Source organism: Cornus florida, unplaced genomic scaffold, assembly GCF_030987335.1.
Source record: "Cornus florida cultivar Cherokee Brave unplaced genomic scaffold, ASM3098733v1 CherokeeBrave_3.0.0_Hap2_Chr04, whole genome shotgun sequence".
Lineage (NCBI taxonomy): Eukaryota > Viridiplantae > Streptophyta > Magnoliopsida > Cornales > Cornaceae > Cornus > Cornus florida.
Window position 1 is genome coordinate 4,147,018 of NW_026775574.1, and position 61,559 is coordinate 4,208,576.

Sequence of the window (61,559 nt, forward strand, 5' to 3'; positions counted from 1 at the left end):
GCCTTAGAGATAATTTGAAGTCCTCGGACTCTTAAGGTCCGAAGATGAGTATTCTTCCTCGGCAGCTCGTTGTGCCTTAGAGGAATTTTGAAATCTGCGGACTCTTGAGGTCCGAAGATGAATTTTATTCCTTGGCAGCTCTGTGTGGCTTAGAGGAAGTTTGAAATATGCGGACTTGTGAGGTCCGAAGATGAATTTTATTCCTCGGCAGCTCTGTGTGCCTTAGAGGAAGTTTGAAATATGCAGACTCGTGATGTCCGAAGATGAATTTTATTCCTCGGCAGCTCTGTGTGCCTTAGAGGAACTTTGAAGTCCTCGGACTCTTGAGGTCCGAAGATGAATTTTCTTCCTCGGCAGCTCGTTGTGCCTTAGAGGAAATATGCAGACTCGTGATGTCCGAAGATGAATTTTATTCCTCGGCAGCTCTGTGTGCCTTAGAGGAACTTTGAAGTCCTCGGACTCTTGAGGTCCGAAAATGAATTTTCTTCCTCGGCAGCTCGTTGTGCCTTAGAGGAATTGTGAAATTTACGGACTCTTGAGGTCCGACGATAAATTTTATTCCTCGGCAGCTCTGTGTGCCTTAGAGGAAACTTGAAGTCCTCGGACTCTTGAGGTCCGAAGATAAATTTTCTTCTTGGCAGCTCGTTGTGCCTTAGAAGAAATTTTACTTTTTGATACTTTCGAACTCTTGAGGTCCGAGGCTACTTTTTGGTGTTCGGCTTGCCCCCAATTTTTTTCTTTTTTTTTTTTTTTTTTTTCCAACGTTTTGACACCACATATAGCATAGCTGCATAGTTGGGCTATTTGCCACTTCACTTGGGGATCAGTCTTTCTTGCCATGCAAATAAACCAAACCCAAATATTATTAATCAATATACGAATAAGGAGCAAATATGAAGTAATTTGTAAACAAAGTTATCAGAAGCATGTAAAATAATTACATGTAGCATATAGCAACTGATTGAAGGAAATAAAGAATTTGAAGAACTTCTTATATATCACAATTGAATTTTTAATAAGATATTCTAATTAGCAGCAAGTATATTGAAATTACTCAATGTATGTAATATTTTAGGACTTCAAGTAATAAACCAAATAGCACAGCTCGTGCATTCAACAATGCCTTTGGCCTCAGATCTTTTATTCAGAAGTTAATGTAGAGGGTCAAACGCTTTTTAGTTGAGTATTGACGAAGTAGTGCATCCCTCTGAAGAGTCTGAACCAATAATATCAGGTGTTATGGTTCTAAGGTTTTGATCAATTATCAACCTTCAGTGAACAACTAATGGATATAATCTAAAAGTCTGATCAAAGTCAATCGTGAGCGGAACAGCTAGTGGATATGACTGAAATTGCAATGCTAAAAATCCTCGATGAGAGAAAGAGGGATGAATTCGTAGATCTACTATAATATTGACAGTCACACATACACATATGTATATATATATGAGGAGAGATGCAAATTAAGTGTGAATAAAAGTGATTTCTGATCACAACCGAAGAAGGAGAGACTAAAGAATCTGTTGAGTGCTGACGGAGACAGAAGCTTACGGTGGCCTCTCATTTATATTTTTACACAATAGAGTGTGCCGAATAAACAATTTGGTTCTTATAGGTTATACCAAATTGAGTCATAAATCTTTATGCATAATGATCGTCTACATGAATTACAAAATATGATTGCATCATGTGTAAATATATATATAATATAGATATATGTATATATATATATATATATATATATATATATATATATATATATATATTACTATGTATTTAATTTTTAATAACAATTCGTATCATGAAAAGCTTAACCCAAATTGTAAAAATCAAAGTTGGGAAACTTATCTGATTGGATGTTTGAAATACCCGGCCAATAAGTCTGCTGGAGTTTGTGGCGTTATTGATGGAAAGAACCTTATGCGCCGGCTTGCGTTTTTAGACGTCGGCGCTTGTTATATGGAGGCCTTTGACCATGAGAGTGGAGGCCTTTGACCATGAGAGTCGTTGTTGGAGAGGACTTGGGTTCAAATCCTGGACTTAAAGATGTTAATTTCAAGTCACGTTGCTGGACTTGGAGATTTTAATCTGAAGTGTCGTAACTTTGGTGGGGATATATTTCTATACGTTTTCCACAGACGGCGCCAAAGTGTAGGTACAAAATTTCGCTCAACCAATAATGATTGAGAAAAATAAAACAACTCACTCAAAAAACAATAAAAATAAATAAGAATAGTGTATAGAGAAGCGTAAATTGCTTGATCCCTTTATTGGAGGTCTAAGCCTCTATTTATATACAAAAGATTGTAAAATTATGATAGGACTCGTGTTACTTGTCCTCCAATTCTTTCTATATAAACATTCTTTACTAATAGAGTTCTTTCCATTGTCTAATTTTCCATACATAGAACTTGCCTTGTACAGAACTTCCTATCTCAGAATTTTCCTTCTACGGTAAATCCTTCAACTGGTAGGACTTGTGTATTCTTGAGTAACTGGGCTGAACATACTTTGATCCGGCTGGGCTTGAGTAACGGACCGGATGTTAAATATTAACATGTTGGGCTGATAATCTCTTAATTCGGGCTTCAACAGGGCTGAAGGTCATATAACAATAGTATTGGGCTTGTGAACAATGATCTTGGACTAGTATCAAACTCAATTTAGGTTTGAGCAAGGTGGGCTTTATAAACTTATCAAGGATATGTTTATATTTATGATGACGTGGATTATTCTCATTGGAGGGGATTTTTTCCCTCCACACCATGTTAAAGTATAAACAGAAAGATTGTACGTGATCGATGCTGAATTATTGTATTTTACGATTAAATAGAAATAATAAAACTTGATAGCAGTGGTTATGTCATGTATGGTCAGGAGGCGAATTTTGCATGATCTACTAAGAGTTGTTTGTTAATCACAGAGAATTGATTCTGTACTAGTAAATTAAATTTGTTTGTTTGCCAAAGGTGGTGGACTATTGACACATGGTGGAGCATGCTATGTGATCGGTATACACAACAAATGATAATCACCAATATTAGGTGTTGAGGGTGAAATTCGCACGGTCCGATATGACACTGTTTACCTGCAAGGGAAAGAGGAGAAAATCGATGAACCTTGACAGCACCGGTGTGGTGCCTGCCAAGAGCTCTCCGACGATCAAGTTAGTCACCAGAGGTCTAAAAAGGAAGACAGGGATTTAATAATAGTCTTCATCATCCTTGTCCCATGGAACTTATCCCATGGAGATCTTATCTTGATAAGATTTGTCATCATTTTTATCCATAAATATCATTACCATTAATAATAAAATATTATCATGGATCACCAAATAGGTCTGGCGGCTTGTCAAAGTAGGTTAGGTTTATTTTTCCCTATCAGTTGCTTCCCATTCCCAAGCTTGCTCGTCTAGCTTTGGGAATGTAATAATAATAAAATTTTTTTTTTTTTTTTTTAACCCTGGAACAGTACCCGCGGGTTCACATGAACAGTAAAGGAAACTTCTTTTTTTTTTTGGCCCTGGAACAGTACCCGCGGGTCACATGAACAGTACAGGAAACACTCCTTTTTTTTTTTTTTTTTTGCCCTGGAACAGTACCCGCGGGTACTGTTCACATGAACAGTACAAATTTTTTTATTTTTTATTTTTTTTTTCTCTCTTGCCCTGGAACAGTACCCGCGAGTACTATTCACATGAATAATACATTTTTTTTTCTCTCTCTCTGGCCCTGGAACAGTACCCGCGAGTACTATTCACATGAACAGTACAGAAATTTTTTTTTTTTTTTTCCCCCGGCACTATTCCCGAGAACAATGTCACGAGTACCCTTCCCTTAGGTAATGATCCCTTGGGTATTCTGCCCCTGGGTACTATTTTGGTACCCTTGGGTACTCTGCCACTAGGTGCTATTTTTTATACCCCTGGGTACTATTTTTGGTACCTTTGGGTACTCTGTCCTGGGGTACTATTTTTAATACCCCTAAGTAATCTTCTCCTGAATTGTACGAGCTTTACTCAGGTCGTCACTCCTTTAATAAGGAAATTAAACTTTACGAGTTTTACTCGTCCCTTTAATAAGGGATTTTTATTTATTATCCCTTATAGTACGAGGATATAGATTACGGGATTCATTCAGCCCGGGTCCTGGTAATACAGGACACTCATTTACTATCCCTTATAGTACGGGGATATAGATTACAAGATTCATTCAGCTCGGATCCTTTTAATACAGGACTTTATTTACTATCCCTTATAGTACGGGGATATTGATTACGGGATTCATTCAGCCCGGGTCCTGGTAATACAGGATACTCATTTACTATCCCTTATAGTACGGGGATATGGATTACGGGATTCATTCAGCCCGGATTCTTTTAATACAGGACTTTATTTACTATCCATTGTAATACGGGAAGTAGTCGTCTCGTTCCTCTAGTAAATGAAGGAAGTTTTAATTATCTCACCCTTCTGTATATAAGGAGTAGTCGGTTTCTTGTCCTTTTAATAAGGGAAGAATGTGTAGTTGGCCCTTTAAGGAGATAAATAGATTATTATGGGCTTAATATTACCACATAGGTAGTAGGGAACTGAAAATATAATATTTTATTGCGTAGAAATTGAGGGTCATCCACCTCATTGGTGATGGTGACTTTATTGGAAAATAAAATAAAATAACATATGAAATGATGAACTGAGATGCCCCCAGTCTTCATTTTGAATGACTTGATAAGGCTAATTCTAGCTGTGAGGCAATTGTTAATCGATATACTTATCTGAGTCCTCCTCACTATATGTCCTATCACTTTGGCTGAAGAATGATCTTTTATAACTGGTATCCTTCTCATCCCTGGTGAGAGGGGCTGACCTCTTCTTGTCCTCTCCTTCATTTCCTTTCCGTGCATTCATAGCGTCTTCAGCGTTCATGTATTTCTGCGCTCTGATCAACAACTCTGCCATGCTGGTGGGAGGTTCGTTGGATAGGGCAAACAAGAATCTGGAGGTTTGGAGTCCTCCTATGAAAGCGGTCAAGGCCACCTTGTCGTCCACCTCTTCTGCCTGCAACATCTCTGTGTTGAATCGGGTGATGTATTCCCAGATCGACTCGCCCTCCTGCTGTTTCACGGTAAGCAGGTAGGTGGCTGGCCTCCTATGCCTCTGACCTGCAATGAAGTGGCTCACAAATTACTTACTCAGTTCTTCGAAGGTGTTGATGGTTCCTGGCTTCAGCTTGTTGAACCAAACTCTTGCTGATCCCTTAAGTGTAGTGGGAAAACCTCGGTATATAATTTCGTCTGGTACGGCATATAAATGCATAAGAGTTTGAAAGATTTTCGGGTGATCGAAGGGATCTTTGGTCCCATCGAAGCTTTCGAATGAGGGCATCCTGAACTTGCTAGGCAGTAGACATTTCATAACGGCAAGGCTGAACGGCAAGTGGGTCCTTTGTACCAGGTCATTTACGGCTGCAGGACCTTTCCCTTTCGTAGCCTGTATTACACCCTCCATTTTCCCCTTGAGATCCTCGACCTGCAGGTCGAAATAGGTAACTTTCTTTGTCTTTTCCTTAAGACAGAAAGCCGTGCCTTCCTGAGGTCTGGAATTCCGTGGGAGAGATAGGTGTACCACCTCTCTATGTCGGTTTCCCACCTGGCTTTGTTCCACTTCGGTCTCATTTTGGAAGGGATGATTATCCTACTTTGCAAGATTCCCATTCCCTCCGTTTTGATTTGAGAGATCATGTCGTGGCAAGTTTTGTTGAACCGATGGAACAAGATGTTGCAGGAGCGTTGCATTTTGCTGGATCAACTGGTCCATTCTCTAACTCAGAGTTTGGACCTGCAGTTCCAACGCTGCAAGCCGTGTCTGGTTATTTGGGACGTCTAGGTTTTCACCCGACTCTACCCTTTGACCAGATCCCTACGACGGTGTTCCTTCGGTAACCATACCGGACAGCAAACTTATATACCCAACCGAGTAATTAATTGATTCAAGGGAATCGTCGTTCCCACAAACGGCGCCAACTGTTGAGGGTGAAATCCGCACGGTCCGATACGACACCGTTTACCTACAAGGGAAAGAGGAAAAAATCGATGAACCTTGACTGCACCGGTGTGGTGCCTGCCAAGAGCTCTCCGACGATCAAGTTAGTCACCAGAGGTCTAAAAAGGAAGGCAAGGATTTAATAATAGTTTTTCCGTCGTACCTTATTCTCGAGTCGTCGTCCTATTTATCGTTGCTTCTCTTATTCTTGATAAGGGAACTTCATCATCCTTATCCCATGGAACTTATCCCATGGAGATCTTATCCTTGATAAGATTTGTCGTCATTTTTATTTATGGAAATCGTTACCTCTAATAATAATATATTATCATTGATCACCGAAGAGGTCTGGCGGCTGGTCAAAGTAAGTTAGGTTTATTTTTCCCTATCATTAGGTTTATTGAGAATAAATTATTAGACCGTTATGGACCATTTGATACTTATTGGACTAATTCAATAAAAATTAATGTTGAGAATTTCTTGATATATATTAATACACTATTGAGAGGCATAAAATCTGGATTGAAGTGGTCCACCAAGTGTCAATAGTTCATCACCAAGTGTCTTCACACACAGTGACGGACTAAGAATTTTTTTGAGGGGGGCACTGTTGATGAATAAAAAAAATTAAATGAAGATAATTTTTTTATATATAAAATAATAAATATAAGAACTTAATCTTGTGTGGCTTGTTTGACTCAGATTCTTTGATTTTTTAATCGTGTCCATGATTTTTAGATTATATTGAATGTGGGATGTGAAAAAACAAGAAAACCGATTTACTTTACTTTCTTTTGGATCTAAAACACAAGAATACATATAATGGATATTTTTAAAAATTGAGTGGAAATATAAAAATGTGTGAGAGAGAATCATGAATGTGATGGGCGGTAGAGAGTAAAAAAGAAATGATTATCTTTTGGATTCAAAAAATCTGTGAGGGCAAGAATGTGAAGTGTGGTATTTTTACAAATTGAGAGGACATTTTTAAAAATTTTAAAAATTGAGAAGGGGCATTTTCAAAATTTTAATAAAAAGTATAGATAATAATGTGTTGGCATAAAGCCTTTAGCCAAGAACAATTTAGTGATTTTGATAATTACAAACCATTAATGATGTTTATGGACTAATGTTTGCATTAAGTGTTATAGATAAGTCATATTCCAAGAATGACCTCAATGAAGCAATAAAGATCATATCAATGGAAAACAATGGATGCAAAGAGACATGAAGTTGCAAAGAACCAAATGCAAGTCAATCCAAAGATAACTTGGATTACAATGAAAAAATAAGCAACTCAAATAAAGGAAGAAAGCAAGAATACCTCCAAGCCTAAACGATCATGGACAAAGCTTGAAAAAAGGGGTAGATAGCTTGGTGAGTGTTTAGGATTCAATGTCAAATTATTTATGAATCCATTTGAATCTCATCTTTTATAGGACCATGCATATCATATCATCATTCATATGTTCCTATATCCATTAGCAATAGACTATGAACTTCATTATATATATTTGTGATATGAAGTCATTGCTAAATAATGAGTTAGTTCAAGCTTACATAAGCTTTGAAAGAACTCATCACTTGAGCTAGAAATGCTAGGACCATGCACATCAATCACATGATTCATATTGGTCACTAGAATGTAAAGGTTGAGGCATATGAAGCCTTTATTACCATGACTTGGTAACAGACATTAGGACTCGTGAATGCGCCTCATGAAAAACTGTATTTTTTGGCTAAGTGTGAAAAATGAATTTTTAAAATAAAGATATTTTCAAAATAATTTTTCCCAGTAATTACTCCTTATACTTCAAATAACTTAAACTGATTTTATGGGATTTTTTCATCATTAATTTTATATTGGCCTACACGGAGGATCAAGTTTTACAAAAACTATCGGGAACCCAATTTGTACTAAAACTGATTTTCTATATTTTGATTTAGTTAAATTTCAATTTTCTTATATTTTTTATTAAATCCAAATGGGGAGTACTTCCTTATTTACATTATAAACTTAAAGTAGATGGACATATGAATATTGTAAAGACATTTACTTATACTATCATGTAACCGATCAGATCACTTATACTATCGATAGGATGACCAAAACAATAAGCGAACATTTTTTTATGCATTTCATCATGTAACCGATCACTTCACTAATCTAACCGATCAGATAATCCAAGTGATCGATTAGATGATCCAAGTATTTGATCAGATGACATATAAATCTGAAACTATCGATCAGATCATTCATCTAACCGATCAAATGACTCCAAGTGACCGCACATGATGGTTCATGTGACCGGTCAGATGGACTGCATTTTAGATCTGGAAACTGATTTCACTCAACGGTTATATTTTTTAAAGGGGTTATAAATACATAATATTCAGACATTGTGTGTATGCATTATAGAGAAAATAGAGAAACCTTCTTAAGTATCAAAGAGCTTTTGTTCTTCATCTTCTTTATCCTCTCATACATATCATTCATAGAGTATTAAGCTTCATTTGTATTCATTCATACTCTAGTTGTGAGCTTTGATTTGCATATCAATCTTTGAGAGATATATTATTGTACAACAACTTTCTATCTACAATCAATTGTAAGAGTTGGTGTGACCTAGTAGAAGTCTAAGAGAGGATTGTTCTCTTAGCAAGAAGATTTAGAAGCGGTGTGCTTCTTGTACCGGTTTGCTCTCCACCTTTGAGGAGGTGCCATAATAGGATTGGGAAAGTCTCAAGAGGAATCTTGAGCTGAGGAGTAGGAGTTACCGAACCTCGCTAAATCGTTGTGTCAAGTGTTTGCGTTTCTCTTCCCTTTTCTCTTTTACAATTGTGTTATTAATTGCTTAAGCTTATATCCTGATTATTACATAATTGTTATAAGGTGATTATTAGAATTTGCTAAACAATTAAAACTAAAAATTGGCCATTGTTTGCCATAGACTCTATTCATCCCCCCTCTAGAGTCAATACTTGGATAATATAATGCAAATAGAATTTTGCTAAACAATTAAAACTGAAAATATCTAATGGGGATGCCCCCACTGGTCCTTAACTAGGTTTGTGCCTGCTCACACACTCACTTACCATCCTAAAGCGTTGTTCTCATTATCCCAGAGTGTTTAGAATTATAGACATAATCAATCTTCAATTCCGCTTCCAATCTTGAGTCTTGAAATTCTGAACCGAAATTTTAAAACTTGATCAAAGTGTTTTTGACAACGAAATATGCCAATTACAAATTTATAACTCACAAGCTCCCACACAGAAAAAACCAAAAATAAATAAAAACAACGAAATTCTTCTTGAACTATATGAAGCTTCATCACTTGTAGTTTTCTCCCTCTATCATCTGCACATCAGCTCAACAAAACTACCTATGAAGCTTAATCAAGAAATATAATCAATCAACATATATCTCCCCCTCAATTACGCACATTATCTCCTCCTTTTTGTTACAGATTGACAAATAAAGTTCATTAAAGAAAGAAAAGAAATAATAAGAGAGAATTAAGATCAATAGAGACAAAAATATCATCCATGTATAATATATAGCAATAAGCACAAAAACATGATAATATATGGTAGCAATGGAACCAAAGAAATTTCTAAGATAACATATGTTCCGTCCACAAAATAGAACCAATCATGCCCAAAATCACACATGATATCTCCCCTTAAACTATGAAGTATCTCTTCCCCCCTTTTTGTAAGAATTTAACAAACCATGCATAAAAGGAAGAAAAGAACAAATTAAGAGGAAATATCAATATCCGAACATAATTTGAGCTAAAAAGATGGACATGTATAAACAATATGAAAGATAATCATGAAAAAAAAAAAAAAAAAAAAAAAAAAATCATGCATCATCCCCAAAAATATCTAACATATATTCATTATCATCATGAAAAGATGTATCCCAAAAGACATCCAAATATAGACATGGTCATCAAAATATCTCCAAAAATATTTTCAATAATCAATATCATCAATGTCTATAAAATCAAATCATGAACGCCTCAACATCTCTAGATCTCACCTTGAATAAAAAACATAACTATCAAGTCATAAGCCTTAAACATTTAAGATCAAAATCCTAACGATCTAATCATCAATCCTCATCATTTGAATTGAGTTAATGACTTGACCTAACACACTATTGTCCACTATAAACACAATTCTAAAAAACTAAGTCAATGCTAAAATGTCAAAAATGGATTCAAAAGATATGCAAAATTGGTTAAGTCCATATATCAAGCACCTAAAATGCATCAATTCTAACCTCAAGTTTGAAAGTCTTCTCCTTTCTTTTTACTCTATTTACTCCACTTCAAAGACTAGTAGGAACTTTTGAGCTAATCTCAATAGGTAGCATTTTCCTTAGCAAAGATTTTCAGCATTCTTTTGATTTTTCTTTTCTTTTCATGCTGAAATTTTTTATTTTTTTTCAAACACATGCTCTATTTTTTGTTATTAAAAAAATAATAATAACATTTATAACTTTTATGAGTAATACACAATGATTTTCAATTGATTTTCTCAAAGTTGGACTAATACGTGCACATGAAGAAAAAAAAAAAAAAAAAAAAAAAAAAAAAAAAAAAAAACCTTAAGAGATTCATCTCTAAAAATAAATAAATAAAGTAAATTGTCTTTCAACATATATATTAAACATCAAGAACTTTTTCATCAAATAATCATGTATCCCAATTTGCATTTAAAGATAATGAATTCAAGAGAAATAATTATCACTCATTTATTGACAAGAAAAACATGATCATCACTTTCTCATGAAAATAAAAAATAAAATGAAATCCAAATCCTAAACTACAAGATATATATGGTCCAATGGAAACAAGATATACATTAAAGCACAATCCATGACCACAATATATATATATATATATATATATATATATATATATATATATATATATTATGATTTATTCTGGGGGGTTTTGCACCCAATGATCTATTGAAAACAAATTCCATAGCATCAATAAGCACATACAACCTCAAGTCCTCTTTTTTTACCCAAATAGTTTTCACTTTCAACTCTTGTAGAGATTTTTGAGGAACATCAAGAAAAGTATTTTTCTTATGTGAATTCCTTTTAGCATGAGAATTTCTAGGTTTATTCCAATTATTTTGCTTTCTAGAATGAAAGCTATTCTGTGCAAAGGATTTGTGATCATGAAACCCAGAAAAAAAAAAAAAAAAAAAACTTGTGTAGTAGTGACACCCCCTACTGTCAAGGTAATTAAGGGATCAATTTAGAATATTAGAGATGACCCTAGAGTAGGTGTTACCTTACTCAGAGGTGACTGAGTTGTAAAATTCATAATTTTCGATGCACCCAGGAGTTACAAGGTCCATTAGGGCATCAAACATCAATTTTGGTGAATAGGTACAGGTAGGGGCTAATAAGGATAAAAATAATAGGCAACTCAAATTCAAATGAGAAATGAGATAAGGGTAAGGATAAATCCCCAAAATCTCTGTGGAATCATAAAAAATCTCTCCGACGGTTACCATATGTAACGACAGTTACCATCTCTTATAAGAAGGTAAATAATCGACTTGAAAGGTATGAGATAATTAATATATTAAATCTTGCTATTATTTCATAGCTCCGTGGACTAACTTGAACGTCGGAGAGCTCTTGGCAAGCACCACACTAGTGTTGTCAAGGTTCATTACTTCTCTTTGCAGGAAACGATGTCGTTCTAGATCGTGCAGAATCTTGCTTCAATAGTTGGCGCCATCTGTGGGAAACGATGAGTTTCCTGAAAATTATAATTCTGATGCGATCTGACTCTGGGACAAACACGGGAATAGGGATAGCTACATATAACGGAATAAATTGTTTTCTGTCGCTCTTACTTACTACTTCTGACGTTATCGGTGTAAAAAAAAATAATAATAAATAAAATATATAAAAAAAAAAAAAAAAAAAAAAAAAAAAAAATCTTATAAAGCTCAAGTCCAGTGCCGACAGGTCTCTATAATCATTCAACCCTAGAAGGAGTTGTTAGTTGGCTATTTTCTCAATATTCAATTCATGGGGAAAAGAAGAAGAATTCACACCTTTCCCCTATTGACTGATTCCTTTACAAAGAAGGAATACAAACCGAAGCCTGGATATAACTTCATACAAACGGAGTAATAATCCGAAATTGGGGTTGGAAATTCCCTCAACATTGATGAGACAGACACCATGCACAAGGACACTATTTAAATTTAGTTAATTAATGTATGCATGCTATTTAAATTTAATTAATTAATATATGCATGTTATTTAAATTTAATTCATCCATCTCCATTGTCTGTTAAGTATGACAAAGGCTTTTGAATCCCAAAATTCAAAAATATATACTGTTATAGTTTGCTTTCTAATTTTTCAAGAAGCTTCTTTAACCATAAATCTATATCAATACCACCAATTTCTACCCATTCAAGAGTACCCATTTTCTAAAACTGATCTAAAAAATGGTCAATCTTCACAGAAGGGAAACGATGGTTTCACGTTTTGCCCCAATCTGTTTTGAGTTCCAGCAAACTCATTAATTGCAAGTTCAACAACCCATTTTTTGAACCAAATCCAAAGATTCGCTGGTAGTATTTTGTCAACTTGACAATGCTTGTGTCTAAATGGCAATACATAAATTTTGAATGCCATTCCACTTTATTTATTTATTTATTTATTTTAAAGATTTACAAGGATGAATGTGGCTAACAATTGAGTTACATGAGATTTCTTATTGAATCTGTCATTGCGATTTTCATACATGTTTTAAATAAATTACATGCAAGATTTCTTTCCTCGATCTATTTTTTTTCCCCTACTATTGTTGGATATTGTCAATAGTAGTTGGGATGGTTTGGTTATATAACCTTTTAAAATATTCATTAAAGTAGATAAAGTCGATATCCCACAGCTCTGAAGATCAGTTATGTTGCTATCTCAGAGCTCACAGCTTCTTATATATTTCTCTTAATGATTGCTACATTGAGCCATGCAATTAGCTAATTCTGGTCTATAAGTGCTCTTATCATTTGGCCATTTGGGAACTATAATTTATTTATGAGAAAGAGGTATAAATGTTGATTAAGTTATGAAATACTTATCATTCTCTCAATTAACACTACAAGATTAATAATTCAATCAATACATTTAGAGTCACTATCCTATTTATATGTGGCCTTTATTCTAAAATTTCAACCTTGTGTTGAAACACTGGCAAAACATAGATCTCGTGTCATGGTTTTCTTATGAAAAAGCAATTTTTGCAACTAGTTATGCAGTACTTTGTTGACATCAACATTGATGATTAAATGGCCATTGGAAAAAGCCACGTTTCTCGATAGCATTGAATTTAGAGTAACTGTAGGGAACACATTTAAAAGATCAGCAACTTGTAAAAAGAAATGCATTATGTTTCACTACTTTCTTTTATCCTTAAAATGAAAAGAGACAACATTCTTGCTCAAGAGGACAAATAATTCTTTTGCTTTAAGTGTGATTGATTTCCTTCACCAAAAAAGAAAATAAAATCAATGAAATAATAATAGGGTCGATAAAAAAGTTTAAGTGTTGAAATGATTTAACACCTTTTTAATCTGCAAATTTGATTTGGATTATATTGTTGGGTTCATTCCTGAACATCTTTAGATTTCAGAAAACCCAGAATTCTATCATGGTGTTAAAGTTTTTGCTTAGTTTGATACTTTATTGAAATTTTGAGGTTGCACCTCTTAAAAAAGTTGTGGGAAATCTCTATTTGTTTGTTTACTTTGAAGTTTGTTGGCCATGTCCTAACTTAGGACTTCCAAGCAATCTCAATGGGACATCAAGATCTGCAATTGCAAATCATTATACACACCGTTGAAAGTGTTTCCTATCACATTCTAATTAGAATGAAAATATGTGTTTAGAAGAGTAAATATAGTTACAGTAATATGGGTAATGTATATTTTCTTCCTTTTTTTCTTCATAAGTGGACATATCAAATTGTCATGGTTGTTTTCAAAAATAAATAAATAAATAAAATTGATATATCTTGCATACGTGCATAGGCTTTATTTTCCGTCTTCTATAGCATTTACAATAATTAGTTCTATTTCAATTGACATATTAATGTGATTACTCTAGTACAACTGTTTATTAATATGTTCACATTATAGATTCGTTTCTCTGTTATTGCTTTACTAATTTGGCAAATAGGAGAAAATATAGAAAGTTTGGCGTTACTTGCCCATAACAAGCAAGCTTGGGAATGGAGGCATCTAATATAGGATTTTAAATCCTATAGAGAGCTTGGGCAACATGAAGATCAGGAAAATTAACCTCTCTTATTAAAGAGAGGGGATCATAAAGCTCTATAATCAACCTCCCTTATTAAAGATTGAGCTCAAGAAACTCAAGAAAGATTATTCCCTTATTAAAGGGCAAACTGAGTGAAGCTCGTAAAATATATTTCCCTTTTTAAAAGGCAAGCTGAGTGAAGCTCGTAAAATATATTTCCCTTTTTAAATGGCGAGCTGAGTGGAAACTCGTAAAATATACTTCCCTTTTTAAAAGGTAAGCTCATTCAGCTTAAGAAAGCCTACTCCCTTAGGTCATGAAGTTCGGGCAAATCTGCTTCCTTATTAAAGGAGTAAAAGAGGTCGCCCAACAAGGGTTAACCTAAAAATATATTGATTTCTGCCAAAGAGAGGTCAGTAAAACAACACTTTGACATTCTCGTTGCTTGACAAGCATGCACGAGAATGGGGACAAGCATGCACGAGAATGGGGAGCAACTGATAAGGATAAAAATAATAGGCAACTCAAATTCAAATGAGAAATGAGATAAGGGTAAGGATAAATCCCCCAAATCTCTGTGGAATCATAAAAAATCTCTCTGACGGTTATCATATGTAACGATAGTTACCATCTCCTATAAGAAGGTAAACAATCGACTTGAAAGGTATGAGATAATTAATATATTAAATCTTACTATTATTTCAGAACTCCGTGGACCAACTTAAACGTCGGAGAGCTCTTGGCAAGCACCACACCGGTGTTGTCAAGGTTCATTACTTTTCTTTGCAGGAAACGATGTCATTCTGGATCGTGCAGAATCTCGCTTCAACAGGGCCATATTGTGATACCCCCGAATTTTCGAATGCGGGTTGGCCAGGCTCACGCCCGAATACTCGAGGATATCAAAACAAATCGGTAATAATCGAACACAGAGTACAAAATAGATAAAAAAGAATAAATAAATTTATGAAAGAAAACTAAAATGATAATCCATTAATTGAAACCTCAGAATAAAATTTCATTAAATAATAAATTATTCTGATACAATTAATCCTCCAAAGTAATACAATTCGGAAATTCATACTATGTGAACCCTAGAAAATCCCAACTGAACAAATGACAGCAATAACTGTCTACATCATAATACTGAAACATAAAAGAACTCCTATGTAGATAATCCGGAAGAGTGAAGTAGACTAATCCCTGCTTAGCATGAACAACCTCTACTCCTGATGAACACCTGAAAAATAATAGTGGGTCAGGCCCACAAACAAGTTCTACTCTACTACAATCCAAGTAGAGATCCGATACACGTATACATTCTAGTCAATCCAACAATAACTAGTAATCCATATACATATATAAATACACACTATTAGACGCTCACTGGACTATAGGTCTATCTCAATCTGAATAGAAAGTAACATGCAAATCGTACATAAAGTGGGTATGAGTACCTAGACTTACCAGAGCACCCAGATGTCTACTATATCCAGTTATCCATCCTAGACAATATACGCACCCTAACCATGATCTTGAGACTCAAGCTCATATCATGGCACCATAATTATATATATATAATCCAGTAACTATCCTATTCGGTAAAAAGTAATCCTTTATAAGTAATCATCTATAAGTCATTCAATTTGTTCAGCTGACTTCACTCGAATATAAGGAGGACTTAACATTTTAGTTAATCCATTCCCTTATACAAAAATAGGTATGACTTAACTTCTTTGGTTAATCCGTCCTTAGAATGCCACCGTCCCATACCGATGCATTAAACCACATAACCCAATACATGACGCAACAGATAAAGTAGTACATCATGATTAAAATCATATAACATCCATATTAATTGCTAAGTTATTTTTAAGCAATAAAATCCTCCATTCCATCCAATAATTGATAAAATAATAAAGCAATACATCAATTAATCTAGAGACAAGTATAATCAAAATCAGATAATTAACTGAGAATATTATACTACAAACACGTGATTCAAAATCATACAATATCCATTTGAATTGCTAAAACAATATTAAGCAGTTAAATCATCCAATAACAATATGCAAATTTACTTAAAATGTCATATTGTTTAACTTATAGCATATATATGTAAATTATACTTTCTAGGATTTAATTATGTCAAGTTATAACATTTTAAACCCCCATCATCATCCAAACCATCTCTAGAACCCTAAAACCCTAAAATAGTAGGCAAATTACACATCCCGTTGAAGTCCTAGCCATGGAACATGCTCCCTTTTTAAAGGAGCAGGCTCTATCCAAAAGGAGCAAGCTCTGCCCACAGTGGAGCCGCCTCCATTCCTGCTACTCTCCGTCTTCTTCATCACCGGCGTCCTTTGATCATTCTAACCATCTTCTTTAAGATTCCTAACCTTCTGTTCTAAGCCTCAAATGATCCCAATAAATTTATAAAGTCCATACACATCTTATACACGAATTAAAACAAGGTTTCATATAAGAATTTTTACAATCAAGCAAGAACACCTTAAACATATAAATTCAATTTTAATTCTAATTAAGCCTTCATAAAAGACCAATTTATTATTTGATTACTCCTGGAATTAACCTAGGCATGCATAGAACACAAATCTAAGGGAGGGAGTAAGAGAAGAACTTGCCTCCAAGTTTCGGATTGAGACCTTAACCTCTTCTTCCTAGCTTTTTTGGCGATCCTTGGCCGCCGTCGAAGCCCCTACTGCTTAGTCCTAAACCCCCGAACAGCCTCCCTTCCTTCCTCCTTGGTCCAGTCTTAACCTTTGGCCGAGCCTCTCTTTCTCTCTCTCGGTTTTCCTCTCCAAAACCCTCTCTGTGTCTCTCTTTCTCTATGTATATAATATCACATGATATAGCCTCCTCCCAAACTATATAACACATATATAAAGTCATCTAATAAAACCCTAATCCTAATTGTTCCTCAAGCCTGACTATAAAAAAAAATAAAAATAAAAGAAAAGGTAAAAATAAAATTTAACTAAAGTCATATACGTGTGTGTGTGTGTGTGTGTGTGTATATATATATATACATATATCAAAATAACCCATATTATTATTAATACTAATATTAAAAATAATAATATTAATAATAAATTTCTATCCTTATATGTATACATCTATATATATACACATGCAACTATCCATGGGTAATATAATCCATACCCATTAACCTCCTATCCAAGTAGTTCATGTAACCCCTTGGTTAGTCTATTACTACTATCCATATCCATCCTTTTTAAACAATAAAAATAAAATAAAAACAACTAATTCATTTAATCCTAACACATAAAATATAAACAAATACATATCATCAAATCAAGCACGTAAATTACAAAATTAATTACACTCAAATTACAAAATTAATTACACTCCATTTAAGCACACATAATTTAAATTAAATAATTAAGTCGATTAAACATATAACAAATAGCCAAATAATCAATTAAATAATTTTAAAATACAAATAAAATAATTAAATAAATACCGAGATTATCCTTTTAAAATTAGGGGCATTACACATATTCATAATTGTTTATAAGGATAGCACATATTAGAAGAGTGAAAAGATGATCGTTAGAGATTATTGAAATTTTGTAGTCACTCCCTATATCAAGATTAGATATGGGAACAAGCATGCGTGGATGATATAGAAAGATTATCTACATCGAATCGAAATTATAATTACATATAGGTTATGGTTGATAAGTTGACCAAGTTAACTTGTTGTGGGGAGAAATACAATATACTATGGCATTATCCCTTATAATAAATGAGAATTTCTATTTCAGGAAGGTTTCTCAAAAATCTTGGGTGCGAAATATGTTACACACTGCTTTATATCCTTAGCATGGATCGATCAAGAGATTTAATCAGGTTTTGGAAGGATATACTTAAAGTATATATATCGTAGAGTTTGCGGGTAATTAAAAGTATTTACTTTTTTTATTTTTATTTTTTAGAGTTTGTCTATGTTGATGCTGGCACAAGGACATTGGTGTGACAACATTTGCAATTTTGTATAGTAGTTTATCAGACCTCTCATTTGTTGGTTCGAAATTGAAGCGAAAGTTGAATAATCAGATATTAACTTCATTGAAGACACTTTGAAGAGAATTAATCTTCTTTGTGATTGTTTGTGTGTTGTTTAGAGGCGGCAAAGAAATTTTGCAAATAGTTGAACTCGTATATTAGAGTGGCATATCAAGAAGCAGTTTGCTTGTGGTGTCTTCCATGTAAGAAGCGATGCGATTTTTGGAAGAAGGGTGATTTCTACTTGTTACATTGACCCTTTGCAGATTTTGTTTATCAGTTAAGGCAGTAGCCTATAGTTTAGCGCTATCAAATCGTTAGCGTTGTGTGTATAGGAGTTTCGTGTATATATGTTGAGAAAACTTGAAGAAATGTGAATAGTTACCCTTATATAAATATTGGGTAAATCCAGTTACTGTTAGATGCAATCTATGTGTTATGATTATTGAGTTATTGATAATAGGAATCAAGTACAATGTTAAATGATTAATTGATGCATTTGTGTTCAGTGGAGCCCATACACAGAGGCTAATCCACTTGAGAATGGAAAATGAATTTAAAATAATAATAATTCAGAATTTTGTGAATTCCGAGGACGGAATTCCTTTGTTAGGGAGGAAAATGTAATACCCCTAATTTTCAAAGGATTAATTTAATTATTTTATTTGCATTTTAATTGATTATATGGCTATGTGTTTATGTGCTTAAATGGTTTGTTGTTTGTTTGGTTTATTTATGTGTATTTTGTTTATTTGTTATCGGAATTCCTTTGTTAGGGGGGAAAATGTAATACCCCTAATTTTCAAAGGATTAATTTAATTATTTTATTTGCATTTTAATTGATTATATGGCTATGTGTTTATGTGCTTAAATGGTTTGTTGTTTGTTTGGTTTATTTATGTGTATTTTGTTTATTTGTTATTTGAATTAGTTTTGTGTTTGTTTATTTGTAAATTGTTTGAGTATGTGCTTAATTGTTTTATTTTATTATTTTAATTTATTTTAAGAGATGGATTTGGTTTAGTAGTAATGGACCTACTAAATGGGTCATGGACTACTTGGAAGGGAACCTAGATGGGTAAGGATTGTGGCTCATGAGTGCGTGTGTGTGTGTGTGTGTGTGTGTGTGTGTGTGTGTGTGTATATATATATATATATATGTATGTATGTATAATGATATTATTATTATTATTATTATTTTCTTTTCTTTTCCCCTAAGTTAGACGTGGAGTAGGATTAGGATTTAGGGTTATATATGTAGCCTCTATATATGTGTGTGTGTGTGTGTGTGTGTGTGTGTGTATTGTAAAGGGTTAGGGTTTTTCTTACGTGAGATATATGTAGAGAGAGAGAGAGAGAGAGAGAGAGAAAGAAAGAGAGAGATTTGGACGTGAGTCTAAGGAAGAGAAGGCCAAACCAAAGGGAAGAAGATATGAATTGTTCGTAGGTGGTAACCGAACCAGTAGAGAGAGACGATGGCATCCCCGAAGGCTGTCGGAGTTGAGAAATAGGTCGGAGAAGAAAGGAATTGGGTTTTCGATCCGAAACCCTTAAGGCAAGTTCTTCATTCTACTCTTTTCCTTTGATCTTGTGTTCAGTACATGCCTAGGATGGCTTTAGGATGATTAAACGGAATTAATGAACTTGTTTGCATGTTAAATCGGATTAAAAATAAAGAGTTTATATGTGTATATATATGTTTACATAATTTATATGAACTTGAGACTTAATGTATGATTTGTTGTTTAAGTTTGATCTAAACATGCCTAAATGCTTTAAATAATTAATTGGGATCATTTGGGACTTAAGTCACACATTTAGGATCCTTAACGGAAGAGAACGGAACAATTTACAATGGTCGGATTTGGAGAAGAAGAAGATTAGCAGTGGAGAGTCAGCTCCCTTGGAAAGGAGCCGGGTCCCTAGCTTGTGAAACGAGCCGGCTCCCTTTCTGGAAAAGTTGGCAGTAAGGTTTTTTTTGTTTTTTTTTTTATTATTATTTTCGTGGGTTCCAAGGGTACTGTAACTCGTATTAATTGATTTAAATAATTTATATGGACTTGGTAAAATCCCAAAATGCATAATATACATTAATTTACTAAGATTTGAGATGTAATGGATCTTTAAATGACTTATAAGTTGCTTACATGATATTATTATTACTCTAATTGTTATAACAATTGCAATTGATGCCTTTAATGATTATAATCATGTTATGGCAGTATGTTATGATCTTATGTATTAATGATCTGTTATCTGTTTGATTGTATGGGGACTATATATTATCAGGATATAATTCTATTATACACTATTGTCAGGATATGGTTGTATATTAAGGATGAGTTGGCTAATAAATTTAGACTCATTCTATGTCATATCATTGTCTTGATATGGATTACATGTCATTGTCAGGATATGGTTTCGTTATTTTATGTTTGTGTGCCATTGTCAGGATATGGCTAGATATGTATTTTTTATACCATGATACAAGCTTAAGGTCTCAAGATCGATGGTTAGGAGGCGTATATCGCTCTGGGATGCGCAGCTGGATATAGAGAATTGTGTATGCCCTGGTAGATGATGGTATTCATTACCACCTTACGTGGGATTTACATGATGCTTACTATTCGGTTGAGTCTGCCCTATAGTCTAGTCAGAGTATTACTATATATATATATATATATATATATATATATATTGACTATATAGCTAGTGCATGAGTTGACTATGATATATTCGTTTATCGGGTCTCTATTTGGAATGTAGTAGAAAGAACTTGTTTGTGGGTCTGACCCACTATTTTTTTTTCAGGTCCAAGTCACTTCCAAACTTCTACTTTGTTTGTCCAGAGCAGATACCAATTATCATCACTCTCCCGGTCATCTATGTAGGATTATATCTTATGTTTTCAGTATTCAGACTTAGACAGTTAATATTGTTATTTATTTCAGTTGAGATTTTATTAAGGGTCCACATGGCATGGATTCCCGAGTTGTATGTTAGAGTTTATTATTTATCATCCAGAAATTTTATATCAGAGATTATTATATTTATTAATTTAGTTTTCTTTAAACATTATTATTTATTATGTCTTTGTTTCCTCTTGTTCGTTTATTGCCTAATTGTTTTGATATTCTCAAATCTTCGGGTGTGGGCCTAGCCAACCCACATGTGGAAATTCGGAGGTATTACAACCATGGTATGTAAGTGTTGTCCTCATCCAAAGTAGTTGAGAACCAACTTGGGAGGCAGCAATGTACTCAACTTCTAAGGTTGAAAAGGATACCGTATCTTGTTTTTTGCTCAGCCAAGAGACTATATTGGAGCCAATGAGATAACGATAGCCTGAGGTACTCTTTTTACCAGGCAAAGAACCACCCCAATCAGCATTTGAATAGGCTTCAATAGGCAATATGGGGGAAACCAGGTAGTGAAGGCCATAGGAAAGAGGTCCTTTGACATATCTGAGGATTCTTTTGGCAGCTTGAATGTGAGAAACTCTTGGATTGCTTTGAAACCTTGCAACTAAGCCCACAGAATACATAATAATTGGCTTAAAAGCTGTGAGATACAACAAACTCCCAATTATAGACCTGTAAAGGGTTGAAGGGACAACTTCTGTGGTAGACTCAAGTGTAAGCTTGGTGTTATGGCACAAAGGTCTAGAAACAACCTTTCTTTCAGCCATGTTGAACTTCTTAAGTAGCTCAATAGAATACTTCTCTTAAGAAATGAAGATTCTTGTGGATGTTTGTTGTATTTGAAGGTCTAAGAAGTATCTGAGAGTCCCTAGAAGGGACATTTCAAACTTTGTCTTCATTAGATTGGCATATTCTGAGGTTAATGAAGTGTCTGAGCCACAAAACATGATTTCATCAACATAAATTTGAAGAATGAAGAATTGATCTTGATGAGTTCTGACATATAAAGTGTTATCCACCTTGCCTCTATGAAACCCTTGTTCAAGCAAGAAGCTATGTAGCTTTTCATACCAAGCTCTAGGGGCTTGTTTAAGACCATACAAATCATTGCTTAGCTTAAACACATGTTAGGAAAGTTGTAGATCTTCAAAACCTTCAGTTGTATGAGAAGAGCAATATTCATAAGTTCTATGGAATCCTAGTCAGCTATGATTTTTTTGTTTAATGTATTTGACATGAGCTATGGTTTTTTGTTTAACGTATTTGGCACGAATAAGGTTAACTAGAAGAGATACGTGGGCTTACTGACTATTTACCCCCTACATACCAAAATAATGAGTTTTAGGGTTTTTTTTTTTTGGGAGTTGATGATATTGGCGCTCTATCATTATCTTCAGGGGCATCATTTCTTTTATCTCCTGAGATAAAATTACAATTAAAGAGTGCATTAACTATACAATGTTTGGTTGTTATAATTTTTAATACCATAATTACCCTTCTCTCTTAAGGTTAGAATTATTTGCTAAAAAATCCTTCAAATTCTTATTTTGGTCACCTTCTTTCATCTCTCCAAACACAAAAATGAAAAATTTCCCTAATGATACAGTGTTACTGAACTTCCTAAGAAAAGGAAATCTCATAATAGTAATTTTAATTTATTTTATTCTACTTCCTTCTCTAGATCATATATTTTGAGTTGGTTTTGAACATACTATTTATTCTTATTGAATTATACCAATCTAAAGCATCCTTACAATTACTGGATCATTGTATTAATAAATACTTTAAAACTGAATTTTATTCTTGGATTCTATGGGGAGAATAATAGATACAATCCCTGATGAGACTAGAAAAATTCTGTAAATCTTCTTGCTATTCTTCTATACTTCCTTGAAAAAGGCACTCAACCAATAGTTCAATTTTTATTGGTCCTTTATTTCTTTGCTTGCCCTTTTTCTCAGTAAGCATGGGTCTGGGCTGCCTGCGGTTACGGAATCCCCAATGAAAACACCACTCCTGAGATGTTCAAGACTTCCCAATGTTTAGAGAACTTCCCTTACAAGCAGCCTAGCTTGATGAATGTGGTAGTTGAAAATCAAAGAGGATATATCGTTTAGGGGAAGAAATTATTGTTAAATATAATTGAAAAAGTTTAAGATTCGATATAAAGGCATGTAAAGGGATGGAAATTTATGTATGTTTATACATTCTTGGACATATGCATGCTATATGTTTTATATTGCATGTTTGGAAAGTTTATAACATGTTTTAAATGCTTTAGATGGCATGGCCGCATTTGAACCCAACGAAGCATTCTTGGCATTTTGCATTGAAACAGGACCCGGATTGCATTTACACCGATCATGATTTGGATTCTACGAATTTGGGCAGTGACAAAACTTTATATAAATGAATGAACTTTTCACATTATAAAGGAGAAAAACATATAATTGAATATCCACTCAAATATAATGTTTTTCTCATGTTCCATCTAGTACCCAAAAGTAATTGATCCATCTAGTACTGCTACTAGGAAGGACATTACTCATGTTCACAAGCAGAATAATTATACCAATGTTTGCTTACAAACTATAGGATCCCAGCTTGGGAGAATTGAAACAGGAATAGACACGGTATTAAATACAATTAATACTAAGTGTATTTCTATAAAAACTTCTCCTCCAGAAGCTTCCTTATCCAAAGCATTGGTAAAACCTGCAATTGAAGTTCAAGGCTTCAATCTGACACATCCTAAGAAGAATGAAGAATTTCTTACTCTTCTTACTCAGAAAATTCAAGGACTCAAAATTCAGACTTTATCCCATGATGAATCTGAAATTGGTTCTGATTCTGAGAATGTGTCGCCTCATATTGAGGAAGTTCTACAGGATCTTACTCAGTTACCTGAGTTCAACAGAATTGTCTATGATAAGAATATCCACTCAAATACAGCCCCTGCTCCGAGTCGATATTATTATCCCAGACCCACACCTCAAGATATCTTGTATGAAGAAGATTATTTTCATACACAGAAATCTTTTCATGGCAAGACCATTTATGAATGGAACATAGATGGCAAATCTGATTATCAGATTTACGAGGTTATTCATCAAATCCTGATGTATAGCCAAGTTTGTAAAATCAACCACAATACTGACCCAACCATTGCTAAGTTTGTCGTTGCTGGTTTTACAGGAATCCTTAAAGGATGGTGGGATAATGTTCTCACTGACATTCAGAAAGCTGAAATCTTTGCGGCTACCAAAATTGTTAAAGATGAAGCTACTCAACAATCAGGCCCTGCTGCTGATGCGGTTTACACACTCATTACCACTATCATCCAACATTTTGTTGGCCCTGAAGGTGCTAATAGTGAAAGGAGTCGTGAACTTCTACAGAATCTAAGATGTCCATCTTTAACTCATTTCCGGTGGTATAAAGATGTATTCTTAGCAAAGGTTCTCCAGCTCAATGATGCAAATCATGAACACTGGAAGGCCAAATTTGTAGATGGCTTACCAACCTTTTTTGCTGAAAGAATCCGGAAAAAGCTTAGAGACCTAAATAATGGTATCTCTATCCCTTACAGAAACTATACCTATGGTGGATTAGTCAATATTGTAATCCAGGAAGGTCTAGCTCTCTGTAATGATCTGAAGTTACAATCCCAGTTAAAATCCCAAAGATTAACTGGTCGAAAGGAAGTAGGTGAATTTTGTGATCAATTTGCCTACCAGACTCCCTTATCTTATCCTAAACCCAGGAAAAGAAATAAGGTTGAAAAACCTTATAAAAGGAAGTATTCCAAAAGAAAGAATTATTCAAAGGAAAAGGATAATTCTAGACAGTATACTAAGCCTAAAAGGAGATATACTCCGAAAGCAAAGGGTAAAGGAAAGCCCAAGGCTGAGGCTAAATGTTTCAAATGTGGGCGCATTGGCCACTATGCAAACAAGTGTAGAACTAAGGAGAAACTCAGTAGTCTTCACATAGAAGAGGAACTGAGACTTCAATTAAGTAAATTGTTACTTAATACTAGTTCTTCTGAACCAGAATCATCAAGTGATTATGGAGATGTTGTCATGGAATTACAATCTTCTTCTTCCTCTGAAGCAGAGATTGAAAATCCTAGATGTTCCTGTAATCAGTCGCATGATGATTATTATAAGGCAATTGTTGAGATGAATGGGTTAAGCTTAAATGTTTTAACTTCCACTCAACAATCCTTATTGGATCTTATAGATCATATCCAGGATCCTCAACTCAAGATGAAAGTCTTTGAGATAGGTTCTGCCCTAGCACGATCTACTGAGGATACGGATAATCCAGATTTTCTGCGAGCAGAAAATCATTACAGTATGAAAGAAGTTCTCAGCAGATTAGAACACCAAGGACAAAATTCGCGTCCTGTTAATCTCCCTGACCTCAAGATGGAGATTAATCTTTTAAAAGAAGAAATTCGTCAATTAAAGTCTCGTCAGACTAAGATGGATTTGGAAATTACTCTTTTAAAAGGAAAATCTGCAATTCCATCTTCCTCATCCAAGGAGGAAGCTCCTCAATCAGAAGAAGGTAATAATTATCTTCAACTCTTGAATCAAGTTACTTACCAAAAATGGTATATTACTATCAATTTGGTAATTAATCAGGAGTACACACTCACTAATGCAATTGCTTTAGTTGATAGTGGTGCAGACATGAACTGCATCCAGGAAGGATTGGTTCCTACTCAATATTTTGAGAAAACCACTCAAGGTCTTACCAGTGCCAGTGGAGGTAAGATGCAGATTAAGTACAAACTTAATCATGTGTTCATTTGTAAAGAAGGTATTTGTATCCCATCTACTTTCTTACTCATCAGAAACTTGGCACAACAGGTTATTTTGGGCACTCCCTTTTTAGCCTTGATTATGCCAATTGAGAAAATTGATTCTCATGGAATATGCTCTACTTTACATGGTCAGTCAATAACTTTTCAGTTCTTGACCCCACCAGTAAATAAGCATATCAATGCCCTTAAAGATAATATTATCTTTAAGGAAAAGCAACTGAATTATTTGCAACAGGAGGTATCCTCCTTAGCAATTAATCAAAGATTGGTACAACCCAAAGAGCAACAGAAAATTGAGTCACTACGGCAACACTTTTTAAAAGAAATCTGTAGTGAGATTCCTAATGCTTTTTGGGCCAGAAAGAAGTATATTGTTTCTTTACCCTATATCAAGGGGTTTACCGATAGCATGATTCCTTCAAAAGCTAGTCCCAGCCGCATGAAGGCTGACTACTTGGAATTATGTAAAGCTGAAATCAGCTCTTTAATGGCTAAAAAGCTTGTCACTACTAGCTACTCCCCCTGGAATTGCAGAGCTTTTTATGTCAATAAAAATGCTGAAAAAGAACGAGGAATTCCTCGATTGGTTATTGATTATCGGCCACTTAATCTTACTTTAAGTTGGATCCGATACCCAATTCCCAACATCAAAGATCTTTTGGATAGGTTACAATCTGCTGTGATCTTCTCTAAATTTGATCTTAAATCTGGATATTACCAGGTACAAATCACCGAAGAAGACAGGTACAAGACAGCCTTTTGCGTACCTTTCGGACAGTATGAATGGACAGTAATGCCATTTGGATTAAAAAATGCCCCTTCAGAATTTCAACATATTTTGAATGACATATTTAATCCTTTTACTGCATTTTCTATTGTTTATATTGATGATATTCTCATATTCTCAAAATCAATAGATCAGCATTATAAACACTTGAAAATTTTCAAAGATGTTATTTACCGAAGTGGTTTAGTTGTTTCTGCTCCTAAACTAAAACTGTTTTTAACAAAGGTCAGATTTCTTGGTCATGAAATTTGTGATGGGAAAATTAGACCTATTGATCGCAGTATTGAGTTTGCCTCTAAATTTCCAGATGAAATCAAGGATAAAACTCAACTTCAAAGATTTTTGGGTAGCTTGAATTATATTCGAAGTCACTACAAAAATCTTGCACAGGATACAGCAATTTTGTATACCAGGTTAAGGAAATCTCCTTCCCCATGGACATTGGATCACACCAAGGCAGTCCAGAAGATTAAACTCAGAGCCAAACAAATTCCTTGCTTAGCTCTAGCCAATTCTTCATGGTTCAAAATTGTGGAAACAGATGCCTCCAATATTGGATACGGTGGTATTCTCAAACAGAAAAATCCAAATACAGGAACAGAGGAGCTTGTTCGCTTCACTTCAGGAACTTGGAAAAATGCACAATTAAATTATTCAACCATAAAAAAGGAAATTCTTTCTTTGGTTAAATGCATTTACAAATTCCAAGATGATTTAATCAATCAGAAATTCTTGTTACGCATTGATTGTAGTGCGGCTAAACAAGTACTGGAAAAAGATGTCAAGAATTTAGTTTCCAAACAGATATTTGCCGGTTGGCAAGCTGATTTATCTGCTTTTGATTTTTCTATTGAATATATTAAAGGCAGTTCAAATTCTTTACCTGATTTTCTAACTCGTGAATTTTTGCAGGGTTCATGAATCAGCCCCATGGGCAGGGCAGGGGTAATACTCCAAAGGCTCGTGGCAAAAACAAGGCTAAGGCCAAAGTGGTTATACCACTAACTGATGATCAGTTTCCTTATCTGGAGCATGTTGCTGATTTACTAAAAACTCCTTCTCCAGGGAGCAGCAGTACCCAGCAACAAAAACAGAAACCAACCATGAAAGAGGTTCTTGAACAAGAAACTCCATGGATACCTAATCAAAGGTACATTCAAACAGTATTGGTACTGGATTCTCAAGATGAGCAATGGATGCCAGATCCTTGGGAAGTCAAATCCAGATATTTCCAAACTCAACAATATGCTGCACCGGATGGTCGCCATAGATATATCTATGAAGCCATTCTTACTGAAACTTCCTCTGTGGAGATCAACCACACGAAGCAATTTCCGAATTCCAAAGATAGTCCTCTTACTTATAGTAAAGCTATCTTTAAGAGGCTTATACGGCCTAGTGACTGGGGATTAAATCCCAATTTGCCAAGGAAAATATCATATGGTCACAGTTACAATTATTGGGATTATATCTCAGCTTGGACATATTCGTTCTTTTATCAAAATCCGAAGCATAGGCATTCTTGGTTTTTCAAGATATGTCCTCAATCAGTTAAGACTGATTTCCCAAACTGGGTTATACCCTGGTGGGCTATATTTGGCCCTGATCTGGATATGTTGCCTGAATCAATTAGCAAATTATATTTGCCATGGCAACAATTTCATCCTCAATTACGAGGGCAGGATAATATTCCTGTAGGGAAATCCACCCTATTATTCTTTACTGAATTTGGAATCCCTTGGATTTGGAAATGGGATTTCCAATGTGGTTATACCACTGACAAGTTACCAGTCCTTCAGAGGATCTTTTGTTATAGATGGTGGTCAGGCATGACTCAAGAACCTATTCAAGCCCTCCTCCATCAGATCAGAAAGAAAACAATGGAATATATGGACCAGATTCCAAAATTAACTATTCCAGAACCTGAAATCTTTAACCCGTTTGAACTTGTTAAAGATATGATCAGAAAACAACAACCATTAATTACCGAAGCAGATTTAATGGTTAAATGCATGGATTTTATGAGGAATAAATTTGTTAAATCCTTTGAATCCTCTACCCCTACAGCAAGAGATGATGCATCCATGGTATCAGTCTCTAGCCAGACCAGTCAAGATGGAAATCAGTTTTCTTGTCTTGCAGGTTATGCTCAAGATCCCAATCCCAATGAAGATCTTAATTCCGAAGATGAGATTTCAATAGCAGATTATTGGGATTCGCTCACAGGACATTTGAAGGACAAGATGAATCCACCCAAAAAGTAAAGATTCCTCTTATCCTGCCGACAGAAGAAGCCAAAGAACTTTCCCCCAAAGTCTTTGATTCAACAGTATTTCCTTTATCAGATGTCTACTTTCCATCAGATAAGGAGACAGCAATTAGTGGTGGGCCGACCGACTGCATTATTCCAGCACACGATCCCATGCACTATGCGGACTTCAAATTATTAATTTCAAGTCCATTTTATGTATAAATAGAAGGAAATGTTTCCCTTCACTGCATCTTTCAATTTTCTTCTCTCTCTTTTGTAATATTTCTCTGTAATAGCTTGGAAGCATATAATAAGGAAAGTTTTATGCTAAAATATCAACCAAAAAAAAAAAATTTCAAAGTTTAGCTTTGTTGTGAAATTTTTGTATGAGAGAAAATTCGATGAATCCTAACAGAGTTTGAGAGAGGGGATAGCTAGATCTTGGGATAAAACTCAATTGAATTGGAATTCTATAAATAAATAAATAATTAAAAAGAATTGGAAGAGTTCATACTTTATACAAAGGGTAACTATGGCATTAAAAATATAAGAATTAAACATTTAACATAGGGTATGAACTCTTTTGTAATTTTATTTTAAGAAAGAAAAGGGATGGAGGATAATTGTGGAGCGGCAATATCAACTAACCTCATTTTTTTTTTTTTTTTTTTTTTGGGTACTGAATGAATTACTGAATCTATCCATAATGGTCAACATGGATGTAATGGTTTACTTTTTATAAATTAAATGTAAAAATATTAAATTGTTAATGTTACCAAAAATAAAGTACTTTCACTTTTCAAATAGGACATTTATTTGGGTCAATCAAAAATGGAATGGAAAGGTGAACATTTAATTTGGGATGGAGAGTGTTGTTTTCTAAGTTAAAGGCAGGTTTGGTACAGTCGAACAGAATAGGAAAAGATCAGAGAATGGTGTGAATCACATGCTAGCAGTAGTGTGCCTTGCTTCCATATTCCCAATTCATGCTCCTTGTGCTTCTCATATCAATAATCAGATTCCTCCCTGCAAGATAGATGTGGATTTCATATTTCTCCACCAAACTGGAACTCTCTCATTTTATGGTGGGGAAAAAGGTGGTTGTCACATGTTTCAAAACTCACACTTGCAGGCTTGCTCACTGGGATATTTTGAAAGAATTACAAAGTTCTGGTAGCGATAATAACTAAGATAATCCAAATTAGAAATTTTAGATCTTGCCGCTGTAACACAAACATATTGAAATAAAATGGAGAAGATGGAGCTCACTTGCAGTCTTGAAGTTGAATCCTCCTTTAATTAATCAAATTAAATTTCAGCTTCTTTTTTTATTTGCCAGCTTCTTTTTTATTTGCCTAAAAGTAAAAGTAAAGGCTTATAGCTTCCGCTTCTCTTTTCACATAAAAGTAAAAGCAAAAGTTATGCCAAGCAGGCTTTTAGAGTGATTTCACAATTAGCAATGTGAGTGATTAAAACATAGTAAACATCACTCGGGAGAAATTCAGATGGTTCAATTATTCACTTTTCATTTGAGTTATATACTGTAGTATAAGGTGAACTGAGATGAGAGAATTTCGAAACCACAAAAAAATACCAACCAAAATCATATATTAAAACACATTCATCAACAGTTACTTAAAGCAAAATTTGATTGCTTTCACCAAAAACAGAGAACTCATTTACCGAAAATATATAAATATTTACCAAAAAATAGAGAACTCCTTACAACAGAAAATATTAGTAGGATCATGTCTAAATTTCTTTCATTTGGCAATTATTTCCTATTTGTTCTCCTCAACAGAGGTATATTCAGTAGGGTGCATCTACAGAAACTTTGTAGATCAACAACCATGACCCTAATTTCCAATCTCCCCCTTTTTGGCAATTTTGTGACAAAACCCTAAAAACATGTAATCTACCCCGGCAGAAAAAGCAAATTACAATGATTGTCAAAGAAATAAAACACGGAACTGTTCTTGAACCACATGAAGCTTCAAAACACTTGTAGCATCTCGAACATGTAATCTGCACATTAGCTCAACAAAGCTACCCGTGAAGCTTAATCAAGAAAGATAAACAACATATATCAATATGAATATATCAATGTATATGTTTCCCCTCAAGTCTAGAAACTCTCCCCCACAAATATGCACACTTCTCCCCCCTTCTTGTTACAAATTGACAAATAAAACTCATCAAAAAATGAAAAGGAATAATAAGAGAGAATTAACAAGTAAAGAGACAAAAATATCATCCATGTATAAGATATTGCAATAAGCAGAACAATATGATGATATATGGTAGCAATGGATCCAAGGACAAGTATCCAAAATAATACATATTCTATCCACAAGATAAATAGAAACAATCATGCTCAAAATCACACATGATATCCCCACCTTAAACATGAAATACCTCTTCTCCCCCTTTTTGTAGAAATTGACAAATCAAACATAAAAGGAAGAAAAGAACAAATTAGGATAGAATATCAATATCCAATAAAAAAGTGAGCTAAAAGTTCTCACATGATGTGAACAATATGAAAGATACTCATGAAAATAAAATCATGCATCATCCACAAAAATATCTAAGATATATCCATCATCATCATCATCAAAGTATGTATCCCAAAAGACATCCAAATATTGACAAGTTCATCAAAATATCTTCAAAAATATGTTCAATAATCAATATCATCAATGTCTATAAAATCAAGTCATAAACATTTAAGCATCCCTAGATCTCAACATGAGTCAAACCATCAAGTCATAAGTCCTAAGCATTTAAGATCAAAAGCTTAAACATCTAAGAATTAATCCTCATAATCCATATTGACTTAATGACTTGAGCTAACACATCAATGTCCACCACAATCTCAAAAACCACAAGTCTTTTTGAAGGCATTACAAGAATAAGTCAAAAATTGACTCAAAAGTATATGCAAACATGACTTATAAAAATAAAAAATAAAAATAAAAACAAAAAACAAAAAACAAAAAAACAAAATATATGCAACGTAGTTGAGATAATATATCAAAAACAGTGCGTCAATTCTAACCTCAAAATTGAAAGTCTTCTCCAATGGGTTCAAATCACAAATATGAACACAAATCCTCAAATATACATGAAAAAGATCAAATACTTCAAAGACAAAATACTTCAAAGACAGTGATTATCCAATCACCCAAATGTAATGAATCACCCAAAATCAATTAAAAACCTCAAATATTTCCCAAACCCTTTCAGCCAATCATAACCTAGATTTCTAGCATCAAAATGCAATAAAAGATCCAAACTTGTGATTAATGAAGAAAATCTAGCAATGTTACCTTAACAATGCATGGAAGACAAATGGGAACAAGTGATAGTACATTGAGGTGTATTGGGTGTGCAATGGTATGGACACCATGTGTTCAACATGAGGCATATGATATGCACAAGTGACTTGACTTAAACCACACCAAATCTGAAAAGTGGGAAAACCACAAAACCTAATCTTTTTGCCCTTGAACCACATGAAAGCACAAAAAGGACATCAAAGACACCAAAAAAAAAAAAAAAAAAACAACAACTTGGAACACACGTAAAATTCTTATCTAAAGATAAAACAAAATATTTTTGGAATTTTTCAGATTTTTCAAATTCTTTTTTTTTTTTTAAATAATAAAAATAAAAAAATAAAATTGACCACGAGGATGCATCAATCAATCTTTCAAAGCCAAATATGAGGTCCAAGAAATTTCTCAAGAATTCAAAACATTTTATGAACACGAAATTTTAAGACCCACATATTATGCAATAAAATTCATACTCAAGTAGCAATCACAACATGAATCTCAATTTGCAACAATTGTGAAAATTTAAAAATTTGTCTAGCAAGTTCATATGTGTGTGTGCAATCCAACCTCATCAAATTTCAATCAAATCACATTGTTCTATTGTCTAAACAATATTGGTCGAAAAGCATCAAGATAAAATTGCTTTGAGCACAAAAATATTTTTTTTTTTTTACTTTTCTAAGGCAGCTTTCACTCTAAAGAGCAGACAGCAATTCTCTATTTCAACTTATCTCTTCCTTTCTTTTTACTCAATTAGCTCCTCTTCAAAGTCTAGTAGGAGCTTTCGAACTGGTCTCAATAGGTAGCATTTTCCTTAGCAAAGATTTTCAGCATTCTTTTTATTTTTTTCTTTTCTTTTTACGCTGAAATTTTTTTTTTTTTTTTTTTTTTTTTTTTAAACACATGCTCTATTTTTTAAAAAAACAATAACCTTTATAGCTTTTATGAGCAATATGACCTAGTCAACTTCACAATGATTTTCAATTAAATTTTCTCAGAGTTGGACTAGTGCACATGAAAAATATGAACTCAAGAGACTCATCTCTAAAAAGAAATAAACAAAGCAAATTAATCTTCACAAGTATAGATTACAAATCAAGAACTTCATTAATCAAATAATAATGTGTCCCAATTTGCATTCATAAAAATATAGTGAATTTAAGAAAAATAAATATCACTCATATAAAACACAAAAAAACATGATCTTTTCATTCTCAATGAAAAAATAAAAATAAAACCCAAATCCTAACCTACAAGATATGGTCCATGGAAATAAGATAGATATCAAAACACAATGCATGACCACAAAAACTTTTTAGGATTTACTCTGGGGGTTTTGCATCCAATAAATGACCTATTGAAAACAAATTACATAGCATCAATAGACAAAAAATAAAAATAAAACCCAAATCCTAAACTACAAGATATGGTCATGGAAATAAGATAGATATCAAAACACAATGCATGACCACAAAAACTTTTTACTGGGGGTTTTGCACCCAATAAATGACCTATTGAAAACAAATTATATAGCATCAATAGACAAAAAATAAAAATAAAACCCAAATACTAACCTACAAGATATGGTTCATGGAAATAAGATAGATATCAAAACACAATGCATGACCACAAAAACTTTTTAGGATTTACTCTGGGGTTTTGCACCCAATATATGACCTATTGAAAACAAATTACATAGCATCAATAGACAAATACAACCTCAAATCATCTTTCTTCACCCAAACAGCTTTCACTCTCAACTTTTGAAGAGATTTTTGAGGAACATCAATAACATTCTTTTTCTTATGTGAATTCCTTTTAGCATGAAAATTTTTAAGTTTATTCCAATTATTTTGCTTTCTAGCAAAGGAATTATAAGCATGAAATTCAGAAAAAGATTTATCCCTTCTCTTCTTGTAGCAATAGTGTTAAGAACAATAAAGCACATTGGACACCTTCTTAGCTCAACACAAAGTTTAGGCTTAACAATAGGCACATTCAAGTTCTTAGGTTTAATAACGCCTCAGTAAAACCTAATCCAGTTTTATCACCTACATGCTTACCAACACTAATCATCTTATCAAGCTTAATCTGCCCAGAAGTAAAAGCAACTAATTTCTCTTGTGACTTTTTCAATTCAAGGGTTTTTTCCTTTCTTTCAAAAGATCTCCTATTTCTCTGAAACCAAATGCACCACCAAATGCATAAAGATGGAACCTCCAAAAATCACGGAATTGAACCCCCATTGGACAATCTTTCTAAGCCTCAATCAAACATTTGGAAGACCTCAGCATAACCTACTGATACCCAAACAAACCCAGCATCAAAATCCAACAGTCCCGCGCCCGTGACAAGAGGGAAGCCACACCCAAAAGGCCGAAATATCTCCAATGATCTCCTTACAATACAAGAGCTCCAAAAAACTAGTAACATCGTCAATTTCCCAAACCTGAAAATGCCTCTAGAAACGAACATCCCATATTGTTCTCCCACTATCAAGGCTATAGCAGTTTACCAGAGTAACATGATGGTTTGAAGCAATCCGGAAGAGTCTGGGGAAAGTGAGCACAAGATTACGATCACCACCCCAAAAGTCCTCCCAAAAGCGAATTCCACAAGCATCCCGAACTCGAAACCTAATATGTCTGGAGAATTCGTCACACCCCTTCCGAATAAATTTCAAGGCCCTAACCCCATTTGGAAGTCTTGGGTATGATCCCTCAATCAAGAGGTATAAAGTTCTTCTCTGCTGTCAGGTGGAAGATCGAATGATTCAGTATTACTTGTTTACACTCAGTACAGATGATGTCTGGCAAACGTTGGATCATGTATCGTTTTTTGACTTGATGATTGGTGATAGCTCGTGTTCAATTTCTGGTTTGTTATCTTTTTTTGTGGTTACTATGACATTGCTTTGTGTTGATCTTTGAGAACAGGACTTATATAGCACAATGAAGTGGGCTCTGTTTGAGACTTTGAAACAACTGCCTGTCAGCTCACTTCTACAAATTCAGTTGTTTTCAGAATCCTTCAGAAAAGTGATTGAGAATTTAGATTTTGTTGAAATGCAATATCAGTTCTCATGCAGTCGGCAAGATGGATACAGTCTCTTTATTGTGAGTAAAAATGAGGTCGACGATCTGTACCTTGTCTATAGGGTAGATGATATAGAGGGTGATTGAGATGCACCTGAGTTCCTCTTTAATGTACCTATGAATAATCAATATGAATTTGAGTGCCCAATTAATTCAGTTCATGGTTTGTTGGCCATTAACTCAATAATATGGAATCCAATTACTTCAAGAGTACCTATAAACTGCTCATCTTTGAAGTTTTCTGACCTATTCCACACAGAATGTGCAACAAAGATTGAATCGACCTCACATTTATCTGGGTATGATCCCTCAATCAAGAGGTATAAAGTTCCTCTTTGTTGTAAGGTGGAATCTTCTGCTGATCGAATAATTCAGTATTACTTGCTTAGACTCGGTACAGATGATGCCTGGTGAGCGTTGGATCATGTACCGTTTTTTAACTTGATGATTGGTGATAGCTCATATTGCATTAACGGAGTAATATATTTTGTTTGATATAATGCGTATTCATAATCATATATAGTAGCCTTCCGCCTTGCAGATGAGAATTTCCGAAGAATAGAATTCCCAACAACAAAAGACAAGTTCATATACTCTTTGATGGAATCGAGAGGGCAATTGGTGCTTATAAAAATACAATGGAATCTGTATGCGTTTTGAGAAATGATGGTGAATGAGATGTTCATAAATTTTACCTTACTAGTGCTATGTTACAAGAGTTTTTTGTACCAGGGTTCTATTATCCCATTGGTTTCATTTTCTACGGGAAAGCTGCTAATACTCAACGAGTTTTGGAATTATGATTATGACCCCAAATTTTTCTGTTACAATATAAAAACTGCAGCATTCAGGCGAATGCTGTCCAATCTTCCTGATATATTTGGTGGTCGTGTACTTTGTAGAACACATGTGAAATCGTTGGACAGACTTTAAAAAGAATAACTAGATGAAGAGGTGATAGAAAAACCAGTACCCGCTAAGGTAACATTTGGCATGCTTAATCGTTGGACAGACTTAAAAAAGAAGAACTAAGGGAAGAGGTGATAGAAGAACCAGCGCCCGATGAGGTAGTATTTTTTTTATATATAAATGTGGATAAAAACAAAAAAGCGTTCAAAAGGGGAGCGTGTCCCATAAACAAAAACAAAACCGAAACCTAAGAACCCAGAAAGTCCAAAAAAATCAATGAAATCATCATTAGAAGAACAATAATTTCCCTTCACCCAACTTAAAATGAAGCGAAGAATAAAAAGTTCTAGAGTCGCCGTGGACGATTCCTTTCCTTCAAATAGTCTGTTGTTCCGCTCTCTCCAAGTGCACCACCACGCACAATGCGGGACTGTCCTCTTACAGTCTCGAGCAAGACCCCCAAATAGCATCCCCTCTACGCATTAATCAACCTCTTGAAGACCTTGGCATTACCTAATAAATACCGAATAACCCAAAGATCATGTTCCATAAACAAAAACAAAACCGAAACCTAAGGACCCAGAAAGTCCAAAAATACCGAATAACCCAAAGATTAAAAAGTTTTAGAGTCGCCGTGGACGATTCCTTTCCTTCAAATAGTCTGTTGTTCCGCTCTCTCCAAGACCCCCACATGGCATCCCCTCTACGCATTAATCAACCTCTTGAAGACCTTGGCATTACCCAATAAATACCGAATAACCCAAAGATCATGTTCCAACAGTCAGACACCACAGGGCAGTGCATAAGGAGATGATCCACAAACTCACCATCATTTTCGCATAGGCAGCCAGTTAACAATAATATTGTCTCTCCTCCATAGATTGCCCAACGTCAAAATCTTACCCCAAACAACTGTCCATACAAAGAATGTCACTCTAAGGGGAGCCTTAGAGCGCCATACTATCTTCTAAGGGAAATCAGAACTAGCAAAGTTGGAGAGGCACAAGAACATGGACCAGATATCGAATCTATCATGGGAAGATGGAACCCACAAGAGAGCATCATGACCTCTACCAACTGCGTCCTGTTGATACAACAAATCCAATAAGACACAAACCTCCTCCATCTCCCAATCCTGAAAAGAGCGCCTAAAGCGCGCATCCCATGTAATCCCATTGTTATCAAGCCGATAGCAATCGGCAACATAAGCTTGTCTATCGGCAGCGATTCCTTAAAGTCTAGGAAAGATACAAGACAAAGGTTGGTCACCACACCAAAGATCCTCCCAGAACCGAACACATCTACCATCCCGAACTTTGAAACGAATATGAGAAGAGAAGGCATCCCACCCCTTCCGAATGCATTTGCACATGCCCACTCCTCCAGCAATGGAAACTAGGCAGGAAGACCACCCAACTCTTTCTTCCCCAAATCTACAAGAGACAATCCTCCTCCACGGGTGATGACGCTCCCTGCCAAATCTCCACAACCACTTACCCATGAGGCTAATTTTTTTATATGTTATGCTCCAAATGTAACTTATTAAAAAATTAGTCTTGTCAAATGCCACCTCAGCGGGCGCTGTTTCTTCTATCACCTCTTTATCTAGTTCTTCCTTTTTAAGTCTGTCAAACAATTAAGCCTGCCAAATGTTACCTCAACGGACACTGGTTCTTCTATCACGTCTTCCTCTAGTTCTTCTTTTTTAAATATGTCCAACGATTCCACATGTGTTCTACAAAACACACGACCACCAAATATATCAGGAAGATTGGACAGCATTCGCCTGAATGATCCAATTTCTATATTGTAACAGAAAAATTTGGGGCCATATTCATAATTCCAAAACTCATCGAGTATTAGCGGCTCTCCCGTAGAAATGAAACCAATGGGATAATAGAACCTTGGTCCAAAAAAACTCTCGTAACATAGCATTAGTAAGGTAGAATTTATCAACATCCCATTCACCATCCTTTCTCAAAACGCATACAGATTCCATTGTATTTTTGATAAACACCAATTGCCCTCTCGATTCCATCAAAGAGTATGCGAACCTGTCTTCTCTTGTTGGGAATTCTATTCTTCATAAATTCTCATCCGCAAGACTGAAAGCTACTATATATGATTCTGAATACGCATTATATCCAACAAAATATATTACTCCGTCAATGTAACACGGGCTATCACCAATCATCAAGTAAAAAAAGGGTACATGATTTGACGCTCGCCAGGCATCATTTGTACGGAGTGTAAACAAGTAATACTGAATCATTCGATCAGCAGAAGATTCCACCTTACAACAGAGAAGAACTTTATACCTCTTGATTGAGGGATCATACCTAGATAAATGTGAGGTTGAAAATCAATTTTTGTTGCACATTCTATGTGGAATAGGTCGGGAAACTTCAAAGATAGGCATTTTATAGGTACTTTTGAAGTGTAATTGGATTCCATATCGTTGAGTTAATGGCCAACAAACCATGGACTGAATTAATTGGGCACTTAAATTCATATTGATTTTCATAGGTACATCAAAGAGGAACTCAGGTGCACCACCATCACCCTCTATATCATCTACCCTATAGACAAGGTACAGATCGTCAACCTCGTTTTTACTCACAATAAAGAGACTGTATCCATCTTGCCGACTGCATAAGAACTGATATTGCATTTCAACATAATCTAAATTCTCAATCACTGTTCTGAAGGATTCTAAAAACAACTGAATTTATAGAAGTGAGCTGACATGCAATTGTTTCAAAGTCTCACGCAGAGCCCACTTCATTGTGCTATATAGGTCATATTCTGAAAGATCAATATAAAGCGATGTCACAGTAACCACAAAAAAAGATAACCAACCCAAAACAACCTTCCTCCATAACATATGTCGTTCACTGCTGAATCTCCATAGCCACTTACCTAGGAGAGCGGGGGCCAGTCTCTTAATCCCTAGGCCTCCCACCCTAAGGGGCCTCCAAACCTGCTCCCATCAAACAAGATGATACTTAAACTCCTCCCCTCTACCGCCTCACAAAAGTTCTGTTGAAGCATCTCAAGTCTTCTAACAACAACAGAGGGGATCTGGAAGAGCAAAAGGAAATAAGTTGGAAGACTAGATAAAGTGCTCTTCACCAGAGTAACTTTTCCCCCCTTCGAAAGATATTGCTTCTTCCACCCAACCAGCCTTCTCTCGAAACGCTCAATCACCGGGTCCCAGCTTCCCACCCTCCTTGACAAGACACCCAAAGGCAAGCCTAAATAAGAAATAGGGAAGGAGCTCGTCCCACCCCCTAAAACAGCTGCGAGAGACTCCACCTCCTAAATATCCCCCACAGGGACAAGCACACTCTTTCTCAGGTTAACTTTCAGCCCAGAGACTGCCTGGAAACAAACAAGGACACATCGTAAATATCTCAATTGGGACACCTCTGCCTCACAAAAAACCAGAGTGTCGTCCACAAAGAGCAAATGAGATATTTCCAACTGATGGGCTGAGTCAAAACCAATCTTGAAGCCCCGTATGAACCCCAAGTCCACAACCCTCCTCATCAACCTACTAAGAGCCTCCATGACAATAATGAACAGGAAAGAGAAGAGAGGGTCCCCTTGCCTCAAACCATGAGAGCTGTCAAAAAACCCGAATGAAGCCCCATTAACCAACACCGAGAATCTGACAGACGAGATGCAAGTTTCAATCCATCGCCTCCATCTCTCTCCGAAACCCATCCTCTTTAACAGATAGAACAGAAACTTCCAGCAAACAAACATGATCATAGGCTTTCTCAATGTCCAGCTTACACAAAACTCTCTGAGTCCCGCTACTGATCCTAAAATCCACACATTCACTGGCAATAAGGGCAGAATCCAGGATCTATCTACCCCAACTAAACGCATTTTGAGATTTTGAAATAACTCCGTCCATAACCTCCCTCAATCTTAACGCAAGGACTTTAGCAATGAGCGTATAAATACACCCAATCAAACTAATGGGTTTTTAAAGTCCTTTACGTCAGTTGCCCCTCCCTTCTTGGGGATAAGAGCAATAAAAGAAGTATTTGGCGACTTTTGGAACCTCCCATTAGAATGGAACTCATGAAAAATGCCCATAACCTCTTGTCTAACCACCTCCCAGCTCTCCAAAAGGAATCGTATAGTGAAATTATCCGAACCTGGAGCCTTGTCACCATTACAACTCCTCAACGCCATAAGAACCACCTACTCCGTAAAGGGTCTCTCGAACCCGTCCCTCTCCTCCACTAAAGTAGAATCAAAATGAAGACTATCAAGGCACGGCCTCCAACGAAGAGGCTCAGTGTACAACCTCTGATAGAAAGATACCTATGAAAAACAGACACGGTACACGGGTACGATACGACGCGGATACGACTATACGGCAAATTTCAATAAAACAGGATACGGACACGGCAATATATATATATATTTATTTATTTATTTATTTTTACTCAATTTCTAATTTATATTTAATAAACACAAATTTTAGGCCCATTATTTAATAAACTTTTTGCCTCAAAATATATCCCATTATTTATTTAATAAACTTTTTGCCCCAAAATATAGCCCAAGCCCATTCACTTAGACAAACCCTAATTGTATAGAAAATCAAAAGTCAAACGCACTAAGTCACTAACACACTTTGTACGCCACCAGAGCAGAGAGAGAAAGCGACAGAGCAGAGAGAGAGAGAGAGAGAGAGAGCGACAGAGCAGAAGCATCATCCTGCCGATCATTTCCTAGAGAGATCCAAGAGCAAAGTGTTCAAGTTGATTAAACTTTGAGAGTAGAATAGACACCATCAAAGTTCGGTGTGCGAAGGGGAACGAAGTGGATCTGATCTGAAACCATCTCGCCGATCAATCAGTCCGGTTGCTCCGACTGTGGCCGGATAAATTCAAGAAGATCCCGCTTGTGTATATATCTTTTTATTTTTTTTTTATTTTTTTTGACAAAAAATCTGAATCCCATGTCCTATGCGTGTCGCCGGCGTGTCCTTCACCATGTCCGGCATGAAAAATATTATAAAAAAATAGGACACCTCTACAGAGGTGTCAGACACGTGTCGAAGCCTCCAACACTCGTGTCCATGTCGGACACATGTCCGACACCGGTACGATGACCCAATCCCACGTGTCAGTGCTTCATAGAAAGATACGATCCCCGTACGCACTTCCTCCTCAGAACTCAACAATGTTCCGTCCACACACATCCCGAAATTTGTATTACAATGAAAGAACTTTGTATTACGGTCTCCCTTTTGAGCCACAAGGCCCAAAATTTCTGTCGCCACGAGATTTCTTCCAAAACCGCAATTTCACCACATTTTGCCTGACAAGCTACTCTCCTATTACGTTAAGACTCAACAAGACCACACATTGCTTCCACTCTGCCCAATTCTGCAATGTCAGTAAGGGCCCTATTCTTCCTCCATTCCAGATTACTGAACACCTCCATATTCCATTTTTTGAGCTTATCTTTTAGAAGGCAAAGCTTTCCTGCTAAAATAAAGCTCGAAGTTCCCACTACCATGTCCTCCTCCCACCAAGACCGCACCAACCCCTGAAAATCCACCGCTCTAAGCCACATGTTCTCCAATTCTGCAATGTCAGTAAGGGCCCTATTCTTCCTCCATTCCAAATTACCGAACACCTCCTTATTCCATTTTTTGAACTTATCTTTTAGAAGGCGAAGCTTTCCTGCTAAAATAAACCTCAAAGTTCCCACTACCATGTCCTCCTCCCACCAAGACCACACCAACCCCTGAAAATCCACCGCTCTAAGCCACATGTTCTCAAATCTAAAGGGGGTACGACGTGGACTCAACCCTCCACAGTCCAAAACCAAAGGAATGTGATCCGACATGACCCTAGTCAAAGCAGCCTGAACAGCGTCCGGAAACGTCTCCTCCCACTCTCCAGAGATCAAAAATATATCTAGGCGGGAAAACCTAGGTGTCTCCCTACCACTGGACGAAGTAAAAGCAGCACCCTCTAACGGAAGATCAATAAGCTGATGACCATCAATGAACTCCGAAAAAAGAATTATAGCCGAAGTCCATGGACCCTAGTAGATCTCTCCGAAGGGGATCTCACCACATTAAAGTCTCCTGCCACGCACCAAGGAAAGGACCACCTCCCCTTCACCCCACTAAGCTCCTCCCACAACACAGGCCTATTGCAGTCATCCACCAGCCCGTACACACCAGAGAAGAACCAAGAGAAACCATCCTCCATCTCGAAAATACAAGACAGAGAGAAGTGCCCCCTACAAACATCCACCTTTGCCATCCATCTTCTATCCCACATGAGAAAAATGCCTCCAGAAGTCCCTACTGAATTCAAAGTCTCCCACTCCATGAACCTATTTCCACAAAGACTCTTAAACACACGATCAGTCATAGAATCAATCTTCGTTTCCTAGAGACACACCAAATGAGCCCCCCATTTTCATCTTCACCTCCTTCCTCTTGCCCAGGTCATTGAGGCCACGGACATTCCAAGATAAAATTCGTAGCTTCATGAGAAATCAATAACACCTAGGGGTGGCCACGGATCTGATTGAATCGGATTAGGCATCAATCCTACGCTTGCAACGGATTGGGAGATTTTAAATCCACCACCAATCCGTTAGCCCACGGATCAGATCCGTGAAAGTATCAAAGGATTTCACGAGAATTTATGACTCCGGGGACTGGTCGGAGTAGTGGACTCCGGCCGCATCTCTGCTACGACAAGCTTTCTCCATTAACAGACGAACGTTAGTTGAATTGGAGTAGTTTGAACGTTACCACCCAAGGACCCACAAGCATACCACTATTACATGAAGTGATGAACATTCTAGTTCTTTACTAGCAATGACATTAGGAAGGCTACTCAAACCTTCACAATGGTTTGTTATCTTATGATAACAAATATGTATTTTAGAAAAAGGAATAACATATAGTGTGGATCACAATAGTTCATACTGTTTCATCTACTCTTATTTCTTTGTAGCTCAAGTTTTCTCTTCTATGTGATTTTTTGCATTACAATTTTTGTTGATTACAAACTTGCTAAAGTAATTGAAGAAAAAAATCAGCAATGTTGGGTTGAGAGGGGAAAATTGAATAACAATAGATAACTAAATAAGTTTAAAGGACCAAATAGAAGTATGGAAGAATAAAGTCCAACACCTCAAAACTGCCACAAACCTGAATGACTTGATCAAACTTGCTGATAATTTTGTGGCGCACAACAGGAAATTCATCCTTCAGAAGGGAAAGAATTATTGGAAGAAGATGTTCACTTGTTGCATTCTGCATAAACCACCAAAGTGAAGAAACATAAAAAATAATAATAATAAATAAAAAAGAAAGAAAGGGAAGGGTTTAAAAAGCTTCATATAATGAGGGATCTTAACAAAACTGTATTTTACCTAATGAAAAATTGGAATTTGATTATTCGATAAGTGAAATAATCCATGGTTCAATAATCTAATTCAAAAGATTCTTGCTCATTAAAAAAAAAAAAATTTAAAAATTTAGTCGCTAATAAGCCGACAAAAATCAGGGAAATACAAAATAGAATTAATCAATATTATGAAACACAGTAAAAATATATATGTCCCTGGAAATAAAAGAGCAACAAACTCAAAACATGCTAATTGAATTCGAACACGCAAGAATCAAATAAATAACACCCTCAACCAAAAGTAATTGCATAAATGATCATACTATATTCTACCTTGCCTAATATAGGAACCACTCCCATAACAAATGAAGCCAAAGCGGACCGAACTTGCTGGGAAGAATCTGATGATAATTCCTATACGATGTTGCCAAATGATAAGATGGTTACAGAAATAGAAAGTTAATGAAATAATAGGTAAATTTAAGAATTTGTGTGTACATGTTTTTGTGTGAGCACGTCGTGTGCATGTGTGTGTGTGTGTGTGTGTGTGTGAGAGAGAGAGAGAGAGAGAGAGAAGCATTTCACAGATGACTGCACCTTCATGCAGGGAATAATATGCTGAATTGCAAGTTCTGGATTAAGAATCCAGCAAAAGTTTGTGACTATAGCAGCAGATGCTATACGTACTTCAGCCTCATTATCCCGAAGCAAGCGCACATATGCAGGAACCAAATCCGTCCTAAAAACAAAATTATGATCACCATCATATTGGCATTTCCAAAGAGATACAAGTATACCAATAATGCAGCACCAAGTATATAAACTGTATAAAATTAAAAGAAAATGGAGTGAAGTATCTTATAGAAGAAAGAAAAAGACCAAAGATAAAATGAAAAAATAAAGCTCTTGAACTTTTTTTTCACATATTGCCCAAGTATGGTAGATAGAAAACATAGTGAATAGAACAAATGTAACCAAAAGATGATTCGCCAAATCACAACAGTGCAGTAAAAGTGTGCCAATTTGGCAGCTTCACAAAGCTCATACAATTGATTTTTGCCACACGCAAAGACTTTTCCTGTAGAACATAAACATTATACAGAACAAACAAGAATGAGCAGAACAAAAAACATCTTAGAAGATAACTAAGAATATTAAGTTATAGATGCTCTGGAAAAATCAAAATATTATTTGAGCAATCTCAATAAAAAATAAATAAATAATTATTCCAGAAATATTACTATAGTAATTAATTCAGCAGCATAGAATCAACTCAAAAAATTAATTGTAGAGAAGATATCACATATCAGGCCCATGGGCCATCACCATCACCCACGTCCAAAAAAACTGAAAACTACTTGTAAAAGTATCTCTAAACCATAGAAAGTGTGTGTGTGTGTGAGTGACTCAACCAGCAGCACATAAATTTAAAGAAGGCATATAATATGACTGGACAAGACTCGATCTTACGCTGTGGGAGAGATAATTTTTGGGCTTGGTTTCCTCTTCCACGACCTCTACCACGTCCAACCATGGTGTAGACCTAGGGTTTTTCTTCTACTCTGATACCAATTTGGTGCAGGGCAAGCAATAGGCTGCTGTCCTGCAACCGTAGCAGTGCAAAACCACAAAGGAAAGGGATTTCCAGCAATAAACAATCAGAAAAACAGAGAGATAAACAACAGAATTGAAGTTGGAACATAGACAGGTGAGTTCTGGGGCAAAGAAACTCTAAATCTGATTTTCTGGAATAAAAAAACATGCATACAAAGTCTCTTAATAGACTATTTATACTAGGGTTACAGAAGCCCTAGCATCCTAGCCCTTGATTACTTCAATAACTAATAAATCCCAATCCCCCAAAGTACTTAAAAACTCACATGACTATTTAAAAAAAAAAAAAGACTAGGACTATAATTATCATCTACTAAATAACATAAACCATAAAAATCAAATAAGAGACATAGAAAATAAGCAAATAACTAAAACCCTAAGATAACTAGAACCCAAGCCTAGTTGGCTAGCAGGCCCGATTAGTCTTGGAGAGCCTTGTAGATGCTCCAGCATCAGTTATCCTTGCTTTTGCCGTGATTTTAGACCTCGCTACAAGTTTGGGTTTGTGACTTTTTGCAACAAGAAGATTCATGGTAATGATTTGTATGAGGGACAGGAAGTCCGTGACAAGTTTTTTTGTATTTTTAATGAATGTATGCTTGATTCTCCTATGCCTTCTAACACATCAACTTCTTCACAAAATGTTGGAAAGTGGCTCTCAATGGTTGAACACGCAATTCTCAAAAGAAAGTAGAGATGTTATGCAGGTAATTTAAAGCTTCTTTATTCAGATTTTTTAAAAGGTTCAACTTCGTAAAATTATAGATTTCGTTAACTAAATACTATTTCTTTGACAAATCACTTGTTTTCATTTCTCTAATTTTTTAAGTTAAAACCTCCCCCGAGGTTTGGCTTGACTCAAATGAATATGGTTAAAAATTATTTTGAGTAGTTCTTATTAACATTTTATTTTGTTTGAATGAAGAGAGCTTGGACCTTGAATTGGACAAAGCTTATTGTGGAACTTGATAATGTGAAGATCAACCAAGAGGATCTTACATTAACCAGATGTTCCAACGCTATTGATATTGAGTATATTGAGTAGCAGTGTCCAATGAGGTATTGATGAAAATGAATGTTAGTTTGCTGATTTTGTATATATGTTATTGAAGAATTGAATGTTACTTCCAAGTTTAAGTTAGGCTGCTACTTCCTAGCTATTTCCTTTGGTTGCTGCTATAGTTTTCTTGGACTATCTTTGATGTAATTCCTTTCCTTTGCTTGCTGCTATTGACGAATTGAATGTTACTTCCATGTTTAAATTTAATTGTGGTGTTTTCCATTGCTTGCTGCTAGCCAAGTCTTTGTTTACGCTTAACCTTTATTTTATTTTATTTTTCCGTAGTTAATATTCACACACCTACCCCCAAGAAATTGTTTGCACCCAAGAGGAGTCGAAACTTAGACCTAATGCTTCATGAGGCACTAGGGTCAAGTGACTTACCTACTTGAGCCAACCTTTTGGGGTTTATGCTTAACCTTTATTACTTCATCTTAAGTTAGGTTATTGCTTCCTAGCTATTTCCTTTACTTGCTGCTATAGACTTTTTTTGTCATATTTGATGTATTTCCTTTCCTTCTGATGCAGGACCATCTACAAGGCTCACCAAGACTAATCGGGTCCGCTAGGCAACTAGGCTTGGGTTCTAGTTATCTTAGGGTTTAGTTATCTGCTTATTTTCCATGTGTCTTATTTGATTTTTATGTTTTATGTTATGTGGTAGACGATAGTTATAGTCCTAGTCTTTTAAAATAGTCGGGTGAGTTTTTAAGTACTTTGGAGGGTTAAGATTTATTAGTTATTGAAGTAATCAAGGGCTAGGATGCTAGGCTTCTGTAACACTAGTATAAATAGTCTATTAAGAGACTTTGTATGCAGTTTTTATTCCAGATAATCAGATTTAGAGTTTCTCTTTGCCCTAGAACTTACCTATCTACGTTCCAATTTCGATTCTATTGCTTTATCTCTCTTTTTTTTCTAGTTGTTTATAGCTGGAAATCCCTTTCTTTCTTGGTTTTGCACTGCTAAGTTGCCGGACAGCAGCTTATCGCTACTGCCTTGCATCAAATTGGTATCAAAGCCGGGGAAAAAAAAAAAAAAAAAGGATAAGCCCTAGATCTACACCATGGTTGGACATGGTTGAGGTTGCGGAAGAGAAAACCAAGCCCAACAAACAGAGATGACCGAGATGCGGCGTATGATTGAAGATCTGTCAAGAGCGGTGAAAGCTGTTCAACGATAGGAACGTGCAGAAGCCCGTATGGAGATTCCGGAAGGCAACCTCGGCCCCTTGGACGTACCGGAAGGTAGTCTTGAGGATGAATACTTTGAGGAAGAAGAGGAAAATCCATTTCATGATGCTAGAAATCGAGAAAATCTGGATCACGGCGGATTGGAAGAACAACTCAGTTGGTTCTTGCGTTAGATTTGAATGGTGGAGGAATTAAAATTGAAGTTTCTGACTTCTATGGAAAGATGCATGCCGAAGATTATTTAGATTGGGAGGCAAGCTTAAAGAGTTATAGGAATTAAAATTGAAGTTTCTGACTTCTATGGAAAGATGCATGCCGAAGATTATTTAGATTGGGAGGCAAGCTTAAAGAGTTACTTTGAGTGGAAGCCTATCGCAGAAGATAGAAAGGTGTTGTTTGTAAAGCTCAAGTTGAAGAGTACTACACTTCAATGGTGGAAGAGAGTTGAAGAACAGCATGCTCGGCAAGGGAAGCAAAAAATCAATACATGGGAACATATGAAATCAAAATTGCGAAAGCAATTTCTGGCTGCTGATTATTCAATGGAGTTATATTAAAGGTTTCATAGTTTGAAGCAACAAGATATGTCCGCTTTTGGCTCCCCCGGACCAAAGACTTCCCGAAGAGGAAGTCATTGATCTTTTTCTGGTAGATGGAGAGTCTTTGGTGGTGAGACTAGTGATGACAACACCCAGAGTCAAGTAAGACTACCAGAGACAACACAATAATATTCCAGACACGAGTACTTTGTGGTGGAAAGGTGTCTAACAGAATTTTTGATGGAGGAAGAGTGATAACATTATTTCGCAAACTCAAGTTACAAATTGAAAAGCATCCTAATCCCTACAAGGTTACATGGTTTCGAAAGGGGAATGAGGTGTCGGTCACTTCACGGTGTTTGGTTAATTGTTGCTATGGGTAATATGATTAACGATGAAGCTTGGTGTGATATTGTTCGTATAGATGCCTGTCATATCTTATTAGGAAGACCATGGTTGATAAAGATGTGATCCATTAAACTAGAACCGATACCTACTCGTTTCAAAAAGATGATACCTACTCGTTTCATAAAGATGAGAAAAGGTTGACTTTACAGCCACTTAAAGAAGAAATTACCAACACTCCTAAGGCTGCCAAAGTTAATGGGTTTTTGACAACCCACAAGTTTGAACTTGAGAGCAAGGAGATGGGAGTTATGCATGCGCTTGTTGCTAAGAAAGTACAAGAGGACCAGCCTTTAAAATTTGATGAGTATCCAATTGAAATTTAGCATATACCGGTGGAGTTCCAAGAGCTGGTTGGAGGTTTGCCACCAATGAGGAGTATTCAACATGCTATTGATTTGGTGCCTGGTGCAGTTTTACCAAACCTTCCTGCTTATAGAATGCAACCCACACAACGAGCTGAAATTCAAAGGCAAGCGGAAGACTTGATTGTTAAGGGTTTTGCGTGTGAGAGCAAGAGTCCTTTGTTGTTCAAGCATTGCTAAAAAAAAAGATGAATCATGGAGGATGTGTGTGGACAATCGTGCCATCAACAAAATTACAGTAAAATACTGGTTTCCCATCCCTCAATTAGATTAGAGGATATGCTTGATATTTTACTGGGGTCCAAGGTGTTCTCCAAAATAGACTTGAGAAGCGGGTATCATCATATTCGTATGAGCAGTGGTGATAAATGGAAGACCGCCTTCAAAACTCCAAATGGACTTTACGAGTGGTTAGTGATGCCATTCGAACTTTCCAATGCTCGTAGTACATTTACGCGAGTTATGACTGAGGTACTCAAACCTTTCATGGGCCCATTTGTGGTCGTTTATTTTGTGAGAGACTAATATATAGTCATACAAGTAAAGTGCATTTAGTCTATTTGCGCCAAGTCATGAAGGTTCTCCTTCTCCGTAAGGGTTTTGCGTGTTAAGGGTTGATTGTTAAGGGTTTTGCGTGTGAGAGTAAGAGTCCTTGCGTTGTTCAAGCATTGCTAAAAAAAAAAAAAAAAAAAAAAAGATGAATCATGGAGGATGTGTGTGGACAATCGTGCCATCAACAAAATTACAGTAAAATACTAGTTTCCCATCCCTCAATTAGATTAGAGGATATGCTTGATATTTTACTGGGGTCCAAGGTGTTCTCCAAAATAGACTTGAGAAGCGGGTATTCGTATGAGGAGTGGTGATAAATGGAAGACCGCCTTCAAAACTCCAAATGGACTTTACAAGTGGTTAGTGATGCCATTCGAACTTTCCAATGCTCCTAGAACATTTATGCAAGTTATAACTGAGGTACTCAAACCTTTCATGGGCCCATTTGTGGTCGTTTATTTTGTGAGATATTAAGATATAGTCATACAAGTAAAGTGCGTTTAGTCTATTTGCGCCAAGTCATGAAGGTTCTCCTTCTCCGTAAGGAGAACCTTCATGTAAACTTGAAAAAGTGCTCTTTTTTGTGCGACAAAGTTGTGTTTCTTGGCTTTATTGTTTCAGCCAATGGTTTGCAAGTTGATCATGAGAAAGTAAGAGCTATTCAGGAGTGGCCACTACCAAAATCTATGGGTGACGTTTGCAATTTCCATGGATTGGTTTCATTTTACAGAAGGTTCATTCGCAACTTCAGCTCCATTACGAGTCCGATCACTGAATGCTTGAAAGCAAATGTTTTTTAGTGATCAAAATCAGCACAAAAAGCCTTTGAACAAATAAAAATATTGATCAAAAAAGCGCCGGTATTCACACTACAAGATTTTGAGAAGCTATTCACTATTGAGTGTGATGCATCGCATGCAGGAATAGGGGCTGTTTTGAGAAGCTATTCTCTCAATCGTAGCAGCTACTGAGGAGGGAATTTGGAAAAGCGAGAGAAAATAGGTAGGGATACTCGAAAACGTACTTTTCACAAGATGACCTTCCCACCTTTCGAAAGATACTCCTTCCACCCTACAAGCCTCCTCTCAACCACAGGATCCCAGGCACCCACAGTCCTCGAGGGGTCCCCAAAGGCATACCCAGATAAGAAATCGGAAAAGAGCTGACTCATCCAAGCACCATAGCTAACCCGTCAATCTCAAGAACCTCCCCCACTGTAATTAAAGCAATCTTCCCCACATTTACTTTCAAACCCGATACTGCCTGAAAGCAAATCAACAAAGACCTCAAAAATCTCAACTGGGACACTTCAGCCTCACAAAAGACCAAAGTATCATCCGCAAACAGCAAGTGAGAGATCTCCAAACCATGAACATCATCCCTGCCCACCCTGAATCCCCTGATGAAGCCCAACTCCACAACCCTCCCCATCAGCCTGCTAAAAGCCTCCATTACAATAATGAACAAGAATTGACGCAAACCTCGTGAGCTGCTAAAAAAACCTCTCCAACATATATAACAAAAAAATTCCAATTCACATAATCATAGGATTTCTCCACATCCAGCTTACACAGAACCCCTGGAACAATTCACATGATCAATGGCTTTCTCCATTCCAATTCACTTGATTTTGTGAATTTAAGTTGTTTTAGTTTATTTTATTATGGGACTGTATTTGTAATTTTTTTTTTTTTCCCCTAGTTGGGAAACTCACACACACTGTCTCCACTGAGGTTCGAACCCCTGACCTCCCTTTGGGAAGTAGGAGCCTTATACCGCTAAGCCACAGTCCTGTTGGTATATTTGTAATTTTTTTAGTGAAGGACTTGTAATTTCTGTTATTGTGGATTGCTGGGAATATTTTTCTAGTTTACTATGTTTCAGTTTTATGCCATGGATGTCAAGTATTATTTTTTTCAACCAATAGTAGTTAGAGGATTGTGCCTCTTTCAAGAATTTAAAATTTATTTTATATTTACCTTGGAAAAAAAAATTTAATAGCAGGTCGTAAATGGGTTATTGAGTTAGTGCAACCCTAATAAGGAATTTTGTGTCGTGTCTTATTCGTGTCATGTCCTGTCTGAGTTTTGACCAGTTTATTAAACAGGTTAATCGTGTCGTGTACACGGTTCATATTTGTGTCGTGTTCTTGTCAAAGGTCTTTAACACGAATAATTGCAATTGAAAACATTAGATTGCTTATATATGTATGTTTTGTAACTGAAAACTATTAGTCTCTGATAGATTGGAAAAAAGTTACATGATTAGGGCTGAAATAGAAAGGGGGAAAAAAAGATTTGCATCTAATAGAATACTTGGACAAAAGCATGACAAGAATGGGTGATTAGGGCCGAAAGAGAAAGGGAGAGCAAACACGAAAATCAATCAAGGAATAGATTGAAAAACCAGTCTACAAAACACAAAGAGTGTTTGCTGTGTGTGTGAGAAAGAGAGCTGAGGCAGGTAAGGGGAGAAGAATTTGCCTTGTGTGTGTAAGGGAGAGCTGATGCAGGTAAGGGAAGAGGAATTTGCTGTGTTAGAGAAAGAGAGCTGAGACGCTGATATATACCCATGTCTCGACACAACATGAACACGACACGCCAACATGAATTGCCAACCCAAATCGTAAGGGTCCCCAACTGGTCCACTGGTCCAAGTCCAATGTACCACAAATGATTCCAAAACCCAGTTCTTGTGTAGAAACTTGTAGAAATTGATAATTCCAACTTTGCACACCTTACATTTCTTTTCTTTCTTTTTTTATAAGTAACTTAGCACACCTTACATAACAATTACTAACACTATGTTCAAGGCCTACAACAAAAAAGTTAAGTTCCTTCCAATTTATTAGAAGTGAGATTAACAAAGCTAAATGAAAAGCAAAAGTTAAATAATAATTATGTTAATATAGTACCCTTGGGCAGTATTAGTAACTTAAAATGGCGGAAAATTATCAAAAATGTAAATATTTACTAACCATAGGGTTTACTTTGACCATGAGAAGATTTGTCAAAACTCATGGTGATTTGGTAAATTTTGAAATTCCAGCCATAAAACATTCAAAGAAAACAAACATACCATTTAACTTTGAACAAACCCTTTTAAGCATTGCTCTATTTAGGGATCTTCATTCATGGCTTACGGACTGTCATAACTCATCTTCTTTTTGGCTTAATTTATTTCCTTGAAGCACCTTAAATCTGAATGACATCATCCCTCCTTTCTATATATCGATTTGTTTTCATGCAAATGATTGAATCTTCTAAAACAACCACGAATCCTACAAAAACTAGTATCATTTATTTCCTCACTTTGCATTTTAAACAACCGCACCAAGGAAGTTTCTTTATTCCAAAATGGTTCCAACAATTCTGAATTAGATTAGGGAAAAGATAAACAACACATGCCTAATTTCACCATAGTTGGGAGAGAGACTGAGAGTATACAGCAAACCATCAATTAAGTGTTAAGATGGTAACACAAAAAGCATGCAAAGTTGCAAATGAATGAATCCGCACATAATCAGTTACTACACATCAAACTTATCAAAACAAGAAAAAGAAAAAACAAATATCATACACCACAAGCCGCCAATTCACAGTACACCATGAAGAAGGTATAAAAAAACTTGCTTGTGAAAGTATGAAATAATTTCTAATAGAAATACGACAAATATATAATTCATCTAGAGAGTAACTTGTGAGAATGAGTTACCGGATTTAAAGAACTAAATGAAGGTAGAGTAACATAAAACAAAAGTAATAGATATAAAACTTGAGAAGATATAATTGATCCGTAGCACACCTGGTTAAAGTTGACAATGACGGGAAGAATATGTGCAACACAATCCTAGGGCTCCAACAAATTTCCAAGAACAGCACAGCCCTCAACAGCTAGTAAGCGAACAGAGATCTAAAATGGACACCAGAACCCCGTATTTAGCATATAAAATGCATGTAATGAAAATTGGAAAAGCAATCTATCCAAGAAAAAGTAAAGAATGAAAAGAAAAAGAAAAAAAGAACTTCTAAAAATTATGGAAAACCAACACGAGTGAGCCAATGCCATCATCTTAAAACATATTGAATTCCCTTTATGAAGAAACTAGAATGATTATTGGTCAGAAACATATCTGTACAGTAACATCCGTATTACTAAATGTTCTGCACCGAAGATATATTCCAATTAGTTGAAAGTCAAGAGTCCGTCCCAGTGGTAGATCCTTTTTATTTTAGTCACTTATGTAACGAAAACACAGTTATTAAGGGTGTGTTTAGTAACGTTTTTGTTTTCTGTTTTTGTAGTTTCAAGAAAGCAGAAATATAATTTTATTTTCTTGAGTGACTTATCCAAAAAAAAAAAAAAAAATTATTTTCTTGAGTGAAAATAAAAAAAAAAAACAAAAATGAACGTTTATTAACACTTGCTGTCACAATTTTGAAAGCAAAAAATAATAACAGTGTTTAATAATACATATTTGTTAGAGATGTACATAACATTTTTTAATTATTTTATTTTATTTTTAATATTTTTCATTAGTACCAAAACGCCTTAAATATGTATGTAATTCAATTATATCACAAATATTAAAAATGGATAATAAAATATAATATCCAATTTAAAATCACAAATCTTAATAATACATAATACATATGTACAAAACAAGAGATATTAGGACAAAAACACTCTCACCAATTATGTATATAAGTGCATGCACATGCATCATCTACACATTTATTATATAATATATACAATATATTTAACATATAGTATATTATAATAAATAAAAAATGTTAAATAATATGTCTATAATAAATATAGATATGGTATATAATACTCCCTCCGTGAGTCACAGTTCCCAAAGACAACACTTAATTTGAGACGGAGGGAGTAATGTATTATATTTGTTGCATAATAATTTAATAATATTATATAAAATAAATAATAAATATATAATAAATCATAAATTTTTTTGCCCCAAAAAATAATTTCCACTATTATATAATTTTTTTTTTTTTTTATAAGTACACTATTATATAATATATTATATTTTAAATATATATTTTTGTTAAATAAAAAATAATTTACACTAATATATAATATAATTATATATTAAAAATATAGTAACTTTTATTATTACTTAATATGTAGCATTAGTATATAACATGAATAATATACATTCTATTTGAAATGAACATTGTATATGTAATAATAGTAGTGAAAACGTTTTTGCTCAACAATGAGAAACACCTTTTTTTATGTTTCCTCCTTTCTTCACAAAAATAAAAAATGTTTTCTATCATAAAAAAACAAAAACATATTATTAAACATAATTTTTGTTTTTGTTTTGTCTTTTTAGGAGCTAAAACGTTTCTCATTACTAAACGCAGCCTAAGGGTGCGTTTAGTAACGTTTTCGTTTTCTGTTTTTGCAGTCGCAAAGAAACAGAAACATAATTTTGTTTTTTGATGTAAAAACAGAAAGCAAAAATAACGTTTAGTAACTTTTGCTGTTGCCACAATTTTAATAACAAAAAACAAAAAGCAGTGTTTAGTAAAACATTTGTTACAAAATTTTTTTTTTTTTTTAGAAATTTTTTTAATTTATTTTTTCATCCATCTATCAAAATCTAACTTTCAATCACAATAAAAGATATAATCTAAAAAGGAAAATATATATATATATACATGGCAAGATAAGCATTCAATTATATAATGTATATATATAGAATATAAAAATAGATTTTATATATACATATATATTAACAAAAAATCTAAAAACAAACCACAACCAATACATGTATAACAATCAGAAAAAGAAAAAAAAAAAAATACAAGGCGTACAGTTGTATGACGTATATATGTAGAATATAAAAATAGATTTTGTATAATATATATATATATAATATAAAAGTACTAATGGAGTAATGTCTGGTTGTGTATTAATGGAAGAGTAATATCAGTTGCATAAAAAACGAGGGAAACAGTGGTGAAAACGTTTCCTCTGCTACAGTGAAAAAACACAGGAAACATCATTTTGATGTTTTCTCTTTCTTTCATAAAAATGAAAAATGTTTTTCATTAAGAAGAAACAAAAACAAATTACTAAACATGATTTTTGTGTTTATTTCTCCTTTTTAAGGATTGACAACAAAAAACAAAAAATGTTTTGGGTTACTAAACACACCCTAAATTACCATATGTTTAAGCTATTGTCTAATCTCTACTAGTTTCTAAAGGATATCAGAGTATGACCTGGAAGCAATTTTATACTTATTAGTGACTATTTTGCTTAGAACTACCATCCAATTTTTCCAAAGACCTTTGATCACTTTATTTTCTAAGAACTTACATTGAAACAAAGTCGAAGTTATTAATTATGGCGCTTTTTTTCAAGAAATGCCACTCATTTTCTATCAACTTTAAATCACTCTATTTTCTGTTGAACCCTTCTAAATCCTCCATTCTCATAATGTTATCGAAGTTTTACGCTATAAGGATAAAGTTCCTTCTGGTTATTTATTATTAATAGCAAACTTTAGCTAGGGGTGCACAAAAATTCGGTCAAACCGAAAATCCAAATCGGACCGGACAGTTTGGTTTGGTTTGCTAATGGTTAGGTTCGGTCACGGTTCTAAATTTGTGAAACCATAAAGATACAGTTTTGTAACAGTTTGAGGTCCTTTAGGACCGAATTAGACCGAACCGAACCGTTATGTTTTATATATATATATATGTTAAATTATACCGTATATATAATATAATATAATCCTACAATCCAAAGCACATGGAAGTTTGTAGCAACTATCAATCCTATGGTCCACTTTTAATTCTCTTAGGTTTTATCAATTTATTAGATGATTCTTTTTTTTTTATAGTGGTTGAATTTTGAATTGTGGCTGATTGTTTGTTGTTGAATTAGTAATTCTAAATGTATTAGGTTATTAGCAATTCTAAATTTATTCACTTTAGTTCCAGAAGTGATAACGAAGAATGAATTAAAAGTTGTGAATATAATAATAGTTCTAAATGTGTTGATAACTTAGTTTATAATTGTGCATGTGAATTTTGAAATATGAACACTTATGGAACAAGAAAGAAAAAAACAGGAACCGTGGAACCAAACCAAACCAAACTGGTTTTTCACTATTTGGTTTGGTTTGGTTCATTTGGTCAAATGGTTCGATTTAGTTCCAAAAAACTCTTAAACCGGTCCAAACCGAACTGTGTGCACCTCTAACTTTAGCCTTTATGTTTTTATCTTGATCTAGATTATTGTCAATTCGCTAACAATGAATCTATTCACTGGGTGGACACTATGCTACTAGAGATCCTTATTAGAAGTGCTCATTACAAAAGCATACTGTTAACAGATAATCATAGAGCAATACACTAATATACATCTGACCATGAATTGGAAAATCAGGAGTTATGAAAAACAATACATAGAAATTCATTTACCATCTTGTGTAAGGTCATCAAATATAGACATGATGTCAGTCTTCCGATGAGCAGGTTCAACGGTTGCAGCGAACTTCCCCAAGTCTGATGCAGCAGACCTCCTCACTATAGACACGTCATCTTGACACAACTGTCACAACTGGCTGTACATTGACCGTAATTAGGTCTTTAACATCTCCGAGGCACTACAATAAGCAATATGAAACAGTCCGCATGCAAAAACTCGTGCAGCGAACCGTTCACCAGATGCCAGTCTCTGTAGGAGGTAAATTAAAAATTGCAAGGGAAGTTAAAAACAATCAACAGTGATAACATCAGAGATAAACGACAAGAGCTTATTACAAAGGATGAAATAAAATATTTACAAACATGAGCAACTACCTTGTTTAGAAGTAAAATAAAACTAGGAGAAACATGCTTGTTAAGTAACAAAAAATCTACTATCCACTGCTTCTAACCAAATTTCAAACCTAAACAAAGACAATCTAACCTTATAGTGAGGATAATGTAGTTTAGAAAGAATTCTACCATGTAGAAGTGGGCAACAAATTCAGGTGCCACGTTTGAGTTTGACAATTAAAATTGTTGCAGATATGCTACTTGAATATGAATAACACAACTGAAACAAAAAATAAAAAACTTATAAAATAGGAATGTAACCGTCTAACCTTCACCAAAGGAATAAAACAATCCACCAGATCACTCTAAGATCCAATTCTACAAAATGACTCAACTGCGTTGCCCGTCACACGAGTTTCCTCAACAGTGCAAAGGGTTTCCAGAGGTGGAGTAAAACATGGGCACGTTCCACTCCTCCAACATACAGAATAAACCTACCTAGCTCTTCAGCCATTGCAAGTCGCACTTCATCATTGTCATTGTATTTAATGAGAAATGGGATGAATTCCTTCTATGTTCGCTCCACCCCAAGAGCATTCGCAATTCTATACATTGTTCGAATCGAATTCAAACGCACTTGAATGTCATCGTGCTTCAGCTCATGTATCAAAACAGCTAATTGATCTACTGGCTCATCTACCAGCTCCATATCATACAATTTTGCAAAGCTTCAAACGATTAATAAAAAGGAGTCGACTTGTGCTATAATGTAGATCATAAATATAGAAAATTTTATTTGTATTATTAGTTCAATCTCCGAAGAAAACCAATTAATGTCCAATCACACAGAAATCACACTACACTGGTTTCACGTAACCATAACTCTAAAATGATAAAAATAAGTCAAAAGAGAGAGAAAAACAAAGGATAGGGAGAAGATTTTAAGATCCAACAGCTACGAAACATGGATGAAGATAAACAAAGCTCCTGTTGTTTCTTTATTAATGCTCTCCTACTGGACAAGCAAGAATTCTATGTAGAGAAAAGGAATAACCACCAAAAAAAAGAAGAGAAGGCCACAATGAAATCCGGGAAGTCAAAATTCAAGGGCAAAAAAAAAATTCACAAATTACAACTTATATATATAATGCATGCCGATCTACTTTTCTCAGACCTAGATCTGAATAAAATAGTTATACTAGTGTTGATTTGAGTTCAAATTAACATAAATAAAATTAAAAAATCGAGAGAAAAGAAATCGAGAGAAAAGGACATGAGATTCCATCTTATAGAGTTCTATAGACCTAAACATAAAAATGAAAGCAAAAAACAAAAGAAGAAGACATACCGGAGTATCAGCTGCTGCGTTAGAGGCCGTCGGAGGAAACAACGATGTCAGACCTAGCGTTTTATTCAGTCGGCCATAGAGTTCTCTCTCAAATCTAGGGGTGCACACGGTTCAGTTCTTTACGGTTACGGTCGGAACCGGAACCGTTCTAAAAAACAGTTCCGGAACCGTATAGATTAGAAACGAACTGGAACCGTTCCGGTTTGGTTCCATGAGAACCGTTAGTCATGAGTTGAGAGACATCGGCTGAAGCTTGTGAACACAAACTGGGACAGCGGGCGATGGAAACTGAAAGATATGGGTTTTGATTTTTTGAAAAATTTGAAATGATATGCCGATATGGGTTTTGAACTTTTGATTCTTGCAGTAGATCTGAAATATATAGGTTTTGAACTTCTGATTCTTGTAGATTTTGTAGTTTACACTTGCAGAGAGAGAGAGAGAGAGAGAGAGGGCAAGTTTAGCAGTTGCAGAGAGAGAGGGGGGCAAGCTTGAGAGTTGAGAGACGGCTGAAGCTTGCGAACCTGAACTGAACAGCAGGCGATGGAAACTGAAAGATATGGGTTTTGATTTTTTGAACAATCTGAAATGATATGCCGATATGGGTTTTGAACTTTTGATTCTTGCAGACAGATCTGAAATATATGGGTTTTGAACTTCTGATTCTTGTAGATTTTGTACTTTACAGATGCAGAGAGAAAGAGGGTAAGTTCTGAAGTTCAGAGTCGAGAGAATAGAGATGGAGATTGGAGGCGACTGGGGAGGTGAGGTGGGGTGAGGCTCAGACCTAGGGCAAAAAGACTGAAAAAAAATAGAGATGGAGGCGATTGCCCAAAACATTTAGTCCGCTACAGTTATCAAAACAAGTGGAAACTAGCCGTTGTGATTCAAGTGGACAAGTTTTGTCCCCCGCCCTGACCTGGCCCTACAAAAACTTGATACTTGTCCAAAAAAAGAAATGAATCATACTGAATCAAATTTGGGTTACGGGAAGAATACATTAAAGAAACCCATTCCCATTCTCTCTCTCTCCTTCAGTCCTTTATTTTTTTATTTTTTCGAAAATTCTCTCCTTCAGTCCTTTCATCTTCGTCGAACTAGCCCATTCATCTTCGCCGGTCATCGTTCCAAATCCTCCATTCCACCGGCTGAGTTCAGCCTACCTTGCCGCAAGTCAACCGCAGTTCATCCACAGCCGAACTTCTCCTTGCCTGCCGGCACCGCGCCGAAAACCTACTGCCATTCAATCACGCCAAGCACCGCCGCAAGCCCACTACCATCTTCATCCTCGCCGATCTGCCATCGCCAGTCAGATTATTCACGGCCGAGCTCTCCTCTGCCGAGCCGTCCTCGCCACCGTCTAAAGTCAGCCCGTCACCACCACTGTCAGTCAACCGCGCCCATCGCGGACGCCATCATCCAAAGCCGAGCTCTCCACTGGCAAGCTCACCGCCGACCGGCTCCATCACGGCCGAGCCCTCCACCAGCAAGCTCTCACCGGCCTCCATCCTTGTCTGGTACACCCTTGTCTCCAACCTCGATCTCAGCAACACCCCACCTTCACTGCCCTCTACAACCAATGATTGTAGGGATATAGGTGGCGAGATCCCGGAGCCACGGAGTTTGGACCAAATCTTTAGCAAAAAAACCCATTTGTAACGGGTTAATCCAAATGCTTTTCTTTTTTAATATCATATAATATTGAAACTGGTGTCAAGTTTTCATAGGAACACGTTAGGATATAGGATAGAGGACAAAACTTATACTGATAGGACAGGATCCAAGCATTGCTCCTTAGGAATTGTGCCCTAGCCTCTGTGTTGAGGTTGAGTGGCTTGTTTGGTTGTATACGCATATATATTTAGATGATGTTTTCTTGGGCCTCTTGTTTTTAGGCCTTTATTGTTGGCCTTGTTTTGTTCTAAATGTATTCTCCCAATGACCCAATATACATTTATCCAATCTATCTATAAAATTACCTAACTTTCTTAAAAACTTATATATATTTTATATATATACAATAATATACTTCAAATACAGTAGCAACTAAAAAATATTTATTAAATTATTACAATCATATCTCACATAAAATAAATACATAAACATAAACATATATAATATTTATTAATTTAATTTAATCATATTTCACATCAAATAAATATATAAACATAAAAATATATAATATATAGACGCTCTCGCGGTACTCCCGCTCTTACCTAAATTTAAATTTTGCCGCTCTCGTGCTCCCACATTTAACACTCCATTTCTCCACAATTGGGCCGTATTACTGAAATGTTTCTACAATGTTGGAAGAATGGCCGAAGTTACCAAACATGTTGAGGGCTGGCAACAAGCTACTATACCAGGCCCCAAAAAAAAAAAAAAATTGAAGCAGAGGCAATTACCAGCGTCTTTGTATTTGCGTCAATTATTATTGTTTCTCTTATTTGCATAAATTCCATTCTATTTTTTATCATAAATATTTAAGAAAAAAAAAAATTAAAATCTAACAAAAATAATTTACCCATCAATTTTAGACGCCCCACCCAAGGACAAGAGGGATAGGCTGTGGTGGGCTTCAGCCCACAAAAAAATAAATAAATAAATAAATAAAATAAAAAAATAAAATAAAATAAAAATTACTATACTACTTTTAACCCAGCCCAAAAAAAAAAAATAGTAATATTAGTAGCCCAGGCCCCCAAAAAAAATAGTAATATTAGCCTACCCCAAAATTAG

General features: G+C 35.4%; 1 protein-coding gene across 1 annotated transcript; it reads right to left on the reverse strand.

Moving 5' to 3' along the window:
• Window positions 1–30,878: 30,878 nt before the first annotated feature.
• Window positions 30,879–58,181, reverse strand: LOC132304630 (protein phosphatase PP2A regulatory subunit A-like). Its single transcript, XM_059802375.1, has 6 exons — window positions 58,110–58,181; window positions 53,478–53,566; window positions 44,543–44,684; window positions 44,279–44,359; window positions 43,747–43,851; window positions 30,879–31,626 (listed from the first exon to the last, which is right to left on the reverse strand). The coding sequence occupies exons 1-6, from the start codon at window positions 58,179–58,181 to the stop codon at window positions 31,396–31,398; spliced, it is 720 nt and encodes a 239-aa protein (XP_059658358.1). The 3' UTR covers window positions 30,879–31,395.
• Window positions 58,182–61,559: the final 3,378 nt, after the last annotated feature.

Bases quoted from the DNA above. Each gene is read 5' to 3' on its own strand.
- LOC132304630 (XM_059802375.1), bottom strand. From the start codon at position 58,181: ATGGAGCTGGTAGATGAGCCAGTAGATCAATTAGCTGTTTTGATACAT. The intron at 53,567-58,109 runs GTGCGTTTGAAT...TTCGCTTACTAG, and splicing joins TGAAGCACGATGACATTCAA to CTGTTGAGGGCTGTGCTGTT. The intron at 44,685-53,477 runs GTGTGCTACGGA...TTTTGTTTTTAG, and splicing joins TCATTGTCAACTTTAACCAG to GACGGATTTGGTTCCTGCAT.